The sequence below is a fragment of the Leucopleurus acutus genome (genome assembly GCF_964270905.1).
Source record: "Leucopleurus acutus genome assembly, chromosome: 2".
Taxonomy (NCBI): Eukaryota; Metazoa; Chordata; class Mammalia; order Artiodactyla; family Delphinidae; genus Leucopleurus; species Leucopleurus acutus.
This window is the reverse complement of record NC_139143.1, coordinates 97,366,307-97,436,234: the sequence shown is the minus strand read 5'-3', so window position 1 is coordinate 97,436,234 and position 69,928 is coordinate 97,366,307. Positions and strand designations below refer to the sequence as shown.

Genomic DNA, 69,928 nt, shown 5'->3' with positions numbered 1-69,928 from the left:
AGGGAGAGGGAATAGTGAGGAGAAACAACCTAAATTTCCCCTTAATTGTATTCTCTGTTTCAGATAATGAGGATCTTCAAGAATGTCTTCGAACTGCAGGTTAAATAGGCTCAAAGAAATCCCACCCCTATTGTTCCAGACTAAGCCCATCCCCTGGGGCTTAATCAAGGCAGAGAAGCTGCCAGAGCGAGGAGGCCAAACCTATGGGAAGGTGGCATGGAATAAGAATGGCAACTAAGAAGCTGTACTAAGAGTTCAGGTGAGAGCAGGTGAGAGATTGAATGAATGCAGAGGCAGAGGGGACAGCAGGGAGAGAGAGCTTGAGGAAACATCTCTAACATAGCTGGAGACTGAGTTCAATCATGTGACCAATGATCCAATCAGTCATGCCTTCCCAGTGAAATCCCAATAAAATGTCTTGATGCTGAGGTTCAGAGGAGTCCCTGGTTGGTGAACACGGGTGTGCTGGGAAGGTGACATGTCCTGGCTCCCCAGGGAGAAGATATGGGAGCTCCATGTTGAAGACCCTCCCAGACCTCACCCTATGTGTCCCTTCATTTGGCTGGCCCTGGTTGTATCCTTTAAATAAAACTGTAATTGTTAAGTGCAGTGCTTTTCTGAGTCATTTAGTTCTGTGATTTATTCTTGTGAATTATTGAACCTGATGGGATAATGGGAACCCTTGAATTTCTGCCAGTTGGTCAGAAGTGTGGGTGACCTGGGGACTCTCAAAGTGTGGATGGCATCTGAAGTAAGGGCAGTCTTGCTGAGGACCGTGCCCTTAAACCTGCGTAGTCTTACACTACCTCCAGGTGGTTAGCATCAGAATTGTATTCAGTTGGGGTTTGTGTTAGAGTAACAGGTAACAAACAGAGAATTCTACTCAAACTGACTTTAAAAAGTGAAGGGAATTTATTGGTGCACATTACCAAAAAAGTCCACAAGTAACATGGCTTCAAGCATGGCTTGACCCAGCAACTCAAATAATGTGACCAGGACCTAGTTTTTCTCTCCTAGTTTTTCCTGAGACTGGCGTCATCCTCAGCAAACTCTCCCTTCCTGGTGCAGGATGGCTGCCAATAGTTCCTGAAGCTATGTGCATGTGGATTTACATCCAATTAAGAGAGAGATTTTTATTCATTCAAATAGATGTTCAAGAATTGAGTATAACTGGCCAAAATTGGGTCATATTCCCATCCTTGAATGAATTATTATGACCAGAAATAGTGCCATAAGTCAATCAGAACCTACTTCTAAAACCAGAGGTGGGATTTATCTTACTTAAACCATTTGGCCATAAATGGCTTGCCTTATACAAAATCTGGGTACTACTGTTGGAAAAATGGGGAAATAAATACTATGGAAGCAATCAGTAATGGAACCGTGTTCAGTTGATATTTATTTAATTGACATCTCATTTTGAAAATTAGCTGCATTCTGGAAAACAATCCCAGATTCCTTTAGTTCTTAAATTCTACACTTAAGGGTTGTTCTGTCTGTACTCCAGGTGGCTTAGATACCCTGTGAGGTTCTCTTTACAACCTAATGATTTGCTGGTACAATCCCAAATGAGAGAAATACAGCTTGTCAGATTATGGTACAATTCATCTTCTCCAGAGATCATTTATGTGACAACTTAATTATTCAGAGAATAAAACCCTAAGAGGTGCCCACACTTAAAGAGCTGACAGAAGATGATTCTGCAGAAGAACATCTCCATGCCCTCAGTTCTGAAAAATCACTTGAAACTACTGAAAGAGATGTCACAAAGTTTACATACCAGAGTTCATGGACTTTATTTATGGGAAACATTCTTCAATCCTCTCTTAGAGTCAATTTGCCATGATTCTAGGTGCAGTTCTAACAGGTTTGTTATCTGATGTAATGATCATCTTTGTTTTTGCTTGTTCACTGTTCTTTATTTAGGCAAAAGCACCCTGATTTTCCGTTGGGGAAACTAGTTCTCTCTAACTTTCAGTTTTGTGGTTTTGATAGGACTGATACTACCCACAAGGTCGAAGAATGAGTACAAGGATCTGGCCAGTCCCTTGGCCACACCGTGACTGATTCTGAAATGGGAATGTGGCCCAACCTGGGCTATTGAGAGCCCTACCCAGAACTTCGCCTGCAACTCTTATGGGGTTGCTAGGTTGTTACGATGTTAAGACCAGACATGTTGTTGGGCTATCAAGGGGGAGAATCCAGCTGGAAAATGAAACCGACATAGAGAGAAAAGCAGAGGAGAGATAGACAGAGACAGAGGCAGAGAAGGAATCCACTTCTGATGTTATTTGGGCCCCTGGAATGAGTCATGACTAAAACTCTTGGATGTTTCAGTTACAGGAGACAACAAATTTCCTTTTCTGCTTAAGCCTGTTTGAGTCAGGTGTCTGCACTAAAGTAGTTTAAACTAATTCATCTGGTTTTCTGCAACAAGCAAATTGGAAGCAACAACAGAGGAGGGTTTTTGCTTGGAGGCATATGAATTAGCAGCAGTTTCACTAATTTTTAAAAAATGTTATGAATTCTGCACACTTAATGAAATAAAATCCAATATTTTGGTACTTGGTGCTGACACCAAAGGAAAGCAAAGGAAAACTACAAAATCTCTCTCTCTAATTTAAAAAAAAAAAAAAAAAGAAAGAAAAAGAAAGAAAGCAGTTTGGGATCCAGATCATGACATCATATCTTACAGTACAGGACAATGTTTGATAGTCCTGATGTGACATTCCCTATTTTTATACCTGTCATCAATGGTCTTTCACACTTAAAACCATCTTTGATTCCTCTCTTAGTGAGTAGTTACAATAATAGAGCAAAATTATATTTTTAAACTTTCTGCTTTTATTTCCTGCAAAGCCAAAATACTGGATTTTTTTACATGTTTAGAATTTATAAAGTTTTAAAAATATTAATGTAACTAAATATTATTTAACACATTTAAAAACAAAAATTGTAAACAAATTACAAAATATCCTTCTGGCCACTACTGGCTCTGCTGCTTTCTGCAACTTCACTTCTACCCGACACATATCCATACACATCATCTATGATGTAGCTGGTTAGGAAGAGCTTCTAGACTTTCCTGCCCAGTTTAGCAACCCATAGGGTTTTCAGGACTACTTCCTCTGATTGAAAATGATTTCTCTCCTGTGAGCCCAAAAGAGATGGCTCTAGCTGGGTCTGACTCTTCTCCATCCCCTATGGGGAGATTTCCTACTTCAAAGACTCCTCCTTTTTAGTCCTCGCTCAGCATTTTTGCTGAGAGAGCGTAGTGGAGGATGAAGTTTGTAAGAGATGAAGTTTGGAAGAGGTAGGGAGTTACTGGAACGGGGTGGTAAGGAGGGGATGGGAGGGTTTATGGTGATAAATGGTATTGGTTTATGGTTAGTGATGAGGAGGTTAGAGCAGGAGGAGGAAGGAGGGTTTGAAGAGGACCTAAGAAGAGTAAATAAAGCTGCTGACTGAGGTCTAAAATAATGGTATTACACCAGTAAAAATACCTTAATTTCAGTGCTTAAAAATAGCACAGTATACGGGTACACTGGAATATAGAAAACAGTAATGCAGTCATGATTCCCTCTTCCCTGACCTTCAGTCAGAGTGCCTCTAAATCTTGTTAATTCAATTTCAGACACATGCCACTCCACCTGGAGATTCAACTTCCTGAAGTATTCTTGGCACAAACCTTGAAAGGCTCTGGTTCTGTTTTAAGAAGGAAAGCCATGTACTTACATCACTTATACACACTGCTGCCAGATTAATAGTTCTGAATCACAGTTCTACCACAGAGCAACGAATATTTATTGAATATTTGGTATGTGGCAGGCACCAGGCTCTCTTTATATTACCTTATTTAACCTTCATAACAGCCCTTCGTAGTAGATACTGTCATTAACCCCATTCTGTAGATAAGAAAATAGAAGCTTAGGAAAATTAAGTCTCTTGAAAAGGAAACATAGCTCCTAAGTGGCAGAACTAGGTTTGGAACTAATCTGTCTCACTCCACTTGGGTCCTTAACCTCTATTCTTTTTTTTTTTTTTTTTTTTTTGCGGTATGCGGGCCTCTCACTGCTGTGGCCCCTCCCATTGCGGAGCACAGGCTCCGGATGCGTAGGCCCAGCGGTCATGGCCCACGGGCCCAGCCGCTCCGCAGCATGTTCTATCCTCCCAGACCGGGGCACGAACCTGCGTCCCCCGCATCGGCAGGCAGACTCTCAACCACTGCGCCACCAGGGAAGTCCTTAACCTCTATTCTTTATCACCTCTTCTGCTCAAAATCTGAGTGAGTAGTCAATAAAGTCTAAGGGCTTATCACTTAAGGCCCTTACCCCCAACTGCCATTCCAATTTTATTTTCTACTATGGCCCTTCATACATCTGATTTTCAGGGCAAATAGAAGTATTTGTTGATCACCAATATGCCTCAGCAATACACACTTCCATGTCTTTGTTTATGGAGGAATGTTTTCGCTGTGTCACTGGTTCCAGAAAAAAATAGAAATATTTAAATCACTGTTTCACACAATAATTGTCATAGTTTTTATTTTCCATTACAATAACAGCCATTGATTTTTACATATATACATATATACACACACATATATATATTTCTTCCCTTAAAATAAACTATTTTCTTCTGAAGTATGTACAAAGATTAAGTGGTTTGGAAATGTATTAGGCCTTTACAAATTGTTTATAAATCCAAATCCAACAGAATTAGGATTCCAAATAGTAGAAATCATTTTACCAGAAGTCCAAAAAGTCTTCAGGGTCTCCCAAGATTATCTAAAATAAACACAGAAACAAAAAACTATTCAGGACAGAAATGTGGCAAGTAGTCAGTCTCCTTTTGTAGGGTGCCTCTACTCCTAACAGGCATAATTTTCAAAAAAAAAACCTGCTGTGGAATAAATTTCATGGATTAAAAAAAATGCTGAGTGACGTTACCTTGAATGTACAGTCGATTTGGCCACAATACAGCTTCAGCTTTTTAAAAAGCAGTAGCTCTCCAGAAAACAGAAAGAGAAGGGAAGATTTTTCCAACTTATTTTAGGAGGCTACCATTACCTTGATAACAAAACCAAAGAGAGTCCAAAAAAGAAAACTACAAACAAATAGCCCTCATGAACATAGATGAAAAAAATCCTCAACAGGGGAATTCCCTGGCGGTCCAGTGGTTAGGACTCGGTGCTTCCGCTGCATGGAGCCAGGTTCGATCCCTAGTCAGGGAACTAAGATCTTGCATGCCGTGCACTGGCATGGCCAAAAAAAAAAAAAAAAAAAATTCTCAACAGAATTTAAAAATTGAATTCAACAATATATAATATACACATATATATTATAGAATATATATACGTAAAGAATAACACATCATGACCAAAAATTCAAAGCTGACTGATTCAGTATTCAAAAATCAGTCAATAGACCCACAAAAATATAGTCATTTGATCTTTGACAAAGAAGCAAAGGCAATTCAGTGGAGAAAAAATATGCTGTTCAACAAATGGTGCTGGAAAAACTGGACATCCATGTGCAAAAAAAATGAATCTAGACACAGACTTTATACTCTGCACAAAAATTAACTCGAGATTATAGACCTAAATGTAAAATGCAAAACTATGAGACTCAGAAGATAACATAGGAGAAAACCTAGATGACTTTGGGTTTAGTGAGGTCATTTTAGATACAACACCAAAGGCATGACTCATGAAAGGAAAAATTGATGCAGACTTCATTAAAATTTAAAACTTTTAAAAAAGTTAAAACTTTTTTAAAAAGCTATGCAAAAAACACTGTCAAGAGAATGAGAAGACAAACCTAACACTGGGAGAAAAAATTTGCAAAAGACATATCTGATAAAGTATTGTTATCCAAAATATACAAGAAACACTTAAAAGTCAACAATAAGAAAATGAACAACCTGATTTAAAAATGGGGAAAAGATCTGAATAGACACTTCACCAAAGAAGATATACAGATGGCAAGTAAGCATATGAATAGAGGCTCAACATAACATGTCATTAGGAAATTGCAAATTAAAACAACAATGGGATACCACTATACACCTATTAAAATGGCTAAAATCCAAAACACTGACAACACCAAATGCTGGCAACGATGTGGAGCAACAGGAGCTCTCATTCATTGTTGATGGGGCTGCAAAATGGTACAACCACTTTGGAAGATAGTTTGGCAGTTTCTTATAAAACCAAACATACAATATGGCAATTGAACTGTATTTGCCCAGAGGAGTTGAAAATTTACATCCACACAAAAACCTGCACGTGGACATTTATTGTAACTTGATTCATAGCTTCCAAAACTTGGGAGCAATCAAGATATTCTTCAGTAGGTGAATGGATAAACAAACTGTGACAATGGACTACTATTATTCAGCGCTAAAAAGAAATGAGCTATCAAGTCATGAAAAGACATAGAGGAAACTTATGTATTATTATATATATTTCACTTATATTACTAAGTGAGAGAAGCCAATCTCAAAAGGCTACATAATGAATGATTCCAACTGTATGATATTCTGGATAAAGCAAAAATAGGGAGGCAGGAAGATCAGTGGTTGGTTGCAGGGTGGGGTGGAGGGAGGGATAAACATAAAACACAGGATATCTTTAGGGTAGTGAAATTATTCTGCATGATACTATAAGAGTGAATACATGTCATTATACATTTGTCAAAATCCATAGACTATATAATACAAAGAGTAAACCCTAATGTAAACTATGGACTTTGGTTGATAATGATGTCAGTGTTGACTTATTGATTGTTACAAATAAATGTACCATACTGATTCGGGATGTTGATGATGGGAGAGGCTGCATGCAGGGAGGGGATAGGGAGGCGGGAATTCTCTGCAGTTTCTGCTCAATTTTACTGTGAACCTAAAACTGCTCTAAAAATAAAGTGTATGTATGTATGTGTGTATATATGTGTGTGTATATATATATATGTACGTATGTGTGTATGCATACACTTTATTTTAAAATTATATATATTTTATATATGTATTTATGTATCCTTTTAATATTCTAAAAAATATATCAGTGTAATCTACCATACTTGTCATAATTGTCCAAAGAAGAAAAAATACATTATCATTATCAATTGATGCAGAAAAAGCATTTGACAAAATTCAACATCCATCCATGATTAAAAACTCTCAGCAAACTAGAAATAGAAAGGAACTTCGGACTTCCCTGGTGGCACAGTGGTTAAGAATCCGCCTGCCAATGCAGGGGACATGGGTTCAATCCCTGGTCCAGGAAGATCCCACATGCTATGGAGCAACTAAGCCCGTGCGCCACAACTACTGAGCCTGCGCTCTAGAGCCCACAAGCCACAACTACTGAGCCCATGTGCCACAACTACTGAATCCTGTGTGCCTAGACCCCGTGCTCCACAAGAGAAGCAACCGCAATGAGAAGCTCGCACACCACAACGAAGAGTAGCCCCCGCTCACTGCAACTAGAGAAAGCCCGTGTGCAGCAACGAAGACTCAACGCAGCCAAAAATAAATGAATAAATTAATTAATTTTAAAAAAGAAAAAAAGAAAGGAACTTCCACAGGCTGATAAAGGGCATCTATAAAAAAACCTAGAGCTGATATCATATGAAATGGTGAAAAGCTGAATACTTTCCCCTAAGATCAGGAACAATGCAATGATGTCCACTGTCACCACTTCTATTCAACATCATACTGAAAGTCCTAGCCAGTGCAATAAGGCAAGGAAAATAAATAAAAGGCATACAGGTTATAAAGGTAGAAGTAAAACGTTCCCTATTTGCCGACAATGTAATTGTCTACATAGAAAATCCTAAGGAACCTACAAAAAACTCATGGAACTAAAATGTGAGTTTAGAAAGGTTACAGGATACAAGGTCAACAGAAAAAAATCGTATTTCTACATACTAACAATTGTCAAAAGGAAACTTAAATTTTAAATTATATAATTTATAATGGCTCCCCCCCAATTAAATTATCGGGAATAAATCTACCAAAACATGTACATGATCTGTACGCTTAAAACTTCAAATGCTGATGAAAGAAATCAAAGACCTAAATTAATGGAGAGGCATGCCATGTTTATGGATTGGAAAATGCAACAGGGAAATGATGTCAGTTTTGCCTAAATTGATCTGTAGATTTAATGCAATTCTAATCAAAATCCCAGCAGAATTTTTTGAAGATATGGACAACCTGATTTTAAAATTTATTTTGAAAGGCAAAGGAGCTAGAATAGCTAAAACAATTTTGAAGAAGATGACTAAAGTTGGAGGAATTATATCACCCTATTTTAAGATTTACTTTAAAGCTACAGTTTCCAACACAGTGTGGTACTGGCAAAGGCATAGATACATAGATTAGACAGACAGTCCAGAAATAGACTCACACAAATATGGCCAACTGATTTTTTTACAAAAGTGCAAAAGCAATTAAATGGAGAATGAATAGTCTTTTCAAAAAATGTTGTTAGAACATTTGGACGTCTACATGCCAAGAAAGAGAGAGAAGAGAAGGAGGGAGGAAGGAAGGAAGGAAGAAATAAGGAACCTTGACCTAAATTTCATACCTTATACAAAATTAACTCAAAAATATCTAAATGGAAAGCATAAACTATAAACATTTAGGATAGAACATAGGAGAAAATACATGTGACCTAGGGTTAGGCAAAGAGTTCTCAGACATGATGCCAAAATCATGATCCATTTTTTAAAAAAGATGAATTAGACTTCACAAAAGTATAAAATTTTGCTCTGCAAAAGACACTTGAAAGAACGAAAAGACAAACTATAGACTGGAGAAAATATTAGCAAATCACATATCCAACAAAGGACTTGCATTCAGAGTATATAAAGAATTCTCAGAACTCAATTGTAAGAAACAACCCAACTAAAAAATGGGCAAAGGACTTGAACAGACACTTCACCAAAGAACATACACAGATGGCAAATAAGCACATACACAACGTTCAACATTGTTAGCTATTGGTGATGCAAATTAAAATGGCAATAAGGTACCACCACGTACCTTTTAGAATGGCTAAAAAAATTCTGACAGTACCAAGGTCTGGAGAAGATGCAAAGCACCTGGAATACATTGTTGGTGAGAAAGCAAAACGATAAGCCCACTCTGGAAAACAGTTTGGTAGTTTCATATAAAGTTAGACATATAATCTAGAAATCCTACTTCTTGGTATTTATCCTAGAAATAAAGACTTACTTCACTCAAAAACCTGTACAAAAAATGTTTTTTTTTAACAGCTCTACTCATAATAGTAAAAAAAATAAAATGGAAATAACCCAAATGTATTTTGGCAGGTGAATAAACAGTGATGGATCATATTTTGTAATAGGATGGAATACTACACACACAGGGGTTCAATTTTATATGCCATTTTAATTTTGTTTTTAAGGAATAGATTTGAGACAAATGAGGAAGAGTGTTAAAATTTAACAAGGCTGGTTGGTGGGTGTGTGGATTTTGCTGTGTTATTCTGATTCTTTTCTGCTTGTGTTGTATTCTATATGCATATTGTTGTCGACATCGGTAATGAGTAGATTATTTCATATTTGTGTAGTGTGGGCATTTACATACCTCACACCACTTAAGCCTCATGATCACTTTATGAAATAAGGACAGAAATTATTATCCCTATTCCATAGAAAAGGAATCTGAAGTGGATTGGGGACTCAGTAGTTCCTTGTTTAGCCTAGATTTGCATGGAAGTCCACTGGAGAAGTTCCCTTCAAGCCCAGGTGACTTGACCCCAGTCACTCCCCCCACCCCAACCTTGGAAGGCACTTATTTAGTGGGGGAACGAATTGTATTAATAATAGCTAAATGTTCAAAAACCAGTCATCCTGAAGTACCAGAAGGGGCCTCCAGGAATGATTCCCAGGCGATGGATACACATTTACAAGTCAATTCTTAGGAGGTGAAGGCAGGTTCTTTGGCTACCTCCCACTGGTTCACTCAGTGACCTTGGGCAAATCACTTAACCTTTCACTACTTATATTTACACTCCGGTAAACCGAATGTGTAATATTCATCATTACTCATTCAGGCTCCTGCGGAACACATCTTGAAAATTAGGGACCGATTTACGGTGGATCATATGCAACAACGTCAACTTTTCAACACAAAGTACATCTTCTAAGCCAACCCCCCGCCCCCGCCATTCCTCAAAGAATATTTTAACTCTCATTTAAATGGCGAGGGCTATTTTAAAGGAGATTGAGTTTATACTTTTAAATGATCCATAACTTTTAAATCACTAACGTAAGAATGCTTTTGGTGTTAACAAATTAAAGCAACGCCTAACTAGACAGAACAATAAGTCAGTTACATTCTATTGCCCATTTCGTCTGTACTGGCTCTTGAAGATTTTGGAAGCAAGCAGTTTGTTAACCGTAAGTTTTAGAACTTTATTTCAGCCCTGATAATGCCTTTATGAAAATCCTTTAGGTTCTGAGTATTATGGTGTGAAAGAAGAAAAAACGGCACAGAGCAGCTCCAAATCCAGGAAAATTGGTAAAGATAAACTAGGAGCCGATGATTGCCAGCGCTCCAGGCTGGTTCCCGACTTTGGCTACGGGTCGGGGCAGCTGTGATGTCTCGCTTGGGACTGGCCCTGGAGGCTCCTGGCAAGGAACCTGAGCCCCCTCGCGGCCGAACTGCCCGCAGAGGCCACAGGTCCCTTTAAGGCATCCTGCGGGCAGGGACCCGGGAGCTAAGGGGGCGGGAGGAGGGTTCTCAAGCGCACGCCACGTGACTCTATTGCCAAGTTCGTTCGCGAGTTTGACAGAAGTTTGAATTGGACTCGGGGGTTTTCTGCAGCCGGCGGGGTAGAGCGGCGGCCGCGGCCTCGGCGAGCGCGAGCAGCAGCGCCCCCGCGACCCACCCAGCCAGACTGGATCCCGGGCCGCCGACGGCCGCTCGCGCTTCGGTACAGCTCGCTTCCCCCGCCGCGGGTCAGCAGCCCCGAGCCCCACCGCGGTCCCCGCGGACCGCGCGCGCGCCCCAGCCCCGCCGCGCCAGCATGTCCTCGACGGAGAGCTCCAGTCGCACGGCGGACAAGTCGCCGCGCCAGCAGGTACTCCCTGCACGCCCCTGGGGCTCTCTCGCCGCCCCTTCTCCACCCGGGTGTCGGGCCGACCCTTACTCTGCCCTCTCTCCCGGGTGTGAGTGGGAGGAAGAGGGCCAGCGCTTTCCTGGGTCCCCCACCGCCCTGACCCCGAGCCCTGTCTCCGCAGGTGGACCGCCTGCTCGTGGGGCTGCGCTGGAGGCGGCTGGAGGAGCCGCTGGGCTTCATCAAAGTTCTCCAGTGGGTGAGTCGCTGCCCTAGACGAGGGCTATTTCGGGAGCCTGGGCTGTGACGCTGACCCGAGCAATGTGGCCGAAGTGGGGGGCGGGGAGGTGCTGAGGCCGGTCCCGAAGGAAGGGTGGGGGGCGGTGACAGGTGGGCGGGGGAGGGGCGGGCTGGGGCTGCTTCTCCAGCACTTGGTGGCAGGAGGGTGAGGAACGAAGCACGCGGAGCCCCGGATTCGGTCCTTCTATGTGCAAGGAGTCTTTGCCCAGGGCGCTCACATTTCACCCGGGCGAGAGGACCCGGGTGTAACCTTTCCAGAACTCTGATCCTGCACATACCACTCCTCGGTGGCGGGAGGGGCGAAGAGGACAAGTGGGAATGAGGAAAGCTGCAGAGGGCAGAGGACGGAAGGAGGCAGGCGATGGAAACCATCCTGTCTCCAAACCCACCAGGACCTGACTGATCCTGGAGGTGGATTCATGGGACAGGGTCCTGGCTGGCAGCTGTTCTGTTGAGGTCACTAGAGTAATCTGTGTTCCTGTAACTGTGTGAGGGAGTGGATGAATGAATGAATGGAGTTCATGGCTCTAGGATTACATAAAAGAAAAAATAGTAAGACAGAATAAAAATCAGCCAAAATGTGGCTTGTAGAATAAGATAGAATATTGAGCTAGAAGGCTGGGGCCCTGGGTTCTAGACCTGGACCTGCCTTTTCTACTTACTTGACCCTGGACAATTCTCTTCTTTGGACTTCAGTTTCCATATTAATCAAATGTTCAGACCATCCCTAGGGTCCCTTTCTGCTCTAAATGGGTTGGCATGCTAGAACATTGCCCTTGGGTTAGACTTATCCTGTGACCTTGAAGAAATCATTTGCCCAGGGCCTCAGTTTCCCCTGCAGTGGTATAGGGGAAATACCATCTTCTCCTGCCTCACTGGTACTTTGAGACATTAGCATGTTCTCTGTCCTTCGTGGTGCCCAAGGCCTCCTGGGTATAAATTAGGAATGTGGACAGGTGCAGTCGCTCTTTCAAATCATAAAGACTTTTCGAGAGCAGTTATTGCACTGTCACAGAAGAGATTTAAGTTAGACAATCCACACACCAAATGGTGTGTGAAAAACTTAATTAATGTGCTTTCAGCACAGAATTCAGCTAGGGAATAAGTTACCATTAATACTGAGGAGGATTGAGTTCTAAGGGGCTTTTAACTCATTGGAGACAGGAGTTAGCACTGTGTCGCTGATTCTTAAATCATCCTTTGGACGAGAATCATCAGATCTGGAATTCGGGGGCAATAGTGCATTTGGGGTTACCTCTGGATATCTGAGACCCTGACTGGGGCTACAGGCCAGCATGCGGAGCTCCCAAGTGCAAACTCTGGGACCTGTTGGGGACTTTCCACTCTCTCTACTGCCTCAAGAGCGGTTGGAACTACTGCTGACTGAGCTCTTTCACCTCCCCCCCACTTCAGTGCCATGAGCCACCACTTGAGTACTTGAGGGGGCCGTAGAAGAATGATATTAAGACTCTGTGTGTCTACCATCCAGAACTAGGGATCCATTATGAGTGGTCCAGAGGAGCAGAACCAGAAATGTAAGGTACAATTTTATCATTAAACTAGACAAATGGATCTAAGGGAAATTTGAGAAAGGCTGTCAAGGGATGAGGGAAACAATGAGGTTGTTAGACCATGGAATCATCCTCCATGGGAGGGATTCTGAAAAGCTTCCTTCTTAAACCTTTCTACCCTTTTCCCAACCCTCCCCCAACCAATACCCACAACATTTCTATAAGGCTGCACAAAGCAATGCCTAGTCTCCTCCCACAGTCAGTTCTGATCCCTAAGAATTAAGACCTGTTTGACTTTTTTTTTTTTTTTTTGCGGTACGCGGGCCTCTCACTGTTATGACCTCTCCCGTTGCGGAGCACAGGCTCTGGACGCGCAGGCTCAGCGGCCATGGCTCACAGGCCCAGCCGCTCTGCGGCACGTGGGATCTTCCCGGACCGGGGCACGAACCCGTGTCTCCTGCATCGGCAGGCGGACTCTCAACCACTGCGCCACCAGGGAAGCCCCCTGTTTGACTTGTTAAGATCCTCAGCTTCTTAGAGAGGAAGTTATGCCTTTCTCTCGTAATACTCAATCCAAGAGTCCAGGGCTACGCTCTGCACTCAGCCTTCATTCGAAGGGTAGCATCATAAAGAGACATGATTTGCTTTTACTGCCATCCTGGTAGCCTGAATTCAGAGTGAGTTTCACTTGCTCTGAGTCTCTGCAGGTGAACACAGGAACCAGCACCAGGAACCAGCACCAAAATGACAGTGAAAATGTCGTCTGGGACTTTTTGCATATTTCCTGCTTGGAGGGATCAAATACTCTGGTCTGGAAAAGGGGGGAAAAACCACAGACGAACCTGCAGTTATTGTAATGATAATTGAAAACTTTGTTGTCGCTATTACAAAAAGCAAAGGTTTTACTGGAATCCTGGTGAGATAAAAGTAATGTTATTCTTTTATTAGTGAGGAGCTTAGCTTGGGGTATCTCCTTAAAATTTAAAGATTAACTAATCTCACCTCAATTGCAGTTCTGGGGTCTCACTAAGTCTACACTAAGCTAGGAAAATAACATAGGCATATACCAATTATTGGAAAACTAGTTTTTCTCTGCTTTCTAGCTATGGAACCTAGGGTAAGTGATGAAATCTTCATGGGTCTCAGTTTCTTATCTGTAGATGAGGGTAAGATCTATCTCATGAGCTCACTGGGAGGATTACAGGAGCTAATATCTGTAAAGCATTGGAGCATTCAGGAAGACCATGGTGAGCCTGGCAGTCCAGGAGGTATTCAGCAAGTGTTTGTTCCCAAACCTCTCCTTCTCCCTAACTTTCCCCCTTATGCAGACTGTCAGCTAGACTTGTCCTTTGGTGACATTATTCAGATGTCACTGCCAAATCCTCACTTTGAGGGTAAGGTACGAATTTCCTGGATTACTCAGTTACTGTATCGATAATGTCACGTTACCTTTAACTTGTGCCCTTGATCAGTAGTTCACCTTTGAGGTGCCAAGGTCACTTATTTGGCCCTGGGGTCTCTGTAATGAAAATAAGGTATTTCTGTAAATGTGGGGAGTTCGAAAGTACACCATCAGAGTCCATAAAAACCAGTGAGATGATTGTGGGAATAGGATTTGGGGGAGAACTTGTCTTTCTTGTGCCCTGCACTAAGTGGAAATGTTAGTGTTCTCAGGACTGACAAAGGATTATCACCAAAAAGCAAGTCAGCACCAAAGTGGAGCCTCATCCTTAAAGTAGCAAGGTTATTCTGACATCTTTCCAAAAGAGATGCAGAGGGCTTCCCTGGTGGCGCAGTGGTTAAGAATCCGCCTGCCAATGCAGGGGACACGGGTTCGAGCCCTGGTCCAGGAAGATCCCACATGCCGTGGAGCAACTAAGCCCGTGCGCCACAACTACTGAGCCTTCTCTCTAGAGCCCATGTACCACAACTGCTGAAGCCCGCGTGCCTAGAGCCTGTGCTCCACAACAAGAGAAGCCACTACAATGAGAAGCCCGTGCACCGCAACAAAGAGTAGTCCTGCAACTAGAGAAAGCCCGGGCACAGCAACAAAGACCCAATGCAGCCAAAAATAAAATAAATAAATTTATTTAAAAAAAAGAGAGAGATGCAGAGGGAGGAGGGGCAGGGGGAAGAGGAAGAGGAGGAGGAGGAAGAGGTGTAGGAGGGTGGCAGTGTATGACCACTGCTGTTCCCAGCAATGCAGGTCCATGAGGAGGAAGGCTGGTTGGTACCAGAGCTCTGGAGTTGCCCCTTGTCTTAGGGTCTCCATGTCTTTGTGGCTCCTGTTCTTTATGACCAGCTTGTTTGGCTCAGAGCCTTGTGCTTGGTGACAGGGGTGGTTTCTGTTCTTCCCCACTCTTCCCTGTGGCTCAGTCACCTGGCACAGTTAAGGAAGAAAGCATATCTGATACAGAAAGGTAGAGGAGGCTGGGAAAGCGTGTCTTTCTCTGCTCCTGCATCCCAGGTGCAGAGCTACTTCCTCTCTCTTTGCAATCCTCCCTGCACACGGTAGAGATCTTTTTCAGCCTTTATAACTCTGTGATGCAGGGTTCTGTTTTGGTTTTTATTTGAGCGTGACTCTCTCCTTTCTGGATGCAAACTCTTGAGAGCAGGCACCAGGTCTTATTCAACTTAGATTCTGCAGCACCTGGCACAAAGTAGATGCTCGATAACTCTTTGTTGATTAATGAATGGGTGATGTAGAAAGAGCACAGAACCGGGAATCAGGAGTTGTGAATTCTAAGCCTGGCTCTCACATTGGCTAAATGTGACCTTGGGGAAGTCACTTAATCTTTTGGGACTTCAGTTTCCACCTCTATGAAATGAGACTATTGTGCTTGATAATCTCTGAGATCCTTTTTGCTCTGTGAACCTGTGAGATTTTGCTGAGATTCCTCCATCCGTTCACTTGCATAGCCAACTGTCATCTGTTATCTGACACCATCTGACTGTGTTATGTTCAAATTTAATCATATATTCTGGTTAATAAAGTTATATAAGGTGTTTAGAGGCTCCTGACTTTCAAAGAATCAGAATAGAAGAGAATACAGTTACTACTAAAGTTACTATGGGTATATTTTGCCCAGAGAGGAATCGTAAAGGAGGGTTCAGGATTTTCAGAACCTCAAGGTTGTCATCTGGCCATAGCAGAACTTCCCGCAATGATGGAAAAGCTCTATAATCTGTGTTGTCCAGTATGGAACCTGCTAGTCACATGTGCCTAGGGAGCACTTGAAATGTGGCCAGTGTGTCTGAGCAACTGAATTTTAAGTGTTATTTAATTTTAATGAATTTAAATGTAAATAGCCACACTTGGCTAGTGGCTACCATTGTGGACAGTGCAGCTCTATAGTAGGCGCTCCATGAAGACAGAGGGTTTTTTTCTCTTTTGTTCACTAATAAATCATATCGCCTAGAACAATGCCTGGTACATAGTAGATGCTCAGTAAATGACATCTTTCTGTAAATGGTCAGGAGTGCCAGTCAAGAGAGTGCTAGTAAAAAGCAGGCTCCATAACTAACTGTTCATTGCCCCAAGTTAGGAGTACCTACTTTTGGGGGGAACCTATTACAGAGTCATTCACTGGCTAACTGCCAACAGTAAACATATATCCAACTGTCTGCCCTTCCCAGAATGTAACGCCTTAATTGTGTCCAGTTCTGGGCACCAGAAGCTAAGAGGAACAAAGAAACTTCCAAGAGGAATCAGAGAACTGACAAGAAACAGAGCTGACAAGATTGGAGAATTCTTACGAGGACGAGCTAGAGAAGTTCCACTGTTATGCCAGGGAGGCAAATTGGAGTATGTAAAGGATAATGATGCAGAGGCTTTGAGTAACTTCTCTCCAGGCCTGTCAAGAAGATGAGCAAACAGGGCTCTATTGCAGCCTCTGTAATGTAAGTCAGATCAGGAGGTTAAGCAGGCATTGGAGAGAGGTTATACTGTCTCCTTTCCTGGACGATTTTTAAGATGGAGACAATTGTCATTTGTTTGAACTAAACCTCCTAGAAACAGAGAGGTACCCATTATGACCTTTAGAGAGGGGTCAGTGGCTCCAGCATGAAGAAGATCTGCCAGGCCAGGCGATGCAAGGTGGGGCAGTGGCACCGGACACCACCCAGGGACAGAGCGCAGCTGCTGGCAAGCCCAGCCAAGGGCACACTGATAGCGTTACCCTCGGAGAGTGAGAGAATCATAGAGTTGGAAAAGGCCTTTGGATTACCTGCTCCAAACTCCTCATTTTACAGAGGAGGAAACTGAGACTCAGAGAGCAGAATGACTTATTAGAGGTCACCCTGCCAGTTAGTGACAGGGCCAGGACCAGGACCTGGATTTCCAGACTCCTGATCCAGGGCTCTTCACTCCACAATACTATCAAGCATTAGCAAAATAATGTGAACACGACTCTATTCTATAAACACTGGATGCAGGACTGGGATGTGAATTAGCTGTCTTCTAGGTGCTTAATATCCAAGATACCAAATCGCAAAGAAACGTACAAAAAGTGAACAATTAACAGAATAAGCTCACTGCTTAATACAAATGATTATATCGTGCACAAGCCAATGGTAAGTGCACAGGAAATGAGCCCTGAACAGATAATGTGGGACGATCAGAGACTCCAATTTCTCACCTCCTTCTAACCAAAGTGTGTATCCTCAGAAAGAAATTAGAAAATCATAGGATGAGGGAATTTCATGTCATTCAAGGCAGGAGGTTTAGTAAAATGTGATGAAAGGTGAAGAGGAAAACAATTCATGTGATCTGAAACGCCTCTGGTTCTTAACACTGAGAAATGGCAGCAGCAACGGATTATAAAGGGAAACACCACTGGGGAAAAAGCAGAGGCTGATAAGGCAAGTTGAGGATACTTTTCTCTGGGCTTGAGCCAGGACTGCCATCATCAACCCAGCCAGCACAGTTGCCAAAGGAAAGGTGCCTTTGGGGGAGAGGAGTTAGCTGGCAGTACACAGCAGCCGGGCCCCTGCCCCCTTGGCCCCTCGGAAGGCTTGGCGGAGGTTGTCCCCTCTAGCTATACCTCCACTGAGGCAGGAAGCCATTGGAAGTTAGCAAGAAGGTAATGGCAAGATTCATTGATGGCTTCAAAGGAGAAATGGAAAGAATTCCATGCACTCCTGATCTAGATTGGTGCAGGGAAATCTATTTCTAGGGTGCCTCTCCCTTGGGGAGGAAATTCAGATCCAACTTTGAGATAGAAGTTTCCAAAGCCTAAATTGCTTTGTGTTAGTCATCATCTTAAGGAGGCTACCTGTGGTCTCCAGTGTCACATCCGATGGGGAGACCTGGAAACTGCCCATTTCTCCCTCTTCATCTCCCTCCCAGGTACCAGTCAAAGTCAACCTTATTCATTTGGCTATTTGGTCCAGCACGCTGTGCAGTGAACACAGCACCCTGAGGCTGGGAGACCAAAGGAAGCCATGGGTCCCTGGCCTGGAGGGACTTGATTAAAGGGACTCCTGGCCCTCCCCCCGCCCCCATATCTGCACCGGCTGAGAGTCAGAGGGTGGTTCTGAAGTGACAGACCTTGGCCAGCTGAGACCTTCTGACTCTCAGAGGGGCTTCACTCTCCCTCAGCTCTTTGCTATTTTCGCCTTCGGGTCCTGCGGCTCCTACAGTGGGGAAACAGGAGCAACGGTTCGCTGCAACAACGAAGCCAGGGACGTGAGCACCATCCTTGTTTCGTTCGGCTATCCCTTCAGGTGAGCAGGAGTTGACTCTGACCCCGCATAGCCTCTCTCATTGGATTGGCAGGACCTGCTTGGTCTCTTTCTCCTCCAGAAATCTAAAGACCTTTTGTTGGGTGCCACTCCAGTTTCAGATAGAATTACAAGGCTCAGGTCCTTCCTGCCCTTTAGGAATTTCAGACACACTGGCCAGAGAAAAATATAAGGGAAACTCAAATAGATCCCTGTTATAATAATGTTGCAGTCCATGGATAACCAATAGCAGGTAAAAACAGCTCTTACAGAAAGAACCTATGCAGTGTGGGGTGGAGGCTTCTCGACCCTCAGCAGCCTCCTCCCTGCCTTGAAGGTAAGGAAGCTTGTCAGTACTCAGATCCTGAAGAGCTGATGGGGGATGCTCACCAGTACCACCAGAATACGAGGGGGTATACCTCGGCCGGGAGGTAGAAGACAATACTCTTTCCTGAGTGTTTGGGAGCTTAGAGAAGGGAGAGCCCAAGTGTTCAGAGGGGAATGGGGACAGCGCTCAGCTTTTCAGAAATTTCTAGTAGCAGCAGCCAAGTTAGATTAGCTGTCTCTTGTTCATAATAGGGTATTTGTTTTTCTCTCTTGATTTTGTCCAGTGTGGTCTCATTGGGGGACCTAAATAAAGCCTGAGAATGGGTGATTCCAATCTTAACTTGGCCACTGTGGACCTGTGCTTTCCCAGGGACAGAATGAAGCTGATTTCCCTGGTGGTTTGGCTACCAGAAATAGATGAACTATATATACTGTGGTTACAATCTAAAGGGTCGTGGAGATACTTGGAAATACAGGGTCACCGTATCTGGGCAGGGTGGATGAGTGTGGGGTGGTGGCTGAGAGGGAGGTAGAGTTTGACCAGAATTCCAGGAAAATTCCTGTTCTGACTGCAAGGTTCCCTCCAGAAACTTTCCTCCCTACCTGCCCCTTTCTTGGTTCTGTAAGAGTCCTTGGGTGAGAACTAGTGCAGGACTGCTCCTGGGGCAGGGGAAGCCCACTGCCTCCACAGGGAGAGGATCGCCCTGAGCTCAGGGTGGGCTCCGTGCCACCTGCAGGTTGAACCGGGTCCAGTATGAGATGCCCCTCTGCGACGATGAATCCACCTCCAAGACCATGCATCTCATGGGGGACTTCTCTGCCCCCGCCGAGTTCTTCGTGACCCTGGGCATCTTTTCCTTCTTCTACACCATAGCTGCACTCGTCCTCTACCTGCGTTTCCACAACATCTACACGGAGAACAGGCGCTTCCCCCTGGTGGTGAGTGGGCACAGCCAGGAGGGATGGGGTGGAGGCACTGAGGAGACATACGTTTCCGGGCTGAGGACAAACATGGTGGCTTTCCTGGGTCCCTGACACTCGGATGTGAACCTCCTCAATTTCCCTGCCAGCTCTTTGCTGCTGGTCCCTTCGGGTGCTGGGGCTGCCACAGGTCCTCGGGCCAGTGGAAGGCCCATGTCCCAGGACTCTGCGTCTACCAGCCTCCCATCGCTTGCTCTACTCAAAGTAGGCACAATAGCTTCAAGAAGCAGGCGCTGAAGTCTGATTGCTTGGGTTCAAATCCCAGCACTGTCCCTTACTAGCTGTGTGCTCTTGACAATTTCCTTAACCTCTCTAACTCTCAGTTTCCTCAACTATAAAATGGGAATAAAATAATAACTATCTAATAGTGTTTTGGAAAGATAAAGTGAACGTGCATGTAAAATACCTGGTGTATAGTTAGCCTCCATAAGTGCTAGCTATTATCAATATTATTTCCCCTTTACTTTCTCCCTATCCCAGGCATGCAAGGTGGAAAGGGTGCCTTAGGGGACCCCTTTTATCTCCTGCAGTCTGCCCTCACTCTGCCACCACTTGTAACTGAGCAGTGGTGATCAAAGGAAAGGCTGGGCGTGGGGAGAGTGTCAAGTTTAGGCCACGTGGGTTTAGGGATGACACTGACCAACAGATGCCTGGGCACATTGTTACCTGACCTCAGTTCTGAGGGCATGGGCAGGGGTAGCCCTGGCTGGCGGGATTCTCTTGGTGGCAGATTCCCTAGGATGATCTGAGTTCCCTGAAACTCTAGGTGTTGGGTAGGATAGGAAGAGGCAGCTGTCCTGGGACCCCAATATCCCAGTGCCTTATGGCAAGACGAAAAGAAGTACAGAATCATGGGGGCCTTTCTGATTGTATTTCCTGTCCCTCTGCTCCTCCCAGGACTTCTGTGTGACTGTCTCCTTCACCTTTTTCTGGCTGGTAGCTGCAGCTGCCTGGGGCAAGGGCCTGACTGACGTCAAGGGGGCCACACGACCATCCAGCCTGACAGCAGCCATGTCTGTGTGCCATGGAGAGGAGGCGGTGTGCAGTGCCGGGGCCACGCCCTCCATGGGACTGGCCAACATCTCCGTGGTGAGACCTGTGGCCACTGAAGGGGTCTGGGGAAGGCAGCACACTCCCAGCTGCCCAGGCCTGTCACAGCAGGGTCTGAGAGGGACAGAGAGGGTGTCTTCACAGCTGCCCTCCCCGGCACTGGCAGCCAGTGCTTCCGCTGCACCTAATGCTGGCTGCTGGCCCCTGGCTGACCCTGAGGGACATTTGGGCAGGGGGAACCCAAGAGCCACTCAGCCTCCTGTGCCTTCCTCCTTCCGCCCTCTGCCTCCCATTTCCCTCTCTTCTCCCCACCTCCAGGCGTGCTCTTTGTGACTGCCTCTCCCTCCTCCTGCCTCTTTACAGTCTGTGTGAATGTACACACATGAGCAGGTGGAGGGGGAGCCTAGGGCTGTGACGGGGCTCAAAGCGGGGGAGGGGGGGCAGACCCAGAGTGGGTGAGAAGGGGCTTATTGTCACTCAGGCCTCCAGGCTGGAAAAGGGTCTTTGGGCAGTGGTGGGTCTAGCTGGTATGCATGTATTTGGCCACCCCAGCTGTTAGAACATTGAAACATCTCCATATTAGTTGGTAAGTAGCTGAGCTTTGCAAATGCCCTCCTGTCAGCCCAGCCGCCTCAGCCCTGCCCTGAAAATGGCCTGAACCTTCCCGGGGCCCAGCAACTGAAAGGTTTAATGGCTGGCACACCAGGGAGCCTTCTAGACCTTGCTGGAACCCTGCTGATAGGCGTTAGCCCCACAGCCTTTTACCGTAAAAATGTTCACACATTCGGCAAAGTTGAAAGACTTTTACAATGAACAGCCACGCACTCATCAGCTAGACTGTACCATTAACATTTTACTAGACTTGCTTTGTCCTGTATCTATCTGCCTCTCTTCATCTATTGATCCATCTTATTTTTAATGCATTTCAAAGTTTATTGCAGACATCAGTACACTTCCCTCTAAATACTCCCTGCTGATAGGTTTTTAAATATTTTGAATAAATATTTGGATAGAGCTGGCTGGGTCGCTACCCTAGGGAAGGAGCACCTTGGACAGCTCTGGCCCCACCCACCCTGACAAGGCCTTCGGAAAACGGCCTGCGGACGCTGTGGGAAGTGCCACTAGAGCCCCTGCTCCTTGCTGTGCTTTGCACGGTGCTCCACTCCAGGAGCCAGGTTCTCCTAGCGACCAAGCCACAACTTGGGTGCATGCTGTGGACAGAGTTAGACACTTTCACCAGAGAATCCCTTAGTGGGTGGTGGCCTTAAACCCTGACTCTACATCCAGTTCTCTTTTAGTCTTTCTAGCCCTCTGCACCTCCCCCTCCCCCCAACACACAGGTACTCCCCCTCCCTGTTCCCAGGATGCCCTCCTATTCTCATAAGCCACCCTCCCCCTGATGTCTTTGCAGCTCTTTGGCTTTATCAGCTTCTTCCTGTGGGCCGGGAACTGTTGGTTTGTGTTCAAGGAGACCCCGTGGCACGGGCAGGGCCAGGACCAGGGCCAGGGCGCCGGCCAGGAGAGCGCAGCTGAGCAGGGAGCGGTGGAGAAGCAGTAAGCGGCCCCCACCCGGCTACTCCCGAACAGGACAGCGCCTCTTCAACCACCTCTGGCTTCCAGGACCTCCCTCTTCTTCCTCCCCCAACTCCCCTCCCCCATTATTCTGGGCTCTGAGCTTTGAGACGTCTTCACTGGATGGGCAGGCATCAGCTGTCGGAAACCTGGGCAGCCCTCCCAGTGGCTTCCTATCCCTCCTCTTGCTAGAGCCCCGGATGGCAGGAGCTCAGTGCTTCTTATCTACTGCCTGGACCCAGGCATCTTACTTGGGGTCTTACGTGTACCCTCACAGCCTTTGAGAACCAGCCTCTGCTACAGGCAACGGTTGGGGTCAGGAGACCTGAGACTGGTTCCTAGCTGCCACTTCTATCAGTCTGTCCAGCGTCAATAAAAGTGGGGGGAGGGGAAATTGGCTGGCAGCCTTCTCCCTGCCCCCTTGCATGGAGGGCCCACCAGTGGTTTAGTGACCCCTCTTCAATGGCTGTCATCAAGGCCCCGTGTCTGCGCTGACCTCCAATCCGCCTGAGCTCAGTATGCTCCCCACCCTCTCCTCTGGCCTCTGTTTGCCCACAGAGCCCATCACGTGGGAACCCAGGAGGCGGACTAGCCTAGAAAACAGCCTTTCAGAGGGTCCCAAGTAGGCTGAGACTTGGTGGGGAGCAGATAAATTGCAACTGAGTTGCAACTTAAAGAAACAGAAGCCAGAAAACTTGCTGGGGAATCAGTTTTTTTTAAATTCCCTTAGTCCTTCCACCCCTCCGGGCTGGGGCACTTCCACCAACACTCTAAACTCATACTTGCCCTAGAAACTCCTTACCTTCCTCCCTGTCCTCCTACTTGGGCTTGGTCTCACACTTGGGACACAAGATGAGGGGTCTAGGAGCATCTCCATTTCAGCCCTCCCCGCCTCCCACCTCTCTGTTCCTCTCCCTTCCCCAGCCTCTTGGGTCTGAGGCATTCAAGATCCTTTTCAAAGTCTGTCCAGGCCTTCCTTTCATTCCTGTAGGGCCAGATAGGGGCTCTGAAAGGGTAATAAAGGACCATCATGAGTCTAAGTTGCCCCAGAGCCCCAGGACATGGATGGATGGGCCCATTTCTTCCTCACTCTCTGCTCGTTTTTTTCCCACCCTGCTCCTTCTCTGGCCCGTTTCATACTTCCCCTTCTCACCTTTACGAAAGAACGTGCCCTCTCCCTTTGCCCGCCATTCCTCCCCTGCTTCCGCATCTGTTCCAAGCTCTGTCCCCCCTACACACCCACCCCAGTCCAGGGCAGGCTGATGCTCTTGGTGCTTCTTCACTTCGGGACCCAGTTCCATATTTGTCTTTGGTGTGTCTCCCCTTCCTGACACCTCCTCAGTCCCTCTGCGGACCCCAGGGCCCAAGAGTCAGTGCTGACTGGATAAGGGCCATCTGTCTCCCATCCAGCTCAAAACATTTCAGTCTGCCCTGGCCATAGGGCTGCCCAGGGAAGAAGGAAGAAGGCAGAATCCAGCCATTTTCCAATCCAGTGCCAATTAGCCCAGATGTCATCCCAAAGGTAAATGTGCCCTGTGCCAGTCTCTCCTCAGGACTGAGTCAACCCCTCCAACCTCCTCACCTTCCTCAGCACCCTCCATTGTAATGTGTGCATTACTGGGGTACCTAGGCGGCAGGACCTTTGACTTCGAGCCAATCATTTCTTCTTTGGGTCAGTTTCCCCACGTGACAGGGGAGTGTGAGGTTTACATCTTCAAATGCTCCAGAGTCCTTCAGTGAAAAATTAGGTGTTTTGTTTTGTTTTTTAGATTTGGGGGAAGGCATTTGAGGAGGGAAGGTAGGAGATGGGGATAAGGGTGTTTCTAAGTCTGAACCTCTCTGTCCTGAGCTGTCCCCATGATTACTCAAGGACAAGGTGAGACAGTTTTGCCCACAGCTCTAGAGACACAGAGAACAAAGGGATGACCTTCAGTTTTCTTCAAGCTGGCCCCTGTGAGGGTCTGTGAGCAGCTTCTACTGGAACTCTGTTTGGATTCTCTGTACGTATTTGTAATTTATCTGAAATGTGATGGATAAAGTGTTCTCATTTGGGGGCCTAAGTTACTAATTGGCCCTTCAGCTAGGGAAAGGGGGTGGGTGGGTATGCACTCCTGCCAAGGACTCCTAGCCCAGAACTCTCCCTAGAGCAGAGAAGGCTCTTTCTCCTCTTCAAGAGGCTGGCTTGTTCTCAGCCTGAAGAGCCTTGATTTAGGCTATGGCCTCTCTCTCCATAGCCACCCTAAGAGGAAAGGCTACTTCACCTCATTACCTTCAGAGGGCTGGGCTGGGTCAAATGCTGAGTGCGCGTCTGTCCTCGTAGGACTCATGTCCCCTCCAACTAGGGCTGGCATCGCCACTTTGCCTAGTGGGTCCTGAGGTAGAAGGTGCTGGTTTCTCCAGTTGCCACAGGAGGCCAACAGGCAGGGCACTTGCCCTTTGCCCTAGTAAACTCTGACCCTGCCAAGGTGCCCACCTAGGACCTTTCCTGAACATGAGTTCCCTCCACTATCATGGTCATAGGTATCCTTCTTCTGGGATTGAAGATCAGGGGTGGGGGGAGAATGTTGCATGTTGTTTTCTGGTGCTTGTTATTATACATTTGAATAAACAGTGCTTCAAGCATTTGCCATGAAGGAGCCAAGAATGTAGCCCTTCTGGGGACCTTTTTCCTCCTCCTCCCCTTGCTTTAAGTTCTTGGACAAATATCAGCACTTCCGCCAAAACATCATTCCGCTCCTCTCCACTCTGCACTCCCAGCGATAGAGTCTGCAGGCTGAGGAGCTGTTCCTGGCGGACCCCAGTCTGGCAACATCTCCTCTTCTGGCGGCACCAATTAATCCAAAGTAACTGAGACTCATTAGTAAATTTAGAGCAAACTCAGAAGGCGAGAGATATTGGCTTCCACAATGCTGTTTCCACTTACTCTCCTACCATCTGTGACCCAGACAGGCTTCCTGTCAGGAGTTGAGGGCCACGTGCTTTGCCCTTTTAACTATAAAGGTTCTTGCTGAACAGACTTGCACCTCTATGCCCCTTCTGACAAACAGTCACAGGCTACATTTACATTCCCTAGAAAAATACACTTGGGCACAATATTACGTTCAATGTCACCAGTTTCCCACTCCCCCTAGGAATCATCCATGGTTCTCAGGTTAAGAATCTCTACCCTCAGAGATTATCCTTGAAGTACTTAAACCTTCCCTGGGTGAAAATGAGACAGTCTGAGGTCTTGAAGTCACAGACCTTGACTTATTTGCCTCCAGTTTGGTTTCCCCTTAGATGAAAGAATGAATATATGTGGTGAGGTGTAAGGGGTTGAGGAGGGAAAAGAGAATTAGTATCTCTTTTCTGATGTGATGGGGTGGGGGGCAGGCTTTTGTCTCTTGATTATGTGAGGGTGGGAAGGAATGTTATCAGCTGAGAAAAGAGAAAGAGGTGGATGATTAAGGTGTTTTCCAGGCCTTAGCAAGGAAAATGACAGATCTGATGAGAAATCTCCTTGTGCCCAGGCTCTGGTAGCAGCCCTGCCAGCAGAGAAAATATTCGTTAGAAAAAGAAGCCAAAGGGATGGATGGAGTCAGGGTCCAGCCAGGGTTTGGGAAGAGGCGGTACAGGGTATCGATCGCAGTGCTCATGAGGAGAGAGACGGATCAGCAGAGATGCTGCAAACACCAGCAGCCTCGGGGCCACCCCAGTTCCGGGGCTGGCTCTGGCTCGGAGATAGCCTTCTGTCATCCTGACAGGTGATCCCGGTCAGCTCAGCTAGGTCCTCCCAAACCCAGACAACGCCACTTCAACCCTCTCCTCTGCGTCAGGGCAGCGTGGGTTTGCCACACAGGAGGCACAACCCGAGAGTTGAGGACCCTCCCCCCACTCCAACCCCTGTGTCCTTCAGCACATCCTACAGACCCCCTCCCTTTGCCCTTCTGATTCACAGCGCCCACCTCCCTGCACCTACCGCATTCGATCTACGGGGAAGCGAAGTCGCTTCGTGGCCGCCAGCCCGGAAATGGGCGCCAGCCAGCTGGCGGAGGCACGGTTTAAAGGGGCATCTTGGGCAGAGAGAGGTTTGGGACTGGGGTTTGTGTGCAGCGAACTTAAGAGAGTGGACTGGTAGCACAAAGAATGGGTTCACAACGGTTAGGAGCAGAGGTCCTGGGGCTTTGGTCTCTTTTTCCCCCGCAATTGTGCATTTTGGAGGGGCTCTCTCGTCAAGCTCAGTAGGCAACCTCACCACCTCTAAGCCTACGTTTCCCAGAAGGCTATGCGGCAGGGAGAGTGAGGGGAAGGCAACCAGTGCTGCGCTTGCGCAAAGAGTGAGCTGGAAAGGTGGGAGGGAGAGGGGAGGCGTGCCCGCGGCAGGGATGGGGGGAGGGGGCCGCGCAGCGGCGGCGCCGGGGCGGGCGCGCGTCCGCGGCGGTGATGGCGGTGCGTGAACGCGCGGCGGCAGCAATGGCCGCTCTGGAGCGGCGGGTGCCGAGTCTCGATGACTTCGCGGGACAGAGCTGGAGCTCGTGGGTGGAGCGGGCCGAGCTGCCCGCGGCCGACGGTGAGTGAAGCACCCCTAGAGTCTGAAGACCCCATCACTGTCTCCCCTCCCCCCCTCCGGGCCCCCGCCAACAGAGGGGAGCTGCCGACGGGAGCCGCCGTCCGGCTCCCCGGCCCCCCAAACAAAGGACCCGCCGGGTCCTAGTGCCCGCCCGCTCCTCCACCTTCGCGCCTCCGGGTCCTAGCGCCGGCTCTTCTCCAGCAGCCCACCCTGCCCACCTCTGCCTCTGCCGTTGCCCAGTACCTACCCCCACATCTGCTTGCTTTTATGTTTCTTCTCGCCTGCTGTCCTCCAGCTTCCGCCCCTTCTGCACCTGCCTCAAGCTTTCCCCATCCGCAACAGTCCTCTCCACGTGTTTCCCACGCACCCCACTTCTGTGCCCCCCTCCCAACCCCCCTTGTTCCTTCGCCTTCTGCCCTACACCTTTTGCTCCTTTTCGGCGTTTGCCTGTCGGCTGCAGTGCCACTAGACCCCCGCCTCCTCCGCATTAGTTCGTCGGTCCATCCATCCATCCATCCTCCCTTCCTTCCTCCTCCGTCCATCCATACATGCCTCCAACCCTCCGTCCTTTCCCGGGCCTCTTGCCCTGCCTCCCGGGCTCTCTCCCCTGACCCCACCTTCTCTAGGCCCTTGAGTGCTTTTGGTGAGCGGGCTGACAGCCCCTTCTCCTGATCTTTGTCTCCTGGGCCCCAGGGGGCATCTGGCCTCGTGGCCTTTGGGGTGACAGCAGGCATCACACCCCTGAAGAAGTTTGCAAGTGAGAAGAGGTGGAGGAGGAGACCACATGGAGCGGTCTCTGATGACACTTGTTCTCCTCTGAGACATCCAACTCCCAGCTCAGTTCTGTCCATCACTGCATTTTAATGGACTTAAGAGTGGGAGCTGCCCCTTGTTTCTTGCATGCCTAACCCACCACCCCTCATATCTGGAGATTATATAAGACTGTCAGTATTCTTCTCATTCTAGAAAGGTGCACGTCTGTTAGTAGGTGTCAGAAGCAGACCTAAGTGGGAGCCTCAGGCCACCCCAGAACTGCCCCATGCTGGGTGGGCAAGGATGGGGCCATTGTCAGGGTCTGGGTGCATTGAGAACCGGAAATGGAATCAGACGGGTTTGGTGACTCAGAATTGATTTTTTTTTCCAAGGGACAGGGAGGGGGCGTAGAGGAGGGAGGGGAGAGGAGTAAGATAGGGGGATGGGGAAAGAGCTACTTTGCACAGCTAAAACGTTTTTGTCATCAACCCAGAAACTGAGGTACAAGGGCAACCCTTGCCCAAACCCCCTCTTAAGAGGAAAAGGGCTTGCATAGCTGATCAAGGGGACTTTGAAGATGCTGAAGGGCCCTAAGACAGCAGTTTCTCTCCTCTGTGGCCATCCTATCAGTGCAGGACCTGAGAAGCTAGGTGTAACTTTGACAATGCCATGGCAACACAGGTGGAACAAAATTGGGGATGGGGATCTAGGAGATTATCTGTTTGGGATGCCACAGAAAAGCAGAAAGGACCTGTCTGAGAAATCTCAAGAAGGGACTCAGGGATCTGTAGTAAAATATGTTAAGGACTGTTTCCCATTTAAATGGGGAAGCAGGCCCAGGAAAGAGATAATTACCCATAGTCACCCAACTAGTCAGCAGTGGAATCCTGAACTGTACCTTGGAATGAAGGATCCATAAGAAAGGTGGCTGGATCCCTCCTCATGGGGCCAGCTCATTCCAGAGGCAGCAGGTGAAGGAAGAATGGGCACTTGAGAAAGATCCACTGAAAGGTTCTCCAAGTGGTCCTGAGCACCAGGTGCTTGTCAAGTAGTGAGAGCTTCCTCCTGCTTGGCCCCAGGACCTGGTCGGATGGGAGATGGGGCTTCTGGGATGGGGGTGGTCCTTCTGAGCTGTGTTTCTCCTCCAGGGGCTGAGTTGGAGGAGAGTAACAAAAACCTGAAGAAGTTGGATGCCATGACCCTCATTAAAGAAGGTGCGAGTTGACACATGCTGGGGCTGGGGCCCAGGGCAGACAGGACCACCTTCCCTTCTTCCACCACAACCCAGGAGGTGGTGCCTGAAGCAGCAGGTCTGGGGATTCTCACTTTGATAGGTCTGAGTCAGCCTATTCCCCTGGCTCCTGTGACTTACTGAGGGAGATCCTAATCATTGGTGTTTGGTGCCCACTCACCTGAAAGCCCACATTCTTAGGGACTGGTTAGATTGAACTCTGGAAGCTGGAAGCATCCAATATAAAGCTTGTCATATCAGCTGGGAGGGGAAGTGTCATCTGAGTGGTGGGTGGGAGTGTTCTCTGATCTTACAGGGAAAATCTGGTGTCCTCAGCTCCAGTGATAAGGGCTTCTGTCATTGCAGACATGTCCATCTTCGGGCACTGCCCTGCCCATGACGACTTCTATTTGGTTGTATGTAACCATTGCAGCCAAGTGGTGAAGCCTCAAGCTTTCCAGAAGCACTGCGGTGAGGGGAGCCCTCGGGAGGAGATAGAGGGGACAGGGGAAGGTGGAACATGGAACTCTGAGGACAGGGCCAATTGGGAGGTCATGTGAGTAATGGAGGGAGGCTTTGGGAATAAGAAGGTGGAGGCGGGGAGCTTCACAGATTGTGGTTGGTTGGGGTTATTGTTTAAGCAACCTTTTAGCATCTGGTGGAGTAAAGTTCTAGCGTCTGGGAAGAGCTAAGAGGTTCAGGAAGCTGATTTCTAGAATTTTGAGTCTTGAAGGCTCAAATTCAAATGGGAAGGAGGCAAATTTAAAATCTAAGCTTTGGAAACCCCAGGTTCTCTATCATGAGTCTGTGAGCAGGGTTGGGAGGTTGGGGAAGGAGACAGTTGATGCCACTCACCTCGATTGCTTTCTCCACCTCCTGGTGACAGAAAGAAGACATGGGCCGCTCAGCAAGCTTTACGCCCGGGCCCCACCCCCACCTCCAGCCCCTGCCAGCTCTCAGAAATGCCATGTAGTGAACGGTCAGGGCCCAGCTTGTAGGGCCCCAGGTTCCACCAAAACCTCCTCCAGGGAGAAGGGCCAGGGGTCCCGGAGCCGTGGCCACCAGCCTCCAGAGAAGACCCAGAAGGACAACCTCTGGTAAGGAAAGGCTGGAGGCTCCCTGGGACAAGCCCTGACCCTAGCCCAGGGAGGGGTTGGCACACATGGAGGCAGCTGTGGGGCGATGGGCACTGCTCACTGTGGGAGGCGGCCATCTCTCTCTGCAGCTCCCTTCTACTCGCTCCAGGGAATATGGGGTCCCCTTTTCCCATGTTCTGCACCCCTGCAGGAGCCCACCCAAGTTCCAGGGCTGGGAAAGGAGATGGCTCTGGGCTAGAGTCTGGGGCCCAGGCCCAGCCTCCCTACCTCCCAGCCTGCACCCTCTCTCCATGTATAGCCTTTTCGTGCCTGTGGTGAATCTGGAAAAGATGTCCAGTCTTCCGAAGCCTGATGGACACGGAATCAGGGTGGCTCCGCCCTCTGCTTTCCTCAGCCAGCCGGCTGGCCTCACCAAGGACTCCCCTGGAAAAAACCCCATGGCGTCCCCTTCTAAAGAACTTCCTGGCAGAGGGGGCATCGAGATAACCCCCAGCGAGGGCTCCCGTCACCGGGCTGAAGGCAGCCCATCTGAAAAGGAGCCTGGTGGGGCCAGGCTGCCCCCTAAAACCCACCGGAAGATGGCTCGTGAGTAGTCGTGGTCTTAGGGTCAGGAAGGTAGAGTGGGGACTCCTTTGGACTGCTTTGTCCTTGGGCCTGATGGAGAGGGGGTCAGGAAAGGGTGGGCTTGGCCATCACAGCGTGCCAGGGTACAGGAGCCCCTGGTCATCCCTGACGTGGACACTCACTTGACCTGCTTGCTCTCTTGGAAGATTCTCTTCAGCCCAGGTCTCCTGATGAAGGCCATGGGAGCCTGTGCCCAAGAAGGTGAAGGTATTTTTCCTCACCTTGGGCTGTTGAACTTTATCTCTTTTCTCGTCTAGATCCAGGGCACCAGAAGCCTCCCATAGCTGGTTTCCCTGGCATCCCAGATGCCTGTAGCTGCTTTTGTTTCCTGGTACATGTTGCCCTGTTTGAGACTTGGGGCCCCCCAAAAGAGTGCCGGGGCTGGCATGGGGACGGGATGGTTCTTACACCCAGCAGAGAGCTGCTGTTGCCCAGAGGAGTATCTCTGGAAGGCTGCAGCCCCAGACTTGAGGCCCAGAGGCTCTCCAGCCTTAGGCCCAGCTCTTCCCAGGCCTTTGGCCTGAAGACGCCAGACCCTCCCAGAAATGGCCTTGGGGTTCATGAGAACCGCTTTCCCCACAGGGAAGGAGTGCGACCTCAACAGGCAGTGTGGGGTAATAAATCCAGAGACCAAAAAGATCTGTACCCGCCTGCTGACCTGCAAGGTAATCCCCAGTCCCTCTGCACAGACACGGGCCCTGGGCAGGGAGAGCAAGTGAGATCTCATCCAAGATCCAGCTGAAGGGATGGGGGTTAAGCCCAGACCAGGCAAGGGGAGGGGAGGCTCTCCATACTGGGCCCAAGGTGGGGACAGCGGGCAGGGGGTGGCTTCCAGATCCCCCTCTCCAGAGGAGGGTTCTGGCCCTGTTAGGAAGTGAAACAAGGACACACAGACACACCCACACTCACACGCCCAGTCTCTTCACTTGCCCAGGCCAGAGCACACCGCTGCCCCTTACCTCTGCTCAGCCCCTCCCCACCCTCCCCCCTGCTGTGTTCTAGATCCACTCCGTGCACCAGCGCAGGGAAGTCCAGGGCCGAGCCAAGGACTTTGACGTGCTGGTGGCAGAGCTGAAGGCCAACTCCCGCAAAGGGGAGTCTCCCAAGGAGAAGAGCCCAGGGCGCAAGGAGGCAGCTCTTGAGCGCCCCTCCCAGGAGCCCCCCTCCTCAGTCCAGGTTGTGGCAGCAGTGGCTGCTCCCAGCAGCACCTTCTCTGCTCGTGCCAAGCAGACCTACCCATACTGTGCACTGCCCAGGTACGCCCAGGATCCAGCGCCCATCTTACCTGGGGACACTTGGCCCCAGGCCATCAGGAACCCCTGGAGACAGGCCCAGGGAGTGCCCTGGAAGATGCTGCTCACTCCACCCTGAGTGTGTGGGGAGGGGCCCCTGGCGGTGGTGTGGAGGTGGGTGACTCCCTGTTCCTAACCCGGCATACCGCAGTACCCCAGGCTCTCTGTAGTGTTCCAACACCGAGGAAAAACCATTTTCCCAGCTGCTTCCCACAGGCCAAAAGTGGTAATTGGGGAGCCGAAAGGGTCAGGGTCCTGGGTGAGGCAGTCCTACTGTGTATTAATTCACTGGCCCCTTCGTGTGCAGAGGCTGCGCTGGAACCTGGGGAGAGCCTGCCTTGCGGAAGGAGACACACACGCATCTCTGCCTGTAACATGGGGGCAGACACGAAACATAGGCTCAGCTCACAGATAGGCTCACAGGAATATGTGATGCAAGAAGGGGGTTGAGAAAATTGACTGGGCTGACCAGAGCTGGGTGCGGTTATACTCAGATTTTCTGGAGGAGGCGAATGTGAAGCAGATTTTCACCCTGAGGAGGCAGGGCCAGGGAAGTGAAGGGGCTGGGGAGAAAACCCCTTGGGAGCTGTGGCCCCTGATCTTTCTGGCTCTTACTCTGTGAGCTCTGTTGTTCCCTCCCTTCCTGTCCTCCTTCCTCTTTGTCTGATCGCCCAGCAGGGTGTCTGCCCTGACTTTTTGAGCTTGGCAGGTTCAGGGACACACCCACCGTGACCCACTCTCATCACATCACCCTCACATCCCCTTTGGCCCTTCCAGGTCCCGGGCCTCCTCTGAGAGTGAGTTGGATGATGAAGGCCCTTGTGGTGGTGATGGGGACCCAGGCCTGTTCCCCTTCCCCCTGCCCCGGGGTGGTGCCCAGGCCTCCAGCGAGGAGAGTGAGGAGGAGGGGACATCTGAGGACCTCCACCTCCCCACTGACTGCCATTATGCAACCCGGCCCCCTCGGCCGCAGGCGGTAAGGACCTGGGGCAGGGACCTGGGGGTGGGGAGCCAGTCCTCCTGGCCCACAAGGTGGGGAGGAGGTCAGATCCTACGTGAAGGTGCCCTCCCTGTATTTCAGGCCCCTTTAACCATGTGCCTTCCTTCTGCCTCCAGTTCTGCACCTTTGGGAGCCGGCTGGTGAGTCCAGGATGCTACGTGTTTAGCCGCCGGCTGGACCGGTTCTGCTCGGCACTGAGCTCTATGCTGGAACGGCACCTCAGCTCACACATGTGGAAGTGAGTCTCTCGGCCCCAGAACCTCCCTTCCCAGGCCCCAGGCATACACGGGCTTCAGAACCCCTAATTCGTTACACATACCTGTAGATGTGGCTTGGCTGTTTGCCAGGAAGACCCCAGGTAGGGTGAACAGGAGGTGGGGAAACTTGGCAGCCTGGAGCTGGGCTAAGGCAGGGCCTGAATGGGTCGCCTGGGAGTGAATCTTAACTCTCACCAATCACTCCCAGTACCTTTTGGGTAAGTAGGGATAGGGGATGTCCAGCCTGAGATTTAAAGTGAGGTTTTTAAAGGGTCTGTATATTAGTTCATTCCTGCCTTTCCCTGTGCCTTCTTCCTATCCCTGAGTTCCAGCGTTTCCCAGCAGAGGGCGGCACTGCCAGGGCTCTGTGGGCCATTTCTACGTGGGTGGAAAGACTTGTATGTTGGTGGGGAGGCCCTCTTGCTTGCTTGGCATCACAGTGGGGCTCTCTTCTTGCTGCAGGAAGATCCCCCCGGCGGCTGAGCCTCCATCCCACCTTGTCAGCTCCCCGCCATCTGCCCCCCTGAGCCCATCCTCTACGGGCAGCTGCCCCCGCCTTCCAGGCCCACCCCCCAGACCTGCCTGCCCAGCCTCCACGCCCCCCACCAAGGACAGCCTTGGCCCTGGCTACCCTGCAGGCTCCCCCAACGTGGCAGCCGCCTGCAGCCAGGCGGAGTGCATGGGTGGGAGCCAGGCTATCACCTCACCACTGCCTGCCAACACACCTTCCCCGTCCTTCAGCAAGCTCCCACCTTCCAAGGCCAGCAAGTCATCCAAAGGCAAGGACGGGCTCGAGGTGGAGGCTCCTTCTCGAAAGCGAAAGTTATCCCCTGGGCCCACCACTTTCAAACGGACCTGCGTCCTGGAGCCCACTGGAAAAGGCAAACCCTCTGGCTGCCGGGGCCTCTCGGCCAAGACTAAAACAGGCCTGGGCATGGGGCTTAATGGGACGGTGGAGCCAAGAGTGAAGCGGGCAGGGCCCCTGGACTGTCGGGGTTCCCCTCATCAGCCCCCCACGCCAGTCAAGGCTTCTCAGCTGGACAACCAGGGAGCGGCTGGACACCCGGCCAAGGCCCTGCCGACCAACTGCCTCTCTGAGGAGGAGGTAGCCAAGAAGCGGAAAAACCTGGCCACTTACTGCCGGCCAGTGAAGGCCAAGCATTGCCAGGCTGGTGCCCCTGCCGACGCGGCCTGCTCTGTGCGCCGCAAGAAGCCGGGTCCAGCCCTGGCCTTTGAGGAGAAGTGTTCTACACTGAAGGTACCAGCCCAGCTCCCTGAAGAGCAGGGGCAGGGAAGGGTCAGGATGGATGAGGTTGGAGTGCACAGGCACCTGACAAAAAGAGGTGCTTAAGTAAACGTCTTGCAGGGAAGGGAAGACTGGGGAAGTTGAGAGAGCGTTCCTGGGCCATCTGCTCTAGGGAGAGGTGACCCCGGCTTTTGCTTGGTGGGCCTTCCCCTATCCCCAGCCCTCTCCTTTGGGCTAAGGAGATGTTGCCTCTGCCTCTCCCCCTTCCCCTGCTTGCTTTAATCAAAGGGCCACTTTCTGAATTGGCTGTGGCCCTCACTTCAGGACTTGGAGCTACCTCTGTTCCCTGAAGGAGAGAAAGCTGGACTCCATGAGCTCTGATAAGAAAGGTTTGGGCAGTGGGGTTGAGCTTGGGTCCCTGAGCTGTGGCCTAACACGCTGCGCACAGGCTGGATGGGCTGGTCTTGTTCATTGGTTTTGCCTCTGGGCATCAGGGCATGAAAGGGCAGGGACATAACCCAAGGTCCCTGTATGCATGTCTGCCCATCTTATACATATACCCATTGCCAGGTTTTGAGGTGGCAGGCAAGCTCTCCAGGGTTTCTGGTAAAGCCAGCAGCCAGGTTTATTTGCCTCTTCTGATGGGAGCCCTGGAGTAGCATGCGATGAGCTATCCATATGACCTTAGCCAGGAGGAACGCATTGGAGGTGGGAAGGGGAGATGCCCTCCTGGTTTAGGCACTGGCCAGATGCATACCAACACCTTTGGTGCCCATATGAGAGTAGTAAGTTTGACAGCTGCATGGGGCCTGAGTGTGTTTTTGTCACACGTGTGCATGGGTGATCTCCAGGCTGCCTCTGCTGGGCTGGCATTCATCCTCCCCCTTGCCCAGCTTTACTCACAAGACCAGCGGGAGGAAATCAAGCCTTAGCTTTTCTGGCCCACATAGTTTGCTGGATAGGAGGACAGTTAGACCCCCAGCCCGACCCTGTCTCTTGCCTCTTGTCTTCCTACAGTCAAAAGCCCATTAACAAGAAAGTGCCTGCCCACTGCGATGGAGCCGCCAGCACCTCCTCCCCTCCAGATCCGGGCCCCAGGCTGCTGCCGCTTTTTATAACTTTATATTATTTTTTTTAAGAAAAAAAACTCTTTAAAATACCTCAAGACTGTCTCCCTGTTCTGTTGCTGCTAAGAAAATATAAAAACAGAAACGTAGAAAAGGAAGGAAAGAAATGTAACAAAATGAGTGTCCTTACTGTCCCCAGCTGCTCCCCAGGAGGCTGAGATGATAGGCAGTCAGACTCCAGCTCCCGTCACTTGCCTGCAAAAAAAAATCTCTTACACTTGTATATTTTTGTCCTTTTAGTCTGTGGAAATGGCTGGGGGTTGTATCACCGGGGGAGTCTTAGGATGAGGAGGCATGTGGCTCAGAGCGAGCAAGGGGACTACAGTCCCACTGGGAAAGGAAACTTGATGGGGGAGGGGAGCCACACCTCTGGCTCTACTCTTGGATCTTGGCCTTGAAGGTCTGTGGATGTCCGCCTGTGGTCCTTTTCTGGTCTTCCAGCAGTCCTGCTCCTCCGTCCTGCCTCTGAATTTCTGCCTCAGTTTCTTCAGCCCTTTCTGTCTCTTACTAGTAGCCTTATTTTCTCAACCACTGGAGCTTGAGTTGGTAATTGCACTCAGGATGTCCCTGATTTCTGTGGGACAGCCTGGTTTTGGTCTTTCTCCATGGCCTGTGGGTTTACCCTTCAGGAAGGGGTACGGCCTCTCCCAGGTAGGCCTCCTTAAGCTGAACCACACCCTTTTTTGGAGGCAGGAAGGGAAAAGGTATCCTCACTTACAGAACTTCCCTTGGTGTGGGAGGCAGCAGCTGTGTGGGAGGCCCTAGCCCCTCAGGTTCGCCTGGCTCCCCAGGGCTGAGCAGATGGTGTGGAGGCGGCAAGGGCTGGGAGTGCCCTAGTTTTTCCATTTGTCTCATTGGGGACAACAGCTACTGTGCAGACAGGGGATACGACTGTTGCACGTCCCTCCTTTGGTCCTCAAACCTGAATTCACCAGGCACAGGGCACTAGTTTTTAGCCTTCTCCTGTCCTTTCAGTCTCCTTGCTTTTAGGCAGGGAGGGATCTTATTCCCTTAACAAAACAGAAGAAGAGGTGGCAGGAGAGAGTGGGCAACCAGGGAAATCCAGTATTTCTGGAAAACTGTTCAAAACACTGGTTTTACACTCTTGGTTCAGTATACCAAATCTGTGATTCGGGTGAAATAAGTTGTCGTAAATGTAGTTTCCACAGGCTATTTGAGACATAAGCCCCGTCAGCCCGGGTAGACATAAAGATACACATGAGTTGGGCAGAAGACACACGGTGGGCCCGGAGCTGTCCAGTCGCCTTCTGCCCTCGGGGCTCTCCAGGACGGATGCGCTTTCCCCCAGCCCCCAGAGGGCGCTGTGGACGAACCGCCGCATTGCCGGCGGCGTCCCGGGGAGGAGCCTCTCCCGCAGCCGAGGCCGCCTCCGCGATCGCAAACCCGGAAGACGTGCCCTGGCAGCTGGAAGTGTGGGGCGGCTGGGCACCGCCATGCAGTCCCTGGAGGTAGGTCTGGTTCCCGCTCCACAGAGGGAGCCGAGACTGACCCGGTGGCTGCGGAGAGGCAGTGGGATCTTGGCGCACCTGGTCGCTTTGGGCTTCACCATCTTTCTGACAGTGCTGTCCCGGCCAGGAACGAGTAAGTGTGCAAGGCGGGGCGGGGAAGGGGGCGGAGCCGAGATGCTGGAGGGGCAGCGCTTGGGAGCGCTAAGAGGCGTGGAGTGGGGACCCTAGCAGTGGATGGGCGGACTAGGGAGGGGTAGTAAGGGCGCGGTGGGGCGTGGCCCTGGGGGTGGTGCCTGGAAGGGTGGGGCTTTGGGAGATGGGAGGAGAGGAGGCGACTGAAGTGAATGGAACTCACTAGTTCATCATAAGCAAAGGCCCTCGTGGATGATACAAGTAAAGGAGGGATGCCAAGGTCTGTTCTAGGACTGGGCTGGTAGCTGCGAGGTGCTGAATGGGGAACGCAGGCCAAAGTGGTATGTTTGCCCTCTTGGTTACTCACCCTAAGGCCCTTTGGCTGCTCCACTTTGCCCGGAGTTCCTGATTACCCATTAGGGTTGGAGACACTCCTCTGACCTTTCCCCTCCAGCCAGACTCTTTGGGCTCCAGCCAGCCACAGGGGTAGAAACAACGGTGCCCAGTCGTCAGTCTGTTCTCTTTGATTCTTAGGTCTTTTCTCCTGGCACCCTGTATTCATGGCCTTGGCGGTGAGTTTGGGCTTCTTTCTGCAGGTGATTGGTTTGGATATGCCCCTAAGGAAGCATCCAGCCTTCAGAAGGCTTAGCCTTTCTGAGGCTCAGAGAGGTGGGGGGAAATGCCCAGGGCCCCATCTTTCCCTGCAACCTGTGAGATCAGGAAACATGGAGGGCTGGGCTGTAGGTAGTCAGGTGGTTTAAGGGGGTGGGAGGACATGGAAGATACCATTTTTTTCTCCATTAGGGCCTGAAAGGAGGAAGTGGAAGGGGTGCAATCCAGTTGCTCCCCACTCCCAAAGTTCAGGAGGAAGTTTAACATTTGCTGTTCCCATTGGTCAAGAAATGAGGGTCATTGTCTGTGGTGGAGGTGGGGGCATGATGTCAGCCTGAATGATGAGACTTCCGCTCTAGCATGGATTCCCAGTTCTGCCCACAAATGTGGACCTGTGTGGCAGGTGGTCCTGGTGGGAGTTCTTTAGCCCCCACCCTCTGTCCTCCTTGTTTGGATGTATGAGGGCACCTCTTTTTTCTTAGGCCTCCAAGCTGGGTCTGAGGCTCACTGGCCCTCTCCTGTGTTCACAGTTCTGCCTCTGCATGGCTGAGGCCATCCTACTCTTCTCGCCTGAGCACTCCCTGTTCTTCTTCTGCTCCCGAAAGGCCCGGATCCGACTCCATTGGGCGGGGCAGACCCTAGCCATCCTCTGTGCAGCCCTGGGCCTGGGCTTTATCATCTCCAGCAGGACCCGCAGTGAGCTGCCCCACCTGGTGTCCTGGCACAGCTGGGTAGGGACTCTGACATTGCTGGCCACTAGCGTCCAGGCACTGTGTGGGCTCTGCCTCCTCTGTCCCCGGGCAGCCAGGGTCTCAAGGGTGGCTCGCCTCAAGCTCTACCATCTGACATGTGGACTGGTGATCTACCTAATGGCTACGGTAACAGTGCTCCTGGGTATGCACTCTGTGTGGTTCCAGGCCCAGATCAAAGGTGCAGCCTGGTACCTGTGTCTGGCGCTGCCCCTCTATCCAGCCCTGGTAATCATGCACCAGATCTCCAGCTTCTACTTGCCAAGGAAGAAAATGGAAATGTGAATTCCTCCAAACTGTGAATCAAGATGGGACACTTGACTTGGACTTCAGTGGTTCCTTTGGTGACCTTCAGGGATCTACTTCAGAAGTGGTAGGGTTTTTGTATTTCTTAGCTGGGCTAGGGGCTGCAGAAACCCAAACTGCTGTTGCTGACAGATGACTCAGTGGGCCCAAATGGGGAAATGTATGGGGCGCAAGTGAAAGGTGATGGGGAGCTTGATCCTGAAGCCTCCACTCTTGATGGGAGACAGAAGTGTCGGGTGGTGGTGGTGATGGTACTGGCAGTCATTTCTTGCTTGCATGCCTGGTGAAAAGTTGGATTCCTGTAACTTATGAATGACAGCTATGGCTCTTTGGGTCACTTTGAGAAAGCAGTGTAGTGGAGAGAGCCAATGGGTCTTGTTTATGGGGTGTGGTCCTTGTACACGCTATTGTGGGACCTTATGCGAGTCACATGTCTCAGGACCTCAGTTTCCTCATCTGTGTAATTAGTGATTGTTTCTAAACAATTTCTCTTAACATTCAGTGTCTGTCAAGTTGATGTCACAGAACACCCTCCCAGGTCTGAACCGTGGGTTGGCCCACTCAGCAGACTCAGAGTGTAATTCTTACATTCATTGTCTCCTTACCCCTCTGGAGGGACAGGTCTGCTCTCGTGGCTTTTCAGGAATCTGTGCCGATTTGGCCCCTGCACCAGGGGACAAGGGGTCAGGCACTGTGGAGAGAAGGGGCCCAGGTGAGGGTCTCCAGAACATCAAGACAGTAAAGGCACTAAAGTCACTTTAAAACTTTTGGAGGAGCAAAAGGGCATTGGCTTAACTAAGCCTCGGCTGGGCTTCTTAGCCCAGCTAAGAACTTCCTTCAGCTCACTTCAGGATCTGGGCTTGAGGGCTGCGAGACATCCATTCTCAGTGGCTAAGTAGTCCTGAACATCTCATGTTTTGTCCTTCTTAGGGCTCAGGTCCTTGCCTGAGCACATAGCTTCGTGGAGCTCTTCCGAAGCTGTTAGAACAAAATAAGAGTCAAGGAAATGGGGCAGGGCTCTTCTGATCTAAGAGAAAACAAAGTGTCTCTGGTTCCCCTTCTCCCCTCGTCAGCTAAGCTTTCCTCAAGTGTCATCTCTTGCCAGCTCTTTGGCCCAGGACGGGGCTGAATTTGGTGCCAGCTGGCAAATGAGGGCTGGGCTCTCTTCCCTGCAGAGACCCCTCCTTGTTCCAAACTGAAAGTATCAGTAGTTCCCCAGACTGCCCTCGGTGATAAGGGCTGGCTGCTAGATTGGTTAACTGTCGTCTGGCTCAGTCGGGGAGCTGGGACCTCCATAGACCATGGCAAATACTGAAAATGGCTGAGCCAGGAAATTGGTGTTAAGGCTGGTAGAGAGAGCTCAGTGGGAACTCTGGGAGGCCTGGGGTGTAGGGCCTGGAGCTCTAGGTCCCAGGAGCAGGGGTAGATGTTCCTAGATAGCAATATTTTGGATATCTCAGGTCTTTAGAAGATTCAAGACCTCCTTTCTGGGTGGCTCAGAAGCAGGGAGGTTGGTATGATTCAACAGTACAGGAGTGAGAACTGCAGGGGCAGAGGGGTTCTCTGAGCGGACCTCGCTAGGATCCTCCCGGGTCAGGTGTCATCTCCTAGGAGCTCTCCAGACCCTGAGCATCTCAAGGGGGACCCCTGCTATGCAGAGGGTGATTGTTCCTGTCTTTTTCATTGCCCTCTCTCCCCTCTCCAACTCCTCAGTGTGTTCTGAACTTGGGAGAGATGGTTGCTGGGGCTGCATGAAGGAGATTCTCACTGAGGGTCGCTTTGATCAGGGAGCCCATCTCCCCTTGCCCACCACAGTCAGTGCTGGGAGTCTTACTCTGTCTATAGCAGGGTAGGAAGGCTGGGTGGGGTTCACCAGCTTGCTCTGGGAGCCAAGCAGGCAACACCATAAAGCCCGAGCCTGCCTGAGGTGTTGCCTCCTCCCAGGTGGTGCGGGGGCTGGTGAGCGGGCAGGCTGGCTGACAGCCGGCAGTTTGCGTGGGCAGTGCCAGCTGATGTCTATTCCCAGCCCTGGGAGGAAGGGGGAAGTCATTTATATTCCGCAGGAGGAAGGGGTCCCAGCTGTCACTTCTCTGACCGGTAGGCCTCGGGGGTGGGGGGGCAGAGGCACAGGGCAGAGAGGGGGGCACAGGTGGTCTCCTGCTTAGCCAGTATGATTGCAGTATAGGGAGGAGGTCGCCAGGAGGAGCCCTTCTTCCCAGCTGGCCAGATTGTAGGGGGACTTCCCTCCGCTCCCCTCCTTTCTCCTTCCATCACCACCTGCCCTCACATCCTGGGGCAGCAGCTGGGCAACCATTAGACCTCAGTGCCAGAGCACTCTTCCTCCAGCTGGGATCTCGGGGGCTGACGGCTGCATATGCCTCTTGCTTGTGTGTTTCCTCCTCCCTACACCCTCTATCCCCCCACCTCCCTGTATCTCCCCATCTGGGGTGTTATCTGGGCTCCTCAGGAGTGAGGCAGAGGCCTTGTGGGAGAAGCAAATGGCTGCCCTTTTGCCCTTGTCCCCTAACTAGGGAAAGCTGCTAGTAGCCAGCCTGTTTTGCCTTTTAAAAAAAAAAAGCCAGGGTGTTCAAGTTTTTTTAAATTCTGTGTCATTTGCACAAATTTGCATATCAAGCTCACTAAGTCCTGATTCCGAATATGATTACATTCAAACTCAGCCTTGAGGACATTAGAAATATAGATGCTTTTTGTATCTAAATCCAAATGGTAATAGGATCACCATTCTGGGTTCACGTACCACTCCAAAGCCCCCATCTTTCCCATAGCCACCGCTTTCCCACCCCAACACTTCCCCCCGCCCTGCCCCTGGCTGGGGGGTGGTGTTGAATGGCAGGAGCTCTGTCTGGGGAAGTCTCCCAGCCTCACCTTCTTGGCTTTTCAGCTGCATCGAAGGTAGGCTGCTATCTCTTGCCAGCCTGTGCCTCCTCTGTCCGCACCCTCTCACAGCGCAGACTACCTCTCCCCACTCCAACACTGGCCTGTCCCTTCCTTCTCATCGTCCCCACCCTTCCACCCCTGGGCATGGCTGCTGTGGGTCTTGTTTTTAAAACCTCACCGTGGGAGATCCAGGCATTCTTCCTGAGCCAGCTGGCTGCTATGCCTAGGCCCATTCGGAGTTAACAACAATCATTAGCTGAACAGTGCTGGGGCTTTTCAGCTCCAGATCTCTAAGCACTTGCAGGCTGAGTCAGCCAGCCCTCACCTTCCCCCTCTTCTTGGGCTGCAGAGGGAGGAGGGGTCAGGAGTCTCACTTCCCAGCCAAGCCTCATCCTTCCTCTGGGAGCGGGCCCTGAGCATCCTCTGAGTAAACTAATAAGGCCTTTTCACCTGACAAAGGTCAAGATGTAGGGAACGTAGTACATGCTCCACTGACACTGGTAGTGGTGGCTGTTGACCTTGAACCTCTAGTACCCCTGCCCTTCCTTCTGTTGACCTGTCTTGGCCTCCAGGGGACACCCCTGACTCCCTCAGCATTTCTGGTGGCCCTCTGCAGGCTTAGGGAGCAGGGAGGCGTCTGGTTCAGTGCTCCCGCTGCCCCTGCGTCTGGTTGGCATAAAGAGCCTACGTATCATGAAGTGAAAAGTGAATCGACCTGGGAGCTAGGAAACCTGCAGTCTGGGTTTACCCAGCTCCTAACACTGGTGTGGCCACAGGCAAATCACTTACTGCTTGACCTATCTCACAGGGATGTTGTGAGCGCTAGATGACAGAATGCTATGTTAACAGGCATTGGGAAGTTCAAAGCATTAAACAGATGTAAACAGGTGGTATTACGTGCTTGTCCTTATCTCTCTTTCACTCAACCTGGCTCTGGGTTTTATGCTTCTTTTAGGGAGGCAATAAACAGTTATGGATAATGATGCTTAGAGGACCCAAGTCTCTGAGAGGTTGTGTTGCTGGCCATCACTGGAGAACACAGACATTTCCTCCTAGATGCAAGGTCAGGAATGCCACCAAGGCTATGACTCTAGTGAAGCTTGCCCTGAGTGCTGCCAGCTAGTGCTTTCAAGTCACAGGGCTGATTGCAAATCTGGGAGTCAGTTATCCCCCAGGTCCAGCCTGAAGTTCCTGGAGCTGGTCTTAGTCTGGAGCTCCTGGTCACAAGTCTATCTAAATTTCTCCTACCTAATTCTGCTCTTCTGAGGGAAAGGCGGAGCACACAATCCAGGAAGGGAGGAGCAACAGCAATGGACACAACACTGCCACACCAATCCTCTGGTTTCCCCCATAGCCACAGGCTGCCTCAGGCCCTCACCCCGGCACAGCATGGAGGTAGGGAGCTGTGAGACACAACCCCTGGCTTGTTCACGGGTTTGTTTCTCCTTCCTTGTTTCAGGCTCTTGGAGTAGGATCACAGCCCCTTCCTCCTCAAAGGACTTTATTGGAATTAAAACACACACGCACACGCACACACACATACACACGCCATGAAAGCAGTTATGTTCAAATTAGAAGAAGGATACTTTCCATTCCATTGGTCTGAGAACAGCCAGCAGTCTGCCTGGAGTGGACACAGAGAGGCAGGCACCCCAGGAGTGCAGAGGCTTCAGTATTTGTTTTTTAATCTTGGTGGGTTTTATTTTATTTTATTTTTCTCTGTCCTGGGATCCAGGAATGAAACACTAGTCAGGCATTGCAGTCATGGCCTCAGCAAAGCATAGGCACAGAGAAGACACAGCTGAAAGGCAGGAGGATAGTGGCCCAGAACTGCTCTGGATGGTGGTTTGATGTAGACAGTCTCCAGCACTGGGCTAAGCTTAAAGCAGACAGATTTCCTCCATTCCCTCCAGTAAGACCGCCTTCTCCCTACCCACCCACCCACCCAGAAGGCTTGACTAAGTTACCGATGTGCAGGGAATAAGTTCCAGTTTTTAATCTACCTGCTATTAGAATTTCCCAGATTTTTTAAACCTCTGTTAAAAGCAGATTAAGCAGCTACTTCAGGCTAGTCTCTGGTACCAGAGGATTCAACTTTGTCTCATTGAGTATACATGAGAGGCCCCCAGCACCCCTCTCTTTAAAGCAGATTCCCACTTACCTCACAGTGCTTTCTAAGGATGCCCAAGACTGGGCTCGGCCTTTCTGCTTAGGTCCACGCCTAAAGCAAACTACGGCCAAGTGAAGGAGCAGTGGGAGGTGCAGGAAAAGCAGCACAAAGTTCTATCCAGCTACAGTGCTCCCCAACCTGTGTGCATGTTTGTATGGGCGTGCACATGCATACACCCCCCCCGCCCAACTTTGGGGTCAGTGACTCTCACCTTATGTGTATCAGTGCTGTAGGGCACCTAGAAGTTCCTGCAGGGCCTCATGTCCTAAAGGTTGGTTCTCTCCATGCCCTCTGTGATTGTGGGACTGTAACAAAGCCTATGTCTGACTGGAAGGCCTCAGGGCAGGAAAACACTTCATGTTTTCCACACAACAGTATATAAGCCTGATGAAAGGGCTTGACGTGGCAGCTGCTTTAGCTCTCCCCTCTGAAGCCTGGGGAGAGGAAGCATCCAGCATAGGCTCACTGTAGCCAGACCAGAAGAGCTAACCATACTACTGCATGGGCCTGAGACTTTCCTGCAGTGTGGGTGGGAAAAGTGACGCTTCACCAGCGGTTGCCCGGGAGACAAGATAAGGGGTACAAGAGCTACATCTGCAGAAAGGGAAGGAGTTTGAGAGATCAGATGGAAGAGAGACTAGGCTGGGCAATCCACTGAACTCCCATTTTCTGTTCTAAAAGGTAACCATCATACTAACCTCATCCATTCTCCTGCAGTGCCACCTAAGAGGAGCTAGGGGAAGAGCTGCAAAACATGGCAGACAAAACTGCACATCTTGGCCAGAACCTATGGAACTCCCTGGGGGCTTGGGGAAGGGGGGAGAAGGGGAGGGTTGAAGAGATGCAGCCACGGATTCCTTGGGATGATGGAGAAAGGAGTATCAAAACGTTTCAGGCACAGAGACAGGGCTTGGCACAGGCCAAAATACAGGGGAGAACTCTCAGTAGTCTTCCCCAGATCTGTTCTCTGTATCAGCTCACCCTCTTGGCTAAACTCAGCCATAGCAAAAACTGCTTTGGAAAGATTAAAAAATACTATATAAATGTAGACTCTAGGGGTGCTCTGGCATCAACATCTGTCATTGCATTGACTGCCAAGGTTGACTGGTCTGATGTGGCTGGCTGTGAGGTGTCTCCATCCCTCACCACTTTACTTGTTCCTCATGAAGAGAAAAAGACAGCTTTCCAGACAGAGGAGGACTGTCCTTTGGTCAAGATTTTATCAATGTAAGAAATTAGGTAATTATTCAAATTCTGATTCTTATTTTATTTTTTGACTGCACTGCATGACTTGCGGGATCTTAGTTCCTCAAGCAGGGATTGAACCCGTGCCCCCCTGTAGCGGAAGTGTGGAGTCCTAACCACTGGACCGCCAGGGAATTCTCCAAATTCTGATTCTTTTAGTTTCTCTTTTCCTTATACCATTTCCTCTTCCCTTGTGGAATCTACCATGACAATCCCCTACCAAGAGAGTAGCCAAAGAAACTGCATGTTCAGAGTTTAGTAGAATCCAGTCCAATTTCTGTTAAGCTGTCTTCTGTACCAAGAAAGTGGGGACCGCATTTCTGTGTTCTGTGCAATGCCTAGGACATATTACACTGTCAATGAATAATAACCTTCCTATTAAATTAATATACTTTAAGCCAAACTAAGATGGTTACCATTCACGACATGAACATATACCGGTAATAATCAAAATACTGTGAAACCGAGCTGCTCTCCCATCATTTCTTTTAACCCAGTCCAAGCATTTTTCCATGGTACAGTTTGCAGGCTTGATCCAGACTTTTAAGAGAACTCTTCAGGGAGACAACCCTCCTCCCCAGGGATCCAGAAAGCCGCCTTTATTTACAGGCTCTAGCCCCAAGTCATGGAATTTCTAAACTCTCTCTTGCTAAAGCGTCAGTGACATTTCTTTTGAGAATACCTGCCAGGTTGGCAAACTATGGTCTGCTGGCCAAAACCAACCTGCTGCCTGGTTTTGTATGGTCTGTGAGCTAGTAAGAGTTTGTGCATTTTTAAATGGTTAAAAAACCTCAAATACATGTTACAATGATATGGCAATTGCATTTTAATGTCCATAAATAAAGTTTTACTGGAACAGAGCCACAGTCATTCATTTGTGTGCTGTCTGTGGCTGCCTTCCTGCCACAACGGTACAGCTGAGTAGTTGTAACAGAGACTATATGGGCTGCGAAGCTGAACACGTTTCCTGTCTGGCTGTTTACAGAAAAGGTTGGCTGACCCCTGGTCCATCTTAATGCCTAGATGTGGATTTAACCCATGCCCTTATAACAGCATTTAACTCTTCTCCCCCTAGACAGGCCACACCCTTCTGAGGTCCAGTGAACCCCAGCCACAGGCTGAAAAGATAAATAAACCAGTCACAGACTATGCCAGAACAGAGACTCAAGCCAGGTTTAATGATCATTGTCTAGTTTTCAGAGCCCAGAGGCTCCAAGGTTTGCCAGCCTGAGAGTACATAAGTGGGAAGACTAGGATCCTGGACATGGGGAGGCCTGCTTGCTCCGCCAGCAGGGCTACGAGGAAGTACAAAGGTAAGGACACACGGAAAACTGGAATCAGTTGGCTTTACTCTCCCCAGCTGGGGTATACCTGCTCCTGGCTCCTTCCTAGGAGCCTCATAAATACAGGCAAAGGAAAAAAATCACAAATAATCACACAGACAGATTGTACAGCCCTGTCGTACTGTCTCCAGGGACACCTGCTTCCTGGGAGACACGTCTGGTTTATGGGAGTTGGGGTGATGGCTCGACCTTTATAACCAGAGCTAGCAGTTTCCTACAGGGGGTTCTACTGAGCTTACATACGCTGAGTACCCGATCCCCCAGGTAGAAAGCTACCTTTGGGTTCTATCGACTGAAACCATGGGAGGAGGCTCATCACTTCAGTCTCTTGGTGGGGCAGCCATGCACGTCTACCAGTCTCTCAAACCGGTAGGTACTGGCCAACCTAGTGGATACAGTGGGGAGACTTAGATCCTTAGGGCCTTTTATTGATATTATGCCCTAAACTGGGTACGATTTATGAAGCAAATGGCCCTCCTAGTCCTCAGGAACTCAGCTAGAAGGCCCCAGAAGACCCACTTCATTTGACATTCACTTTAAAGATTTTCAGAGCCCCAGATGGTGCCTAGAGGGGAAGCAGCAGTATGGAGGTGAGATTTTTCCCCGATTCCCTGGTAAGTCTGAGGAGGGAGTCCTGGTTCCTATAGCTTCAGTATCAGAATCTTCAGAAGTCTCTGAAATATAACCAGACAACTTTTTCCTCCTGCCCCTGTCTTACCAGGGCAGTTAACACAGGAAGAGCAACTTACAGCTCCCTGGTCCCCTGCCAGTGTTCTGGGTCTGTCAATGACCTAGTTCTACATTTATTTCTCACATATATCATCTTTAATCCAAGGAAGGTTTCTGAGGGGTCTGAAGAGCCAGCTAGCTCCTCATCACCCCTCCTCTCAAGATCTTCAACCTGTAGTTCTCCTAACTCCAGCCTTTGCTGAGAAGTTATTCAGTGTTGTGGAGATGTGGGTGAAGCTTCAGGCCGTTCAGAAATCTAAAGTACAAAAGTTTGTATTTGTGGAGCCTGGCATGGTCACTGTCTCTCCTACAGGGCAAGAAAGTTGTGTGCATGAAGTTGTGCACATGGGTGGAAACCACTCTAGAAGTGGACGTTAGTGGGGACTGAAGACTCACTGTCTTGATGGAAGTCAAGGTGCTGGGGTGCATGCAGACCTATAAGCATGCATCCCTATGAGCATGCAAGTACTTGAGGGAAATGCTGCACCTCTCTTGACAAAACTAGGTTACTAATAAAGGATGGACAGCAGTCTTGACATCCCAGGAACAGACAAGAAGCAGACGTTGAGTTCCAGTCCCCTCCCCGAATCTTAATAGGCAGTGGGAGTTAGGCCCTCCTAGCAAGCAGCTTTCACCCGCAGGTAAGTGACACTTCTTGGAACCTAAAGAGAGATCAGAAAACTAGAAGATCTGGAGAACTTCCGATGGAAGGAGACTTGGTGAGAGAGAGGGGAGAGACTGAAAAGACCAACGTCAGAGAACGTTTTCACCTTGGCCCTGCTCGTCCCCTTGCCAAAGCTCTGAGCAACCAACTCCCAGGGCCTGCAGTAGAGTCAAAGGGAGTTGTCGTCTCTATACCCAAAGTATCCTGCAACTGGGTTGGAATGGAACGTTGGGCCTGTTCTTAAGTTCCTTGGGCCTGACAACCACAACTGCACAGACCTCTGGCTGACAGGGTCTCCTTTTCAAAGTTTAGTGCCACTGACTGTCTGTTACAAGACTGCCTGGAACCTCGTGGAGAGGGCAAAACTTAGCCACACTCCAAATTGCCATTCTTCTGTGGCAGAGACCACTCAATTCCATCTCCTCGGATGATGAGATCCCATGCTTTGGCCTTGCAGCAGGGCTGAGATCTCTAAGAGAGGAGCAAAGTGGCTTTGTCAACACAGAAGCGATACATACCCGGCCCCCTCCATCCCCGAGCCCAATCTAACCCAGCTGGGGCCAGACTTTCCCGGACTCCTTCCTTTGCAGAGCAGCATATTAGGGAACACTCAGAATCCCACCTGAACTTGACCAGGAGACTGAATGAAGAGATGGCATACACAAAAAATCAGGTAGGTCCAGCTGGATGCTACATAATAGAGGCTGATTTACCCTCCTCCTCCTAGTGCAAAGAGGCCCCCATCCCACGTCTGTGGCAGGCATCCGCAGAAGCTCTGCTTTCAGCACCCTCCACCCTGGTGCTACACACAGGTGCTGGGAATCAAACGCTAACCAAGGGTTTCACCAACCAGGGAATTAGCCAATCTGGAGTTTATCCCCCATCTCCAAGTTCTGTGCTGGCACCTATGCTGTGACAGGGACCCCTCGGTTCATGTTGTACCCCTCTGTACCACTGGTCCCAGGACAAGGCACAGATACCACATCTCACATTGTTGCTGTATCTGACAGGCAACAGGCCAGGCTCCTGCAAAGAACCATCCACCCAGGGCTCATCCAGAAAGAGGAAGGCATTAGTGGGAAGTCTTACAGCGGCTTTGGGGAGTGTTACTGATTAAGGTCTCAGCCTTTTCCTGCCTCATTTTTCCAAAGGTTTCCAATTTCCCCAGCTGTGAAGTGTGACTTCCCGGTCAAAGATAACATAGCTTTCCCCCAACATGGCTGCTGTGGAAGCTCCCGCCAGCACACACAACATCGCAGGTGTGGGTGGGCAGAGATCGGAAAAAAATGATTTTTTTTTTTCCAAATAATTTTCTCTTAAGGAGCTATGGATGACCTCAAAAAAGTTTAAGGAATCCGCTCTTCCTCCCACCCCTTCCTCATTCCCACCAGCTCAGATACACTCCTCTTCTTCCACCACATTGAGAACTGTCAGGGCTCTGGATAGGGTGTAGCATTTGCCTGAGAATTAGCATATCCATATTTGAAAATCATGGCAGCCACACCCTGCTTGGGGTCTTGCCTGTTGCTGTAACCGTGACCAATTCCCTTGAGTTCGGGGGGAGCCCACTCCCTTGGGCAGCTAGCCCTCTCTTCCATCCCCTCATATCCTTCAGGGGTGCATTACCTCTCCTGGGGCAGAATCTCCCCACCAACCCATCCTGCTCACACCACAATGGGCGTATCAGAGAAGACCGAGCTGACTGATTCTGGATCTGACATCCTCCGCTGGCCCTTGCCTGTCGCCTCAGGCACCGGCAGGGTGTTGCCTGGCTTGAGCTTGCCATTCTGACCCTGCCCGGGTCCAGCAGGTTCCAGGAAGGCCACCCGCTGGTCAAAACCATCATCCTTGTCCCCGCCAGCCATAGGATCGTGGTTGGGTGTGGTACTAAGCATGGAAGAGCTGAGGCTGTCTCCTTGATGGCTGGAAGGCTTCTCGACACCCCGGCACCAGCAGCGGCAAGGGGTGAGGTACAGGTATATGAGGACCAGGACCACACTGAGGATACAGCCCACGAGGGTGGTATAGGCTGTGTTGAGGGTGTCATGGTGTCCGTGCAAGGTGAAATTGTATACTTTCAACTCCACAGACAGTGTCTCATTGAAAGCCTCCCCCACGGCATAGCAGGTATACACGCCCCCATCCTCGACCTGCACCCGCCGGAAATGAAGACTGCCATCCTTGGACACCGTCACTGTGCTGTTGGCCACCTCATCTAGCACCCGTTCATTGCTTGGTGTCACCCACACCTTGGTCATCCCCTGCTGCTTGGTGTCACACTTGATGGTCAAGGTGTCACCCAGGTGGGCCTCCCAGGCACGTTCCTTGTACTCGCTGCAATTGAGGAAACTCAGACTGAAGACATTGTGCAGCTTCTTGGAGCTCATGCAGTACAGGTCCTCCTGAAAGTCCATCACGGAGCTCAGCTGCCGGTACTGCCAGTGGGAAAAGAGCTGGTAGAGCTCACAGTCGCAGTGTAGCGGATTGTTGTGCAGGTACAGCCCATTCTTGATCCAGGCGGGCAGCTTCTGCAGGTCGGGCAATGGTAAGTTCTTTAGCTTGTTGGAGGAGAGGTCCAGGAGCGTTAGTTTGGGTAGCTTGGCTCCTTCCTTGACCAGTTCCAGAGGGAAGCGGGAGATCTGGTTCTGGCTCAAGTAGAGTTTCTGCAGCTGGACCACGTCGTCGAAGGCGCAGCGGTCAACTGCCATAATGTGGTTATTGTAGAGCAGCAGCACCTCCAGCGCCTGCAGTTCACTGAACAGGAACTCGTCCAGGGTACGCAGCTGGTTGGAGGAGAGGTCCAGGTAGCGCAGGTTGGGTACTGGGGAAAAGGCCTCAGAGGAGATGAAGTTCAGCTGGTTGTGGCTCAGCAGCAGGGAGTGCAGGTGGGTCAGGCGCGTGGGGGTCCACTCGGCCCGCAGGCGGCTCAGGTTGTTGTGGCTGAGGTCCAGGAGCGCCGTGTAGCTGGGCAAGGAGTGGGGCACGTTGGGCAGCTGCTGCTTGGAGCAGCTGAGGATGTTGCTGGCACACAGGCAGGCGGCTGGACAGCTAACCAAGGGACGGCCAGCTCTGGCCTCCTCAAAGAGGAGCAGGAACAAGGACAGCAGCAGGAGCCAGAGGCCTCGCAGGTCACACTGGGGTTGCATAGTGTCACTGGGGAGGGCGAGGAAGGCCACAAGGAAGATCTGGGAGGAAGTCACCCGGGCATGTTCTGGTGGGGTAAGGAAGGGTCACTTTCACCATCGGCTTAAGAGAAAGAGGATGGGTTTGTGGTCACCGGGGCCTCTGGCAGGAAGGACCGACTCTCCTGCCTTCCCCTCTTCTCCCCCACCCCCCCACCCCGCGGCCCCATCCCCGTTGGGCTAGAAGAGAAAGGAAGAGATGCTGGGTAGTTCCCAAGCACTGTGCAGGCGGTGAGCTCAAAATACTGGGACCGAGGAGGAGGTGGGCACAAGGGCCTGCTGCGCTAGGGTCACAGGAGCGGAGGATGGGGATCGCCGGGGCGTCAGGGACTGTTGGGGTTACAGGGATTGCAGAGCCCGGGTCTGGAGGCAGGGTCAGTAGGGCCTTTGGGGAGGAGCTGAAGGAAGGTCGACGGGGCACAGGCTGGGTATGGCGAGCCCTAACCGGGCTGAGGGGCCCCGGGGCCTGTCGGGGCGGGCTCCCCCCGCGGGACCTCTGCTCACTGCACCTGCTCGGCGAGGACGTGTCTCAGCCCATGGCGGGTCCGGGAGCTCCGTCGCGGCCTCCCCTGGCGGCGCCTCACCGGCCGGCCTGCCGCGGCGCCCGCCTTTCGCGGGGGCCCGCGCCCGGCAACATCGCCTCCCGGGGACTTGCCGGGCTCCGCTCCGCTCCCCCCGCGCCGCAGCCTCGACCGCTGCGCCGTCGGAGCCCCCAGACCACGGCCACCGTCTCCGGGTCCGCTGGGCCGGCGTGCAGCGGTGCTGGGAGCGGGAGGCGCCGCGATCCGAGCGCTGGGAGCGGCGTGGGGGCAGCGAACACCGCGCGCGCGCCCGTCACCGCCGCCGAGCCTGGGGGCGCGTGCGCGCGGCGGGGGCGGGGCGCACGTGCGTGTGTTTGTGTCGGAGCCCGACTGGCGGACCGGCGGTCGCGCGCCGCTCATTCCTTCTCAGAAAGTGTTGGGACCTGGCGAGGAAAACTGTCGGGAGGAGAGCTCTGGCCCCTTAGTTCCCCAATTACTTCTTCCACCTTCTTCCAGCCCCTTCACCACCCCATCCTTCTACCTACCAAAACCTCTCTCCGGAAAAGTAGGTCTAACTGAAGTGAATTCGCTGCAACTGGCTCTGGGCCAAGATGCGTCACATGTCTTCTAATTTTACAAATTAGAGAAATCTGGTTCAGCTCCCGGCTCTTAATGTTGGCGGGAAATTCATTAGTCACGTTCTGAGGTTCCTCCTTCCCCTCTCTCTAGGTCTGTGAAGTTCCAACATTTGGGGGAAAGATTTGGACAAGGGCCTTTATTTTTCAGTCTTGATGCTATTGTTCCACGACTCTTGGGGTACCACTGAAAGGGTACAGCTCCACAGCCTACAAGCTGGATGGGCAGGAGTAGGGGTAAGGGAGGATCTTTGGTGCAAGCACAGACACCCTGTGAGGCAACTCTCTTGCTCTCTTTCTCACACACACACACACACCCCGACTGCATACAAGCCAGGGACAAGTTTCCATTCCTGGAAACTCCAAAATCCTTCCCAGCCTGGGGGAAATCATTCATCCCTTAAGTCTGGCACTTGCCCTCTTCCTAAACCAGTATCAGCTCTTTCCCCTCCCCTTATGGAGCAATTCCAGCATAGTTTCTCTGCTACCTAATCCTCAAAATGAAGGGGGCGGGGGCGTGTCTTCTTTAGGGTGGTCCCTGAAACACCAAGAAGCTGTTAATCAGTGTGTGTTTTGGGGGTTGGGCATGGGAATAAGGGGATGTGAGAAGAGCCTAGACCTTATAATTCAAGACTAGCTGTTCTTGAGATGGTAGACCCTGAGGGAGAAATTACCTCTTTATTTTTTCTAGTTTCTTACAACAGCAAGAACAAGACTGAAATTAATGTCTCAATATATTAGCCTGCTAAGAGTTTTCAAAAGAAAGAATTTATATGTCATGTTTTACCATGGATTTAAGGGAATGTATTATCTCTTCAAGGGGTATTAGCATGTTAACCCTATGCACAGTGTGAAAAGGTCTTTCCTGTTTATTTCAGGCATCAGTGATAATGTAGGGAGGGTATTCAGGGTGTGGGAAATTCTGAAATCACATTGCATCAGTTCTTTATTGCGGTATAACAAATTGCCCCAAATTCAGTGGTTTAATACAAGAATATACATTTATTGTCTTTCACAGTTTCTGTTGGTCAGAGATTCAGGAGCAGCTTGAAAGGCAGTTCTGGCTTGGCAGTTGCAAACAAATGGAGCTACAGTCAATGGAAGGCTTGATTGGGGCTGGAGAATCAACTTCCACAGAGGCTCAGTTACATGGGTCACTCCTGACTGGCCGGCTGTTGGCCGGAGAGCTTGGCTCCTCGCTGTAGAGGTCTCTCCACAAGACTGAGTGTCCTCACAGCACGGTAGTTGACTTCCCTCAGAGCAAGAGATTCAAGAGACAGCAAGGCAGAGGTCACCCTGACCTAGCTTTATGAGGTCACACCTGTCACCTCCACTTTGGTCACATGGACCAGCCCTGATTCAGTATGGGAGGAAACTACACAAAGTTATGAATACCAGGAGGAGATGATCTTTGGGGACCACTTTGGAGACTGGCTATCACACACATCATCTCTGAAATCACATCTATTTTTCAATTTTAAAAAATGTCATACATACACAAGAGAAAATAATACTCTGAATGCCCATATACCCATCATCCATAGTCAATAATTATCAAGGGAATTCCATCGTTTTGTTTTGTACAGATGCTCTTCCCACCGCACCCCCATCCACATATCCTGTACTGACTCTCCTTAGACTCAGTGTTCCAGGCTCTCTCCCTTCTCTCACTTCCCCCTTTCTGCTATGCTTAAGGGATGGATAAGAGACAGATACAAAGAAAGAAGCCCCCTTATGCTGGACACCGGTCTCAGATGCAGGTATCTGCAATTGAAGAGGTCACCACAGATATGGTTCTCAGTCAATCCTTTTTTTTTTTTTTTTTAATTTTCAGGTCATTCAGAAATAACCTTGCCATTTTCAGATTTTAATGTGCATACAGATCACCTGGGGATATTGTTAACATGCAGATTCTGAATCCGTAGGTCTAGGGTGGGACCTGAAATTCTGCGTTTCTAACAAGCTAATAAAGTGATGCAGGCACTGCTGATCCACAGGCCACACTTTGAGTACCAAGGGTCTAGAGCTGTGCTGTCCAAGTCAGTAGCCACTAGCTACACGTGGCTATTTAACTTAATTAAAATTAAATAGCATTCCATTGTAAAGCAATTATACTCCAATAAAGAAGTTAAAAACAATTAAATAGCATTATAAATCACTTCCTTAGTGGCCCTAGCCACGTTTCCAGTGCTCAGTAGCCATATTTGGCCAGCTACCCTTTTGAACATAATCATGGAAAGTTCCACTGGATGGCCCTGGTATAAAGAATTGACTCATGATAATTCTCCTGCAGATGTTTTCTAGACCAGAACAACCATCTATTAATTTACAACAAAAAGAGGACCTTGGCAGGATAAATAGCAACAGGTTATTTATAGTGGGTGTTTATTTCCTCTTGCTGCAGTGGATCAACCCAGTGTTCCTAAATACAATTTGAAAGATTGTTTGGTCAGCTCAGCATCTGAGCAAAAAAGGCTGGATATGTATTTCAGGTTATGAGACGGGATAAATTGCTTTTCTCCATACTAGAAGTACTTTTTTTTTCTTTTTCAATAACTAGTACTCATCACTTCAGTCAGAGCTGGAGGAAAGCACCCTGTTAGGAAGCTACCTTTTTAAAAAAAAAAAATTAATTTATTTATTTTTGGTTGCGTTGGATCTTCGTTGCTGCGCGTGGGCTTTCTCTAGTTGCAGCGAATGGGGGCTACTCTTCATTGCGGCGCTCAGGCTTCTCATTGCGGTGGCTTCTCTTGTTGTGGAGCACGGGCTCTAGGCACACGGGCTCTAGGCACACATTTTGGGGATCAAATGAGGTAACAGGTGTGAAAGTACTTTATTATTTATAAGTATTATCTTTTTAAAAACCTGGTTTTCTCCATGAGAGTTAGGAGATCTCCTGATCTTTTTTTTTTTTTGGCTGCGTTGGGCCTTTGTTGCTGTGCGCGGGCTTCTGTAGTTGCAGAGGGCAGGGGCTACTTTTCGTTGCGGCGCGAGGGTTTCAGTAGTTGTGGCACGCGGGTTCAGTAGTTGTGGTGCACGGACTTAGTTGCTCTGCCGCATGTGGGATCTTCTCGGACCAGGGCTTGAACCCGTGTCCCCTGCATTGGCAGGTAGATTCTTAACCACTGTGCCACCAGGGAAGCCCTGATCCCCTGGTCTTGATGTCGACATATGTACAGATCACCTTGCACAACTGTCTGCCTTGTTCCCACATTCTAGGGTATTGCCTGTTTAGAACATTCACTCATGTTTTCAAGCTCTCACTCTCTGTGCTATCTTTTAAAATTTAAAAATATTTACAAATTTAAAATAAAAATTTAAATTAAAAAATTTAAATTTTAAAAATATTCTGCATTTTATGGAGAACTTCAGTGGTATTACTACTATCAGCACAGTCTTTGTAGTTCTTAGAGTATCTCCAAAAGAGTGGGCTCCAAAATGAAGCTATTTCTGGGAGGGGTAGCAATAAAGATGACTGCTTTGTTAAGTATTGCTTAAAGGGTTGAAATTGAAGCCCTTACCATTGGGTTGAGCTGTTTCTATACCTAGCAGTTCACCTATGTTTCCATTTTTAGTTTGTTCCTGAAGGTGCTCAGTCTGGAGGATTCCTGTTGCCATCCTCCCACCTCCACTCCATAAACCATCACTCATTTCACTGATCCTTTTAACCTTTTAACTTGCCTTTTAGTATGCTCACCCATTATTTACTGTCCAGGAGACCAATATGTCCTCTTTTTTGGACAACTGACATCCAACTCCCTCTTTGCTGCTCCTTACTCTTTTCCACTTCAACCCTGCACACTTTCTGGAAGCTCCACTTGACCTGCAGGAACCACAAGCATGTGGATACTAACCAGGGGCAGAAGATGAATCACTGCTGTGGGTGGAGGGGTGCCATTGACACCCTTCAGTGTCTTGTTCAATCTGCAGCGCATGCTCTTGGTCAGGGTTATTCTGCTTCCTTAGAGGTGATCATTCCTGATGGCTCAATCATGAACACTTTCTTGGCTTTTGACACCCACATATGGACATCTCAAAATAGTCCTGCACTGAGTCATCAGATAGATGTGGCTTTGAAATATTGCTGACAAATAAATTCATGGCTCAAAACGTTATTTTAGCCTTTAGCGGTGGGGTTCCCCCACCTCAGTCAGCCTGCAGCTGGCTGGACATCCAGAGATGGAAGACTTTTGTTCCAAAGCATTTGACGAATAAGACTACCCTGGAGCTCCTGCCTGTGAGTCTGAATAACCAGGAGGTCCTCCAAAATGAGTTTGGTGTTTTTTCATTAAGAAGTTTTGTCAAAGTTTTGATATTTTCTTTTCCTGTACACGCAACCCTCTCTTTTGATTTTGAAAGACTTTATATCTAAAATTAAAATTTAGCTAACGTGAGACTTCTAAGCTAGTTCATATCGTATGAATCCTTGACTAGTTTGTATTGTATTTGGAGAGTTAATATCCAGTATAGGGATTCAGCACTTTTATGATTTTATAAAGGATTATAGTTAAACTAAAGGTTAAACTTGTAGTTAAGGATTTTTCTCACTTATCTAAGGCCATTTGACTAACATGACTAACTCTTTGAATTAATAGATATTTTCCCTCGAATCATACTTTTTGAGTCCTTACCTATTCATTTATGTTTCTTTTTTTGACTGCGCAGCATGCCGGATCTTAGTTCCCTGACCAGGGATAGAACCCATGCCCCCTGCAGTGGAAGCGCAGAGTCTTAACCATTGGACTGCCAGGGAAGTCCCTATTCATTTCTGTTTGAAGTTTCTACTCTTTGACCACTTATACAGTTCTTAGCCTATTCTCAGGCTAATCATAATGTCAGCTGGTCTGGACCTTACCTATGATGAGAGAACTTTAGACTACTAGTGTTGGAAGATACCTTAGCAGTCAAGTTCACAAGCTGGGTCATGGCAGAACTGAGTCAGCCTGGAGAAGGAGTGTAACTTTGTGGTTAAGACCATAGTCTCTGGAGCCAGGCTCCTTGGGATCAAATCCTGGCTCTGCCACTCACCAGGTGACCCGAGCCAATTAATTACTTAAACTGTAAAATGGGCATAAAATATCTACCTAATGGAATTGTTGTAAGTATTTAATAAGTTCATGTACAGAGTCTCTAGCATGTGGTAGGCACTCTGTAAATGTGGGGAGGTAGGAGTGGGCTGTGCCCTTCATCCTTGTTTAGGGTTCTTTTCAATGCAGGGTTATTTTCCAGGAGTTCTTTTCCAGGAGTAGTGCAAAGCATACAGAACTGGGGGAAAGCTGCTGAGGTTATGGGCATAGCAGAGTTCTAAGTGTTGATGAATGGGAGGCTAGGATTAGGAAGCCACAGTAGAGGCTGAAGGAGTGAGGCGGCCAGTAGTAGATCAGTCAGCTTATATGAGTTTCATGAGGGTACACCCCAGACCAGCAGGAAGGGCAAGGTCTGGCTCCCCAGACCAGGCAGCAGTTCCTGTAGAAACATGGGCAAAGGAGCTCCTGCTGTACTCAGTTTGGGTCAGACGATAACTGGTGTATCAAGTTCATTCCTGGGCAGCTCATTTACAGTCAGGAGCACAGCCAGAGGTAGTTGATGGAGTGGTAACAGTCCAGTAATCATACAATAATGCATTCTCTCACAAATATCTGTTGAGCCCCTAGGGCCGACCACTGTGTTTTATGCCTTGGGGTAAGGCTGGGTGGAGTGAGATGCAAACATGCTTTATAGAAATAGTTTCTTCCCTCTAGAACCTGTGTGGATTCCATTTAACGAATCTCTACCAATTGTCTATTATGTTCAGGCCTCTATGTAGTGGTGTGGCCTTTGTGACCCAGCAGAAAGAGCATTGGACTGAGTGTTGAGAGAGCTGGATTCTAGTCTCACCCCTGACATCAATTATCTGTATGACTGTGGATAAGTTATTCTGGGTCTCAGTTTTTTTTTTTTGCGGTATGTGGGCCTCTCACTGCTGTGGCCTCTCCCGTTGCAGAGCACAGGCTCCAGACGCACAGGCTCAGCGGCCATGGCTCACGGGCCCAGCCGCTCCACAGCATGTGGGATCTTCCCGGACCGGGGCACGAACCCGTGTCCCCTGCATCGGCAGGCGGACTCTCAACCACTGCGCCACCAGGGAAGCCCTGGGTCTCAGTTTTATCACAGATAAAATGGACGTTATGATAACTGCCCTATTTAAAGTACAAATTCCAGAGCCCCTGATCCACTGAATCAGAATTTTTACGGGAGGAGTCTGAGAAGCATTTTGATCATCAAGGCAGTTGGGAAACACTACCCTGTAGGGCAATGTTTTCTTTGTGTGCACTTCAGACTACCTACATCAGAATCTCCAAGGAACTTGTTTTAAAAATGGATTTCAAGGCCCAACCCAGACTTGCTTAGAACCTCTAGAGATGGGGGTTTGGGAATCTGTATTTAGGGTGAAGCTAGGTGATTCTTTGTATCCCACCCCCAAATTTGAGAACCACTATTCTAGGATTTTTGTGAGGATTTAATGAGAATGTATGTGAATACTTACTTTGGTAGTCATATATGAGGGATAACTTAGCAATGAGGACCTTTTACTTTGGGAGGAAGCCATAATAACCACTTCTGAAAGTTGAAGCGTTGTGTATTAGTCAGACTCTTTGGAACTGCAAAGAAGAGTCCTACCCAATAGGTTTCAGGGAGAGAAGGTTATTGCAGGACCCTGCAGAAGTGTATTGTAACTAGGGAGTTGCGTTATTAGCTGTAGTCACTATAAGCCCAGTGCCTTCAAGGCTAGGAGAACTGAAAAAGTGGTTTGAAGTGGCAGAAAGAGGCTTGCAACCCAGAAGTTACCCACCTTCTGTGGGTACCAGCAGGATGTTTATTTCCCCAGGAAGAGTCTTTGAATGAGTCAAATTGCTACCATCCAACATGGAAGACGCTTGTGATAAGAATTCCTATCAAGCTCTTTCCTTTAGCCTCCTGTGTGCCCAACCCATACATGGTTAACTTCAGTATGTGAATCTATCCCCATCCAATCATCTGTGGTTAAAGTAGCAGAGCTAGTTTTGCTCAAGATACATAACAACTTGGGGATCTGCTTTCTTTGGAAAAGCAAGGAGGGAAAAATCTAAAAAAGTAAGCATTTTTGAGGACTTTTTATTTGTCTAGTATATATTTCATGAGGAAGAGGGAGTAAACAAATGAAGTATGGCTCTAAAATTTGGTAATACAGACTCCTTTGTGAAACAGTGGATTCCCTGCTCCTAAGTACATATTTCTTGGGGGCAGGGATCTCATAAAGCTTATCCATGGAATCCTAGATTGAAGACTCTGTTCTTCTGGGCCTCTAAAGGGAAGAGCTGCTCTACCAGGTAGAAGGGTCAGAAAAGCAGATTTCCATTCCATGACCAGAAACATCTTCTGACATTTCAACTGTCCAGTAATGGATCTTTTCCATCTTGAGGTAATGAACACCTCATCACGGGAAGCATTCAAGCAGGTGCTGGATGACTGTCTTGCTCAGATGTCCCTTCATTTGTTTGTTCATTCATTCTATCACATACCCCAGTCACATACAGCAGAACTCCTGTGAGTGTTTAGGGGTAGAAAAGTGAAATACAAAGGTGGACACATAAGAAGCTGTGTCTGTTCTTAAGTGTCATTGTTTGGTGAAAGAAACTGAGACATAGATGGTCACAATGCATGGTGACAGGTGCTATAAGAGCCTGTGTGTAAAGGGCCAGAGAAGAGAAGGGAGCAAACTTGTGGAGGAGTCCTATGTAGGACCCAAGGTTGACCAGATGATCCCTAAGTTCTCTTCCAACTCTGGGATCCTATGCAGCAATGGATCCAAGAAGAGGCTTGGGAGAGCTTTATCCATGCCCTCCGTACAGATGTATGATATCTGTAAAAAAAAAACCCAACATACTTGGTATGCAAATACAGCTTTAGTACAAATCTTCCAGCTCCCTCACTCCCTGCCTTCCAACCAAATAGCAACCTCTTAGCCTGCCCTATACAGAAATTCTGAAACTGCTACTGATTCTAAGGTTCTATATTTTGCAGAGTTATCAAGTCATAGGTCTGAGCCCTTACCAGAGGTTGTTATTTGGATAGAGCATCTGGAAATGCAGGGATTGCCAGTGAGAATGGGCTGGTGAGGAAGAGAAAGGGGCCAAGAGGGAGTGCAGTTGAGCATGGCCTCAAACCCAGAGCCATCTCCCCATGGCTTAAAAGCATTTCCAACAACTTTGAGGTTTGAAAGCATTTCCTTCCCTCCAAGGTTTTCCTCATTTTCTTCGCCTGCTTCCATAGACAGTACACCCGCCCTCTCTCCCTCCCACCAAGGTCACCACTCAGCAGGCTTTGATAAATGCCATCTTTTTTTGAAAGTCGCCTTGGAAAAAGGCAATTTGACTGCAGTGAGGCAGAACAGGGATGTGAACGCCAGCCGCCCTTTATTGACCAGAGCCCAACCCCAAGAACAAAACGAAGCGAGCATAGTGCTGCCGGGGCTCCTGGTAATCCCGAGCCGCCTCTCCCCAGGGATCTGTGCACTGTACACCCAGCAGCGCCCGAGTCCTGTAGTCGGGGCTCTTCCTCCCTCTTTTCATCTCCACAGCCCTTTGTCTTCTGCTACTTGTTTCCTGGCTGGTAACTAAAGGTCCCTGAGGACCACCCCCCCCCCACCCCCACCGCTCTGGGGGCGGGAGCCCTCTCCACTGTGCAAGCAGTGGGCTGCTGATTAACGCAGGGAATAAATAACAGCAAGCTAATTATCTCCTGATTGCAGTTTGCCTCACTAACAAGGCCAGGCTGGAGTGGTGATGCAGAGGTTGATACTATTCCAAGCATGCTTCTGGGTTCAGGGAAATTTCCATGCCTTTCCAGTCTGGAGACACTTTCCCTTCCCAGACGCTCTGGAGTTCTAAGTGGAGATGTTCCCAACCCTGCTTCACCTTGCAATTGAGCGACTCACCCCAGACAGATTGTGACAGACCCTGGTGGGTGATGGGAGCTGGCATCTCATAGAAGCACGGAAAGGCTTTCAGGGAGGCTTGGGGGTTGGCCAAGGTCATGGAGAGATGTGTCCTCAGAGACCACACTCTCGAGCACTTAGTATCCTAATTACATCAGCTTCTCCAACTGCTTGAACTGAGTGGTTCCCATCAGACCTGCAAACATAGTAGAAAAGTGCTAAGAGCACTGTTCTGGGGTCTAGTCCTAGCCCCGACTACCTCTGTGACCTTGGATATGCTCCTTAATTACTCAGGTCCTCAATTTCCTCTCTATGAAATGACAGTCAGGCATTTCTCTATGAAATGAAGGCTAGGCAAACCTTGGGGCTTTGCCCAACTCTAGAAATATGACTTTGTGACTTTACTCGGAAATTTAGACCGAGATATTGAGAAAGCTCCCAAGGCTTCTCATGTCCACATCTCCAGCCTGAGGTTTCCTTTCCCCCATATTATTGCCTTGTTCCCCACTTTCCCCACCTTCTTGATATGATTTCTCTAACTCTCTTGGTCTTGAAAAATTGTCTTGCCTGGAGCGAGGAAGATGAGGAACGTCCTCTTCAGGAAGATGTAAGTTTCTAAAAGCCTGGACTGCGCTGACATGCTGAACAGCTATTCATAGCTGTCAGCCTATGAATAGCCAGGATGTAGACGTGACCAGGAACTGCTGCTGGCCTCCTGTGTCAGGAGAAGAAATCAACTTGTCCCCAAGCCTTTCGGACCATCCCCAGACTTCGGGCCTTGTCACCACTGCCACACCAACCAGAGTCCACTTGTGGGAAATTGAAGGGCTGTCCCCTTTCACCGGGGAGACTCACTTCTACAGGGTGGGCAAGTCTCCTGCCAGAGGCCAGGTGTTAGGCAAACCAGGTGTTTTCATCTGATGAAGATGCATCCATGAAACAGCAAATGTGGGCCACAGTCCCCTTGGGAAAGGGGAAGGGATAAAATGTTGGTCTAGTGTCATGCTTGCGCTAAAGAGGAAAATGTTATTTAACTTGGTCTGATCTGATAGGAAGAACCCTCAGGTAGGGATCAGAAGGTCATATTCAACATGATGCTTCATCACTTCTAAAGGGTAAACTTTGGCAATTAATTTACTTTCTGTATTAGTTAGAGTGAGCTAACTGATGTGACTAATAACCTCCAAGTCTCAGTTTCTTATCACAATACAAGTCAACATCACATTCACATAAGAGTTTAATGCAGATGTTCAGCTGATGGCCTTGCACAGGGTGATACAGGGACATAGAACTGTCCATCTTGTGGCTCAGCCAACTGCTACAGGGTTTGGAATCCTCTAATGGATCCTCTGTATTCAGTCAGCAGATGGGGAAGAGACTTGGAGCCTGCAGAATTGTGTGGAAGGTGTTATGGGTCTAGAAGTGGCATTCATCACTTCTGCCCACATTCCACTGGCCAGAACTCAGTCATATGACCACACCTGATTGCAGGGGAGGCTGGGAAATGTAGTCAAGCTTGCACCCAGGAGGTAAAAACAAATGGTTTGGTAAACAACTAGTCTGACATACCTTCTTTGAAATTTTTTTCCTGAATTTATCAGTAGGGCAAAGGATCTCTACTTTGTCATCTTTACAAAGTTAGAATGAATATAAAATAAGAAAACAGATTATGAGAGAGCTTTAAAAATGCAGAATGGGGACTTCCCTGGTGGCTCAGTGGTTAAGAATCCGCCTGCCAATGCAGGGGACACAGGTTTGATCCCTGGTCTGGGAAGATCCCACATGCTGTGGAGCAACTAAACCCGTGCGCCACAACTACTGAGCCTGCGCTCTAGAGCCCGCGAACCATAACTACTGAGCCCGCGCGCCTAGAGCCCGTGCTCCACAACAAAAGAAGCCCGTGCACCACAACGAAGAGCAGTTCCTGCTCACTGCAACTAGAGAAAGCCTGCACGCAGCAACGAAGACCCAATGCAGCCAATAAGTAAGTAAGTAAATAGAAAGTAACTTTTAAAAAAATGCAGAATGAAGAACACACATGTTATAATCTGTTTTTCAGATTAATCTAGAAATAACTTCATAAATACTGGCTATATTACTCTATTAGAAACATTAAAGATGCTCTGTTATTGGAACAGATATCTTTAGGTTATAGGATGTGTCTGAATGTGTAATTGATTTCAATATGTGATGAAGACACTTAAATAAATGCAATCCTTCAAAAAATTATAGAATGTGCCCTTCCTCTCCTCTTTCCCTTTGATATAGATGGAGGATTCAGTCAGCATAGCTAGTGTGGTCAGTGAGACTGGGGTCAAAATTTGGCCAGTGCAACCAGTATGTTTGGTGAGCCTGGGGCAGAGAAGATATCTCATATGATTAGGAGATTGATTGCAAGTAGAGGACTTGAGAAAATAGGTAATATATTGAGGATAATGGGAGCTATATTTCTCACGGTTAGTGAAAGGAGTTACATTTATGGAAAGGAAATAAACCATCAGAATTAGGGTAATTAGTTTGAACCCATGTTTTAAACATAGATAAATAGATGTAAGGGTGTGTGTGTGTGTGTGTGTGTGTGTGTGTGTGTGTGTGTGTACATATATATTTCTAGTTCCGTCTATTTAAAGGTCCTATAAACAATGATACCTGAATAGCAGTGAACACACCAATCACTCTGATCTTTGTTTCTAAATTTTCCACTAAAAAGAACCAGGACTGACCAGCCTAAAAATTACTAGATGAACCTAGAGCATCTTGTTGTGCTAGAAAGTAAGGAATTGCTCAAAGAATGATGGGAACAAAAGGATTCATAATCCAGGGCTTCCCTGGTGGCGCAGTGGTGGAGAGTCCGCCTGCCGATGCGGGGGGCGCGGGTTCGTGCCCCGGTCCGGGAGGATCCCACGTGCCGCGGAGCAGCTGGGCCCGTGAGCCATGGCCACTGGGCCTGCGCTTCCGGAGCCTGTGCGCCGTGGCGGAAGAGGCCGAGGCGGTGAGAGGCCCGCATACTGCAAAAAAAAAAAAAAAAAAAGGATACATAATCCAGATGGAAGGGATACCCACAGGCCAAGTCTGGAACAATTTAGGCATCAAAGTAAATAATTTTAGCATTAGTATTCAGTATAGTAACCCATTGCATAAAATAGGAATGGTTGAGTTAATACAGATATGAATAAATACGTGGTGAGAAGGGAAGGCACTCCCTTATATTAGAATGCCAATTGATAAATACAGAAAAGAGATAAAATTAGAAAATTACCATTTGGCAACCATCATAGTAATAAATGATTTAGGCAAGAATCATCAATTAGTTCTAAATCCTGTGGGTGAAAATTTGATGAGGAACCCAGTGTTTACATGGTTTCAATGTATCTCCCCACAAATGCTTATTAACTGATAAGTACACAATACTTATAATTGAATTTACAGTGGAGAAACTTGGCTGACATGATCCTAACCAACTGCTAAAAGTTAACATCCTTGAAACAGGATGAATCAACATTTTTTGTCTCTTTGGAGATGAACCGAGAACACAGCATCATTTCTGTAGCATTCCCGACAAAAACGCATAACCTGAATCCACTCATAAGGCACCATCAGCCAAACCCAAATTGAGGGACATTCTACGAAACAACTGGACTATATTTTTCAAAAATATCAAGATCACGAAATATGAAGACAAGGAAAGGCCCTTCACCTCTCTGAGCCTCAGATAATAAATAGTATGTGTTTCCTAAGAGTGCCATGTGGCTTAAATAGTAATGAATGTGACAGTCTTTTGTAAGTTATAAAATATGGTACCAAATATAAATCATTAGTAGTATCTTTCTCCCAGAAAACTACAACTAATGAATGCAAAATTGTCCCTTCAGTCCAGACATTTCTCTTAGTTCTTCAACCAGTTACCATTGCAACGTTGTTATCCTCAGAGAGATTACTCCCTTAATGGACTGAGAACTGAGGAGGCCCAGCACCTGGTAAGGGGCACAGTTGATGGCGAATCCACGGATTGCCATGGTGCGTCTGCCTGGGTCCTTGTGCGCTCATGCTTGTGCGTGCACTCGTATCCTGGATGCTTCGATGTTAGGCGCCTTCTCCGTGAGCAGAGGGACCCTGTGGGGACTAATGGATGCTGTTATAGATTCATAAACATCTGCTGGTGGGGCCTGGGTAATCCCTTCTAGAAGGCAACGCCCTTTGCTTCTGTCATTCCCCACAAAACTTGTGTACACAACGTTGTGATACAATCCACCCTCTGGCAACTTAGGAATCAGGGTCCTAATGCCACCCACTGTAGAGGTGCCGACAGACAGCAGTGCAGGGTAATGAAAATCATCATTCCTGTTTTGTACATTTTCCGAAGCCTCTCACAGACGTTCCCCCTGTGAGCCTTAAAGCTGCAGCAACCTGTGAAGCAAATATGGCTCTCTGCATCTTGTCACAGATCAGGAAAGTGTAATGATCAGAGAGACCGGGCCTTGCCCCAGTCTACAAGGCTAGTAAATGGCACCCACGTGACACCCAGCCAGGACTCTCCTCATCATGGACACTCTGACAGGAGATGGTTCAGCGTTGGTGCCTCTCTAGCTCCCTTTCCAGCCTCGGGGGGCTGATTCCTGTGCCCTTGGCTTCTCAGAGCTCTTCTGCCACAAGATCCCCACCTGAAGCACCCTATGCTAGGGTTCTCGCTCCAGGCTGTCTTGCCACCACATTCTGGCTAGAACCACAGGGGTTCAGCATCTTAGCCCCTGCTGCTTAAGGCTGTCACTCCCTGTTCTGGAGTCAAAGGAGGAGACGACGAGCATGAGGCCATCCTGACAATGGCCCCGGGGAAGCTGGCCCCAGGAGCTCATCTGTGTGCCCTTTCGATTCTGGGGCCAGGTGCTGTGTCATCTTCAAGTCCATGTAGACATTTCTTTCCTCACAATGCCAGCAGAAGGAGCAATACTTAATTTCTTCCAGTTCGCTCTATCCCTGTGAGTCAGGCTGGAGGAAGTTCAGCAAGGCCAGGTTATCACCAGACACCCTCTGCCCTCAGCACCTCTTGGACCCAGACAGACAGATGGATCAACATCAGACACAGCAGAGCCCAGCCGGTCTGCGCTTGATCGGATCCCTTGGTAGCAGTTGCTCCCGACCTGTTGGAGGCTCACGGGAGAAGGGGCTGCTTCTGGCAGCAGTGGTGACCAACCTGCATTCTGATTGGTTCTGAGAGGCCTGAGAAAGAGGGTGCACTCTGGGTTTGCTAGGGATGGATTTGTTGGGATGTGCTGGATGGGTCAAGGGTGATCCACTAGACACTGATCAGTGGCTTTTGGAACTTACAGCCAAGGCCCCGTGGTGGAGTAGAACCAACACTGATCACCTGGGAGTTGCCAAACCCAGTCTCAGATCTGCTCTCACCAGCTGGGCGTCCTTGAGCAAATCGCTTCTGCTCATTGAGACACAGTTTTCTCATCCATGACGCGAGGAGTACATTTTAGGGGCCCTCTGTCCTTTGTGCCCTTCTAGTTAAACCAGTCTGCCAGCCTCTTCAAGCCTAGCAGGAACTCAAGTCTGGAGTTCAGGCCTCTGACTCCCAGGCTCAGTTCACTGCTGATTCTGGAAACAGAGGCTAGGGCAGGATGTTTGGGGACCAGAGGGCACGGCACATCCTGGCCTCTGTTCAGCGGGGTAGGGGAACTGCCCAGGAAACCAGCAGCTGGACCCATGGTGGTGCTGGGGGTGGAGTGGCGTAGAGGCAGGATGGAGGGGAGCCTGGCGGTTCCCACAACTCTACTGGTGGCCTGAGGACGTATGACTGAGAGTCCCCGGGGCTGCATTAGAACTCATACAGAACAAACAGGAAAGGAACAGAGAGAACCAAAGTGAAGCCCTGATAGTAGTCGGCCAGGCAGAGGGAGCTTAAGGTAGGTTAGAGTTTGCTTTCTCTTTCTGTAAACTGAGAAGTGTGGCTTGGGATATTCTGGGGGTCTTGGCACTTCCTAACTCCACAAGTAAAAAGCCAGGTCATTAAATAAAGCTGAACTCCCCTCTGACAGTGGGCCTCCTGGGGTCAGGCCCTGTGGGCACTTTTCCTCCTGTCTTAGGTCCCGCCCAGCTGACCTGCTTCCCTCCCTCCTTTTACCACCTGCCGTTCCCCAAGTTTTGGAGCATCCCCTCCCATCTCCCCACCCCGCAGGAAACCGAACCCGGCTAAGCCCAGGGGCACAGACAGGTGGGCCCCAGGCCAGCAGAAACAGCTGCTTTAGGTGTCAACTTGCTGCGGGGGTGGGAGGAGCTGGACTTTTAAGGTCTCCTCGGAGACCAGCGTGGGTAACCTGAACCTCTTTCTTGTCCTTCTAATCCCCTGAGAGAGAAGACTCAGAGGGTCCCCGCAGGCCAGATCAGGGTCAGGTCAGAGTCTGTCTCTCCAGCCTCCAGGCTGGAAGGAGCTGAGCTTTGTGTATGAATTCCAAGGAGCTCGGCTCACAGGCAGGCAGCCCCGGAGAGAAGCACAGCCTGGAGCACGGAAGGAGGCAGCCACTAGGCGCTTCCCCCCCCAGACAGACGGGGTATTGATCCTGCTGGCATGCCCCCTCCCTGTCTCCACTTCATGGTGCAGCTAATGGCCTGGAAAAAACTGGCCAGCTGTTCCCCAGCTGTGACATAATGAGCTCAGGGCCGATCAATGCCCGTTCCAGTCTCTAATTAGGCCAGGGAGCTGGCTGGGGTGAGAGTGTGGCCTGTTTCCTGAGGGTACCACTTCCACTCCAGTCCCCAGCTGCTGTCTGCTGGCAGCCACCTGTGCCCACGCATCTGTGCCCTGGAGGAGGGGGCAGGGCCATCGAGTGGCCCTGGGGAGGCTTCTGACCCAGAGCTCCTTCTCTAGCAGCAGAAGTAGGGACTCCATAACCAGTAGGGGTGGATAGGCTGGTGGGGAGGACCTGGCCTACACGTGAGGCTCCAGACCCCCAGCTTCCTGTCACATCCTCTCTGTCTGGGTCTGCCGCTCTGTACAGTGGCCTTCAATCCCAACTCTCTAACTCCCTGCCCCGGACCCTCCCCACTATCGGTCCTGGTTGCCTAAGCCTGTGGCTGCAAGGAAGAGGCTGGTAGCGAGTTTGGCTCCCAGCCCAGCCTCCCTCTGCTATTTATACCCTCAGTCCAGAGAGGGATGGATCAGATTCTCAATGTACTCACTGCAGAGGAGGAAGTGAGGGTGGAGAGAGAGATGGGAAAGGAAAGGTGTACACTGAGGCAAAGAAACAGAGAGGCGGGGGAGCAGAGGCCCAGGGCAAAGAGGCTCTGAGACTTGGAGAGTTCTGAGAACAGGCTAGGGAGAGCAGATGAGAGAGATAAAACGAGGGAAGCCAAATAAGAGACAGAAAAGGTAGAAATGGGGCCATCAGGGAAGAAAGAGAAGCTGGGATACAAGTAGCAGGACACACCCTGTGCTGAGTGGGGTCAGGCCCCAGGTGCCCGATCAGATGCCCCATCAGGAAGCTGAGGTGCTTGGGGAGAGTGTGTCCAGGGGCCTGGTGTGAAATGACAGGAGTCAGGAGACACTGCCTGGGGACAAAGAGGCACAGGGAACAGAGCTGGTCTGGAGGGATAGGGGGTGGGCCGGGAGTCCAGAGACGGGAAGGTCAGGCAGGGACCCTCTCCTAGATTCAAACCTTGAGCTCTGCTTTTTGGGGATGAAGGTATGGGCTGGAAGCAGGAGTCAGGGCAATGTGGGGAGAAGGGCAGAAGGTGACTGTTGGGGGGTTTGAAGTGAAAAGGCCAAGGTTAGGGGTCTAGGCTTTCTGCAGCCTCCACTTTGGGGCTGTCCAATCTGGCCCCGTGGTTTTTGGGTAGCCTGGGTCTGGGAGGGGACACTGTTCAACCAGCCTCCAGCCCTCCTACCATTCACACAGTCACACACAAACCATTCGATGGAGCCCTTTAGAGGGGTCTTTCTGGGGCCCAGCTGATGCTGGTTATCCCTTCTTGGGTCCCTTCCCAGTCCTAGGACTGAATCTCTTTCTGACTGTAATTCCCATAGGAATGACCTGGTTTGTGGAGAGCAGATGTGCCCATTGCTATTTCCTGCACCCAGCCCCTTACCCCCAGGGCCTGAATCTCTCAAGCTGCCAGGGCCCTGGAGAGAGAAGCCACTTGAGGACAGCAGCTGTGACTCAGACTCAAAATCGAGAGCTGCAAAGGACCTTAGAGAGCATATACACGTCTAGTCCAATCCTCATTTGGAGCTTGGGCTCAGAGAAGCGAGGAGAGTAGCCCCAAGTGCGCTGCTCACTTACGCAGGTGCAACCTCCGGACTCTGAGTTCACTGCTCCTTCCAGGATGCCAGCCTGCTCATCTCTTCCTACCCAACTCCTAGTAGTAGGAGGGATTTTCTCTTGGGAGCCTTGGCCCTCTTGCCTGGTCCTCCAAGCCAAGATTGTGGGAGGTCAGAAAGGTGAAAATTCGGGGCCCACAGGACAGCAAGTGCCCCAGGAGGGATAAAGCCGGTGAGGTTTGGAGGTGAGAAGCCTCTACCTGGAAACCGCAATCAACTCTTTGCAGCTTTGTGGCCAACACTGCCCTCTTGTGGTTTCTGACTGTCAGG

General features: G+C 49.5%; 4 protein-coding genes across 6 annotated transcripts; 3 read left to right on the top strand and 1 right to left on the bottom strand.

The window, feature by feature from the left end:
• Positions 1-11,059: 11,059 nt before the first annotated feature.
• Positions 11,060-22,537, top strand: SYPL2 (synaptophysin like 2; the record flags this gene model as incomplete). Its single annotated transcript, XM_082832309.1, has 6 exons — positions 11,060-11,113; positions 11,274-11,348; positions 18,500-18,624; positions 19,686-19,887; positions 20,827-21,018; positions 22,391-22,537. 6 exons carry the CDS (start codon positions 11,060-11,062, stop codon positions 22,535-22,537), a joined length of 795 nt encoding a protein of 264 aa, XP_082688435.1.
• Positions 22,538-26,973: 4,436 nt separating this feature from the next.
• Positions 26,974-35,747, top strand: ATXN7L2 (ataxin 7 like 2; the record flags this gene model as incomplete). Of its 2 annotated transcripts, XM_082832878.1 has the most annotated exons (11): positions 26,974-27,100; positions 29,002-29,067; positions 29,451-29,555; positions 29,971-30,181; positions 30,480-30,766; positions 31,388-31,470; positions 31,808-32,061; positions 32,875-33,073; positions 33,214-33,335; positions 33,817-34,612; positions 35,618-35,747. In XM_082832878.1, 11 exons carry the CDS (start codon positions 26,974-26,976, stop codon positions 35,630-35,632), a joined length of 2,265 nt encoding a protein of 754 aa, XP_082689004.1. The 2 variants fall into 2 exon arrangements, with proteins under 2 accessions (XP_082689004.1, XP_082689003.1); XM_082832877.1 differs by lacking the exon at positions 35,618-35,747 and having other exon boundaries at positions 33,817-34,705.
• A 1,351-nt stretch (positions 35,748-37,098) lies between these two features.
• Positions 37,099-39,403, top strand: CYB561D1 (cytochrome b561 family member D1). 2 transcript variants are annotated; one of them, XM_082833424.1, is made up of 3 exons: positions 37,099-37,329; positions 37,863-37,900; positions 38,471-39,403. In XM_082833424.1, exons 1-3 carry the CDS (start codon positions 37,182-37,184, stop codon positions 38,972-38,974), a joined length of 690 nt encoding a protein of 229 aa, XP_082689550.1. In that variant the 5' UTR covers positions 37,099-37,181; the 3' UTR covers positions 38,975-39,403. The 2 variants fall into 2 exon arrangements, with proteins under 2 accessions (XP_082689550.1, XP_082689549.1); XM_082833423.1 differs by having other exon boundaries at positions 37,863-37,924.
• A 10,305-nt stretch (positions 39,404-49,708) lies between these two features.
• AMIGO1 (adhesion molecule with Ig like domain 1) lies at positions 49,709-51,190 on the bottom strand (the record flags this gene model as incomplete). The annotated part of the gene is made up of 1 exon (XM_082861060.1): positions 49,709-51,190. The coding sequence occupies one exon, from the start codon at positions 51,188-51,190 to the stop codon at positions 49,709-49,711; it is 1,482 nt and encodes a 493-aa protein (XP_082717186.1).
• Between the last annotated feature and the right edge of the window lie 18,738 nt (positions 51,191-69,928).

What these genes read in the sequence shown, in the direction of transcription:
- CYB561D1 (XM_082833423.1), top strand. Translation starts at nt 37,182, where the DNA reads ATGCAGTCCCTGGAGGTAGGTCTGGTTCCCGCTCCACAGAGGGAGCCG. An exon ending in GCTGTCCCGGCCAGGAACGA is followed by an intron (nt 37,330 to 37,862) that starts GTAAGTGTGCAA and finishes TTTGATTCTTAG; the next exon opens with GTCTTTTCTCCTGGCACCCT. An exon ending in GTTTGGGCTTCTTTCTGCAG is followed by an intron (nt 37,925 to 38,470) that starts GTGATTGGTTTG and finishes CTGTGTTCACAG; the next exon opens with TTCTGCCTCTGCATGGCTGA.